The 72,089-nt window shown below is 37.2% G+C and overlaps 3 protein-coding genes and 1 pseudogene across 3 annotated transcripts in view; 3 read left to right on the top strand and 1 right to left on the bottom strand.

Annotated features, from left to right (window-relative positions):
* Positions 1–3,700: 3,700 nt before the first annotated feature.
* Positions 3,701–11,824, top strand: CD69 (CD69 molecule). The gene is made up of 5 exons (XM_036252622.1): positions 3,701–3,808; positions 7,765–7,887; positions 9,374–9,573; positions 9,929–10,026; positions 11,058–11,824. Exons 1-5 carry the CDS (start codon positions 3,751–3,753, stop codon positions 11,164–11,166), a joined length of 588 nt encoding a protein of 195 aa, XP_036108515.1. The 5' UTR covers positions 3,701–3,750; the 3' UTR covers positions 11,167–11,824.
* An 18,730-nt stretch (positions 11,825–30,554) lies between these two features.
* Positions 30,555–55,243, top strand: LOC118623327 (annotated as a pseudogene).
* A 1,136-nt stretch (positions 55,244–56,379) lies between these two features.
* LOC118623325 (C-type lectin domain family 2 member A-like) lies at positions 56,380–64,909 on the top strand. The gene is made up of 5 exons (XM_036250838.1): positions 56,380–56,428; positions 58,859–59,002; positions 61,193–61,359; positions 64,182–64,285; positions 64,786–64,909. Exons 1-5 carry the CDS (start codon positions 56,380–56,382, stop codon positions 64,907–64,909), a joined length of 588 nt encoding a protein of 195 aa, XP_036106731.1.
* A 6,609-nt stretch (positions 64,910–71,518) lies between these two features.
* LOC118624751 (killer cell lectin-like receptor subfamily F member 1) overlaps positions 71,519–72,089 on the bottom strand; it is a 13,164-nt gene continuing 12,593 nt past the window's right edge. Inside the window, exon 6 of the mRNA XM_036253230.1 lies at positions 71,519–71,627. Within this exon, the coding sequence (XP_036109123.1) occupies positions 71,519–71,627 (109 nt within the window). The remainder of the gene's footprint in view (positions 71,628–72,089) is intronic.

Here is a 72,089-nt window from a genome sequence, read left to right as displayed (position 1 = left end):
CTCTCTTTCCCTTCCACTCTATCTAAAAACCAATGAAAAAATATCCTCGGGTAAGGATTAACAATAACAACAACAGAAAAGATATTTATTTTCTTACAATAAGAATCCTAGGTATCATTTTTTCTGTGCGCAATAGCATATATAATACATATTATAAATTATATACAACACATATAATATAAATAGCTTATACATGTCTGAGTTTATACATATAAGCATGTACAAGTATATGTGTAATATCTATCCTCCTGACTGGGGCTGAAGAAAGCTTGAGCACATAAGGAAGTGAATAAGTGTCATGAAAGCTGTTAGAGGTGATGGTAGGATGCTGCAACTTCCTCTGTCTGTCTGCATCCTAGACAGATAAGAGGCAATTGCATTATATCAGCAATTATGCTGTAATTTTCAGTTTTATTTTTTGGTGCCTTATATCAAGTGAAGAACTTTCCCTTTTCATGACTTGTATCAAGCTGTTATTTATTTATATAACATTAAATGCCTAATACAGACCAAACACTGTGGTAGAAAACTAATTATCTAATTTATAATGTTGGTGTTGTGTGTGTGTGTGTGTGTGTTTTTCACACAAAAAATGGACAAGTTGGATGCTACTATTTTTATTTTATAGATAAAACCAAAAATCACTGGAGTTGCGTAAGTTTCCAAAAGGTGCACAGTTAACAAATGCTTTGGTTGAAATTCATATACATTCTTTTATGTGTTTACCCAACAAATACTTGTTGAACTCCTATGTTCTAGGCCCTATGACAGGTACTAGAGATTTATTGTTGAATAAGACCGACGAGTTTCTGCTCTTAAAGACCTTACTTTCTAGTTAGGGAAATAAATAATAATAATAATTTTGAAAATTTTATATATTACTTCCCACAAGTCACAGTTTATTACCTCACTCTTAGTTTATAGAATATATCATCTTCGGAAATGTTCTATAAACTAAAAGAAGAGAATGAGGTAATAAATTTTGACTAATGTGAAGTAATTTATACAGGTGGTCAGAGATGTTCTGATGAGGAGGTACATGTGAGGTAAACCTCAATGAAAAGAAAGAATTTGCTATGAAAATCTGAGGGCAGAAAGAACGAAAGCAAGAATACACCCAATAAAGTAAAAATAACTTTAGCTTTTTCAAAGAATAGAATGAAAGTCAGCCCAGCTGGTCTACAGGGAGCAGAGGGAAAATTGTGGGAAATGATTATCTATCCATAAAACATACACTGTTTTCATTATATTAACCTGCCTAACTGTTGTGGAATATTCAAACTTCAAAGATAGTTGGTGTTCAGCTAAAAAAATTATATTTTCATACTTATATGGGAATCACTAGAAGGGAAAAGGTACAATAGTAAATGGTATAACTGGGTCATGATTTTTATGTTAGTCTAATCAGCTGTTTAAAATTCTTGCTTCGTGTGGGAAAGAACATGGGAAGGATTATCATTGTCTTCAAGGATATTTTCTTTCTCTTATACACTAGACTTGGAAGAGATCAACAATGTTTCATATTTATAGTAGAAATACTGTCTCATGCATTCATCACAATATGTTATGTATAGTTAGTTACGTCATGTGGACATTAACCCAGATCTCCAACTCTAGAAGGATAAATACACATTTTAAAGATCTAAGTTGTTGTAACCTAAAGAAATTAGCAAATGCATCATCTATTCCCTTAGGTACCAACTTTAACTCCTCCGTCATTCATGAGCAGTATTCAAAAGTCCACTGGCTCTCTAGTGGCAATCTAAAATCACATATTTCTCAACCCTACAGTCCCACAAGTCTACCTGAATAACATTCTATATTTTGGAACTCGTATGTTTTATATATGTTTTTTTCATAATTCACATTTATTTCTTTATTCTCTTATTCAACAAGTATATAGCGAGTACACACTGGGTTCCAGTTACTATGTCAGGTATTAGAGACAGAAAGAGCAACTCAGAAAAAGTTCTTGCCTCAAGCAGCTTACAGTCTAGTAAGGGAAGTAGATGATAATAATATAATATCAGATATTGACAAATAGTATAGGGAAATATAAAGCTTTGTGGAAGCTTAGCATGTGACATTTTTCTTTTACATATAAAAGGCAAGTGAAGACCTCACTGGGCTGATGAAAGTTGAACAGTGAGTGAATAGAATGAAGGGAAGAGCAAGACATGCAAGTAGAGGGAGGAGGAACCGTTTAGAGAAAAGGCGGACGTCCTAGTGAAAGTATGTTTGAAATTTTTATGAAACAGCAAAGAGGTTACTGTCAGAGAGAGCAATGGCTTATAGGATAAATAGAATTAAAAACAAACAAACAAACAAACAAAAAAAGCCAGGAACCAGATCATGGACCTATTCAACTATGAGAAGGTGTTTAAATTTTATAGTAAATTTCATAAGAAGCCATTAAGGGTGGAAAGAGGAAAAGAGTTGAACATCTCATCAAAATTATATCATTTAATTACAAAACAAACCCTTTAGCTGCTATTTGGAAAACATACTAGGAAACTGACTGAAAAATAGAATGGAAACAAAGAGAGCCTTTAGGACTGACATGTACCTCCTCGTGTCTTAGGTAAACAAATAACTTTGATGGCCTAACTAACCTATAGGAGATGATAATTTCCAACCCACCTAAGCATAACATTTTCACAAAGGCCTTACTGTATAAACAGAATATCTCTACTCTAAAAAAGTGATATTAATGATTAAATTTTAGGCACCATTATTAACCAGAGCGATATTTTTGTCCTCTCCTTAAATCACTATACATGGACATTCTGCATTTATTTTGTGTTGATCTGAATAAGTAATTAGTATAATACAGATACTATGACAATATATTTTTTATAGTAATCATACTTATGTCTTAAACCTCAGAGATACATGAAAAAATACTCTAAGAGCTAGGGGAAAAAGGAAGATAAGATACTGCCAAGGGAAAACGAGTGGTTTAAATGACAGAAATATTTGACAAAAAAAATGAAAACTAACAGGAGATAAATGAAACAGTTAATTCAAGATAAACAACTTTAGAACATAGAAAGGAAGTTCCAGCCACAGGGTTTCTATTTCCTGCATTAAAGCAACTACTTACTAAATGATATCTTTAAAGAAAAACTGGCCCCCTAGAAAGAAGTGAATGGCAGACTTCTGAAAGTCAACTTACAAATTCCTTAGAAAACTCTTTCTTAGAGATCCATGATAATAGAGATGTTTATATTCTTGTCCAACAATAAATCCTCTAGCTCTAAAGAATGTCAATTTCATAGATGTTTAATAAATATTAGTTAAATAAATGAATAAATGGAATTCCAGAGAAATATTACTCTCCAAAGTATCTCCATTTCAAAGATAGGAATCTCTAACTTTAAATGTTTTACTTTGATATGCTGTCTCCTAAATTATTTTTGTTTTCTACACATTTAAAGAAAGATGTCACAGGTTCTGGGAAAATCCCATGTGTCTTTTCATGCTACACCTACAGTTGTGAGAAAGCACATGTCAGACAGCAGGGAAAGCCCACAGCTCACCACAACAATATATTGTAAAATGTCTGGGCCACTGGTGCATAAATTAAAGGGAACTGGAGTTCTTGAATGAGATTAGACGTCAAGAGGAAGGGGGCGGAGACAACACATGTGACTATAAATGCTAAGATATCTCAGATACTGAACTAGAGCTCCAGCAAAGAAGTTCACCGTAGATTGGCTTAATTTGAGATTAACCAGGACTAGAAGAAAGATGCATTCTGAAGATTGCTCCCTAACAGAGAACAGCTCCTTGGAAAGAGGACGACAAAGTAAGTTGGATCTTATTTTTATGTGCTGGTAATAACTATCTATATAGATGATATATCCAAGGTGGGGCAAAAGTAGGTTTGCAGTTGTAAGTACACAAAGCACAGAGTCATTCTTTTTTTTATTATTATTAATTTATTTTTGTTACAGATGTTTCTCCCCCCCCCACAGACACCATCCTCCCTATCTGAGTTTATTCTTGTATTATTATTTATTTATTATGATATTATTTTTCCTTACAAACAACTGCGAACCTACGTTTGCCCCTCCCCGGAACAGTGCTTAGGGAAGAAAATGAGGCTTTGTCTCTTGAAAATCTTGGTTACATTCTATGTCAGTCAGGATAAAAGAGAAAATGGGAAGAAGTATTTATTTATCTATGAAAAGAAAGGATTTCTAAGATAAAAGGAAATACAAAGGTGAATTTCAGATCTTCAAAGATGTTTCTTTGTTTCAGTTTGCTTTATCTCAATTTTTAGAAGTTATTACAAAACTCCCTGCTCAAGTCCAATGCACTCTCTATCATTTTTCCATGTCCATCTGTACACGTTCCCTGAAGCATTGACTTTCTTTACAAAAATTCTGTTTTCCACATAAACAATTACGTTGATTGCCTTCACTTTGCATCTTTTGTATGCTTTCTGTGTGCCTCATCTTATGTTCTCATGAAAGCATCTTCCAGTTGCTAGAAATGAAGGTTCCAGTCTTTGAGAGAATAGGCATATAAGCATCTGAACATTGACACTGTCCAATGGTAATTTGTCAAGAGAATGTCATGCAAGAATTATCGAAAATGCCATCTTCTGCTTCTATGTTCTTTTTGGGACTCTGTTCCTATATTTTCTACATTTTATCCTTCAGTTCCATCCATCCAATCACAGGCTTCAAATTCTATATGAATCAGACATTTTTCTGTCTTTCTTTTGTTTTTAATTAAAATATGAGTATTGTAGCTACGCACTATTTCCTCTCTTCTATTTATCTATTCTGTCCAGAGACCCATTTTATCTATGATGCCAGAATTTTTCCATGTTTTTTTCTGTGAGGCTTTCTTGATTTTTTAAAATTTATTCTTCTTCCTTTTTTAATTACTGAGATACCCCAAAACCTAGCATGTAGGAAGCAGAGTTTATTTGTAAGCAGTAATAAAGGGATGTGTTATCAACAGCAGAGCTAAAACAATGTAGAGAAAGGGATTTGTTTTTTTTAGAGTGTGTGTCTACTAAACTCTTTTGCATTAGAAAAGCTTTGATTATCTCCCATAAACCCATCTCTCACTTAAGAACACAGATAAGTATGGATAATAAGCGAAAACTCAACAACATTTTTGGTAACCACATAACCATAACTTTACGGCCCAGTTGAACTGCCAAAAAAAAATAATAATAATAATTATACTAATAAAACTATTCAATAAATAGAGGGCAATACTTGCTTTATTGGTCTGAAAAAACACTGGGCATTACCCTTAGGTGACTCAAAATAAAATGGTAGATTTATTTTCAATTTCTCCATTAATGAACAGAGACCATAAACAGACCAGAAGTATACTCTTGAGAGGAGTATTTTGTCACCTAGGTGATAAATCAAACTGACCAGTAATAGCCCTTACTAATGGATATAAAGTACAGTCTGAAAGTCATCTGCACAGTTTACCTACTGGATAAGCCAACAGACTAAGGTGGACTTTGGAGTCCCTGTACTATTTGGATGAGTTAGTACTGGCTCAGGAACAAGAGCTGTTGCTGCATTGAGTCTACGCAGCATGGTGAGAAGTGAAACTAGACAGAGAGCTCTGAACTTGCTATCTACCTACCAAGGGCTCCTTCCGGTAATAGTTGGATTCCGGTGAAAAGAGGAACATTTGCTTTGAGAAGCTGTAAGAAATAGAACTAGGTAGGAGTGAAGTAAAGGCATCTCATGAAAAATCTGAATACAGATCATCACTGGAAAAATCCCAGAAGCAGAAGCTGATGTTGGCATTTGGTACATGGTAAATTACTGTCAAAGAAAGCAACATTTCTTTGCCCAGTTTAACTTTAGAGAAGTGGTTTAAGGCAACATACATGCATTTCAAGATATGTGCTTTTAATTATGAAAGTCAGCCACACTGAAAAAACAGGATATTTTCACAGTTTTAGACTGTTTTCTAATAGTGAATTTTAATATCATTTAAGTAGCAATTTTATATTTCAGTTTCTCAGAATATAATAGGGAACTGTGTATTACTTGTGAGGCCAAATTTTTTAAAATTGATAATTCTTTCTAACAAAAATCAAATTCAAACCTGAGTCACAAAATCCCCTTCTCTCCTTTCTCAATTATTTATTTATATTTTAGAACAGATATCCTTCTAGGTTTTCGTGTGTGTGTGTGTGTGTAACTAAGAATCATCATTCACATCATATTTATATTCTAAATCCTTCCACAGAAATATGTTTATTGGTGAAATCAAAATTTTACTTTGTTTCAGCATTATACAAAGGGTAAATGAAAAAATTAATTTCTGCCCAATCTCTGATCTTTAATACTTTTAGTTTCCTCTACTATTTTAACTTCTCTTTAAAAATTCAAATAATTTTACTGTTCATTCATATATCTTTTTTTTTAATTCTCACCAGAGGATATTTTTTTTCATTTATCTTCAGACAGAGAGGGAGGAGAGAGAGAAAGAGAGAGAGGAGAGAGAAAGAGCAACACCAATGTGAGAGAGCCATATCTATTGGTTGCCTCCCACACGACCCCAACCAAGGCTAGGGACCGAACCACAACTGAGGTAGGTGTCCTTGACTGGAATCAAACCCATGACTCTTTGGTCCTTGGGCCTACACTCTAACCACTGAGCCAAATCTGCCAGGGCTCATTCACATATCATTTTAATTGAGGTATAATTTACATACAATTGATGCACAGATCATAAGTGTACAGTTTAGTGAGATATAATTACAACTCCAATCAACATTTGACATTTTCATCACCTAGAAAGTTCCCATGTTCCTTTCCACTCAAATTATCTATTTTACACACATAAAAGCAATTACTTTTCTGAATTCTGTCACCATCGTTTGGTTCACCTATTGTTGAATGTTATAGTAAATAAAATATGTAATATACAACTATAGATGGACTTGTTCACTCAATGTTTAAAAGTGTATTCATTTTGTTGCAGTTTCATTTGTTCTTTTGTATTTTAATTGCTAAGTAGAATGTCCTTTTAAGAATATTAGCATGATTTGTTTATCCATTTTCCTGTTGGTGTGTATTTGGGTTATTTCTAAGATTTGGCTCTTAAAAATAAAACTTCCCAGAACATTCTTATACAAAGCATTTTTAAGACATATTTTCATTTCTTTTGAGAACATATATAGGAGTAGAATTGCTGGATCATAGGGTAGATGTATTCTTAATTATGTAAGAAACAGTTTTCTAAAGTAATTTTTCATTTTACTCTACCATCAGTAATTTACAAAAATTTTAATTGCTTCATGTCTGCACCGACTTTACCAAAAACTATCAACCTTTTTATTTTCAGTCATGCTGGTTCTAGTTATTAATATATTAATTCAAAAAATTTTATATCCCCCATTTACATCATTTCTCCTAAACAGTAAATACCTTGAGGTGAAGGGATTATGCTTAGAATTTTTTAAATATGTCATCTAAGGTAATCAGGTATTTAATAAATGTAATTATTGTGATTAAAACAATAAAATTATGATAGACTTAGAATTTTCGTAGCTACTAAGTACATATTTTGGGGAGATATCTTATGATTTCATTATTATGCCTATATTGTTTCATTTCTAGCCAAAAATCAACTGTCCAAATTCACTAACTTATATATTTCGTAGAAGATAGGGAGACACATTACTTTTTAAAGGAAATGCCTCAAGAAAATATTATATGTCCCTATCTTACTTCTGTAGCCTGCCTGTATTCACCAACTTTCTCTCTTCAGATAATGCTGCCAGTCTGCACTTTGCAACGCATCATGAAGGATCCCTTCAAGTTCCCATTCCATGTGCTGTAGTGAATGTGGTCATCATCACTATGTTGGTCATAGCTCTCGTTGCTTTATCAGGTAGGTCTGCATTTCATGAATTCATTGAGTCTCTTTGATGTGAGCGTTTGTTGTAATCCCAGCTGAAATCAACAGGGATTCCTTGGTCCAATTAATCAGAAATTCTGAGTAATTTAGGAGAATCCCACGTATCATACATGGTGGGTTTCCAAAAAAATATTAAATATAATTCCAAGTACATTGAATGATTAATATAATACCATTCTGAGTTTTTTAAAGCTTTTCTTTTTTTATTAAATTTATTGGGATGACATTGGTTAATAAGGCCATATAGGTTTCAAGTGTACATTTCTATGATACATGATCTGCATATTGCATTATGTGCCCACTGCCCACATAAGTCAAATCATCTTCTGACATCATATATTTGGGCCCCTTTATCCTTTACTACCCTCCAACTCCCTTGCCTCTGATAACCCCCATACTGTTGTCTGTGTCTATGAATTTCAGTTTTACATCTCACATATAAGTGAAATCATGTAGCTCTTAGCTTTTTTCTGACTGACTTATTTTGCTTAACATAATGTTCCCAAGGCCTATCTATGTTGTTACAAATGGCAGTATTTCATCTTTTCTTATGGCTGAGCAGCATTCCATAGTTATCTTTGGAAGGGCACTTTGGCTGTTTCCATGTCTTGGCCACTGTGAATAATGCTGCAGTGAACACAGGAGCGCATATACCTTTGAGAATAAATGTTCTCAAATATTTTGAGTAGATACCCAGGAGTTACTGGGTCATATAATAATTCTACTCTTAATTTTTAAAGAATAGAACAGTATCTTAATTTTTAAAGAACAGTATCTTCGTACTGTTTTCCATAGTGGTTCTAGCAGTTTATATTCCCACCAGTTGTGAACATGGGCTCTTTTTTCTTCACAACTCTGGGGCTTTTCTATAAGTATGAAAAATGTCTATGATTTATACATTAATTAAGAATATATCTAGAAACTCTCAGACTCAACTGTCATATGGTATTCAAAGTATTTCACTATACCAAGATACATTTGTGTCTTTTACAAAATGATTTTTTACAATTTTGTAGAATATCTCCAGTCATAAAGCTTTTTGTGTTCTGAATTATTTCCCTGCAAATTATTTTCTCCTTCATCTTCCAACATAGTGTTTTGTCTACTGAAGTTTAAATTCCTCCACCTCTACGTTCAGATTCAAAACCTTACTTGAAATTTATAATGCACTTTATCCTTTCTAGTCTATGGCAATTTTCAAGATTTTTTTTTTCTACCACTTTCAGACATTATGGCCAAAGAGCCAGCCTTTCTCTTACACTCTGTACAGTGGTGATTAGGCACAATGGGAGATCTAATAAGGCGAGAACCTGCCTTCCTATGCGTCTCAGAATACACCTTCTTGTTTTTCATCTTTTACTTTATCAATAGTACAGCACAGCATCACCTAAACTAGGTGTGCATGCTATGGGTATTTTGTTTCTTCTGTTACTAAAACAAACAATTTTCCTGTTCACAGTGGGCCAGTACAATTGTCCAGCCCAATATAAACCTTCAGAATCATCAAACAACCGTGTTGTTTCATGCTCAGATGATTGGATTGGATACCAGAGGAAATGCTACTTTATTTCCAATGCAACAAAGAATTGGACCTTGGCCCAAAACTCTTGCTTCAAACTTGGTGCTACTCTAGCTCTCATTGATTCTGAAGAGGACATGGTAAGATAGTATTCGAAAACAATTTCATAAAATATTGCTATTTTCTTTTATATAGCTTATCTGTGATTTCCTTCTGTTTCCTTATAAGTGAAGAAGACATTGTACTTATGTCCCATGTAGGAAAACTTAGTCCGAGGTCAAAATGAGGGTTCTATTTAGTCTTGTAAAATTTATTTGAATGCCTAGCTTCAAAGGCTAGAAGTCCAAATGCGTCCATTCTATATAGAGCAAACAAATGATCAGCTTAGCTGTTGTATCTCCGATGCAGCTTTTGAGAAACTGCTTTTGAGAATTTATTATATATACTTACCCAGAAGAGTTGTTTAACAAGCATCCCCTTTGTGATTTCTTTAAGACCTTTTTAAAACGGTATGTGGGCAGAGCTGAACACTGGATTGGCCTGAAAAATGATGGTCAGAAATGGAAATGGGCAAATGGCAACGAATTCAACAGGTACGTTTCAGGATGTTTTTGTATCTTTCCCAGGCTGGTGACTCAGGAAAACCATTTTCCTTCTTCCCACTCTTCTACATGAAGATTGTGCTTTTTTATGAAACAGCTTTCGCGATCCTCTGGGATTCTTCAAAGAAAGGCTTTTATCTTATCATTTTGTTCTTTTTATTTACTTAGAATTCATTCAATAAATGCTTCTAGTCATTGGATCTCAGAAAAAAATAATAAGCGTGAATAAAAGACTCAGTTATAAATATTCCAGGAATAATTATGATGATGCAGACAAAATCTAACACTTCCAATCTCATATTAATATTTCACTGATGAGGGAATTCCTTGTTCTCATCTCCACAGGGATAAAGAACAACATTTTCATATCTAATTAGCAGCTTCTATGGGACTGAAAGGAAACTTGCCCCAGAATAAAAGATAATGAGTTTATTTGTGTTACCTGTAAATAAACTACATTTTAAAGTTTGAAGGACACTTTATAAGTTTAGTGTTAATCTTTGTCATCTGAAAACTCATAGTTGAATAAATTTCTAGCTATCTAAATTGTTTTATTATAATTACGGATACAGAAAATAAATTCAAATCTCTAGAAAAGGAATTCTTAATAGGTGTCTTATGGTATCATATCCACAGATGAGCTTCAGGGGCCTTAAGCCTTTTAAAATTGCATGCACTCATATGTAGTTTTGTTGAATGTGTATACTTTCTGGGAATTGTTTCTTGAAGGGTTTATGGACTCAAAAATGACCAAGAGACCCTCCTCTGGTGGCTTGCCAATCAAATAAACAGAGCTCTTTACTCTTAACTTTGTACCTCCCTTCCACATACTCTTCCTTTCAATCCCTGTCTACTATCTCTCCAGATCAGTCTGGGATCATTTGACTGGCTGGCTTGTCTCATGCCTTCCTACTCAAGGGAAAAAATGCAGAGACCACTACCATCACAAAGTTTTTATGTTCATGTAACTGAAAGGAAATGATGAACTGAAAATAATTCTTTGTTTCTATCATGTTTAACAGGTTCAACCTTACAGGATCAGGGAACTGTGCATTTCTGAACAGCACAGAGGCCAGCAGCACAGAATGTGGAAAGAGTTTACACTGGATATGTAGTAAACCCCTCAAATAATGAAGAATCGTATTTGGTTACAGATTATTATATCATGAAACTCAAGGGTGTTGATGGATGCTGCTCTACGCTCAAACATTTTTCATAAAGACTTTGTGAAAAAAAGTTTGTATTATTTTGGAAACCTTCTTCCAAACAAGACTGTGGAAAAGAGGGAGAGAAATTCCAGGAATATCTGCATTATGGAATACCTTCGTCATGAGCTGAAAACATCAAAGATTGATGGATATATATGTCCAAGAATGAGAAGAATGACTTTAAACCTTTTGAATGCACTTTATACTTTTTAAAATTCAGAAATAATAAAATAGCTAGGTTTAGAGTTATTATTTATTGTTTAATGACTACCAACGATAGGTGTCCTTCATGCATTTGCACTATTTGAAGGAATTAGATAACAGTATTAGAAACTGAATGTAAACAAAAGAACTTTTAACTGGTTACATAGATATGTAGTCTAAATGCATTTGTTAAATGCAGAGAACATTTTTAAGTGAACAAGTGCTTCTGAAACTAAGCTTTGTAATATTTCTCTCTTTTTGGAGATGTTTGCCAGGTTACTTTGTCACTTTCTCTCCCCTCCCCAAAGAATGGAATGACTATGTATTTATGTTGTTGTTGTTGTTTTTACTTCTTTAATGTCTTTTTGTTGTTGTTGGTAATCTTCATCCAAGGATACTCTTCCATTGATTTGTTTAGATAGAGTGGAAAGGAAGGAGGAGGAGAGAGAAACAACGATGTGAGAGAGACACATTGATTGGTTGCCTCCCCCACGACCCAGACCAGGGCTGGGGATAGAATCTGCAACCCAGATACGTGCCCTTGATGGGGAATTAAACTTGAGACCCTTCGGTGCATGGGCCAATGCTCTAATCACTGAGCCAAACTGGCCAAAACCTCAATGTTTTTTCAATGGCACAAAATTATTTGCCTTTAAAACCCTATACATTAAGTTTTACAAAGATAAAAACAAAACCAAAGAACATGAGAAATATTTGTAAAATAGATAAGGGTTGGAAAGTGTGCAATATATGATGTAGCAAATCCTTATTTAAAAAAATTCTGTATTGTTCAAAACTAGGATAATATAATATCTGATTATAAATCGGTGCATCTCCTGATAAATTTATCATATGCAATTCTTCATGTGAAGTGTTTTTAGTGCAATAAAGTGTTTGTTTGTCTTTTGCATGCAGTGCAATTATAAGCTGCTTTTATGTATGTTAAAAAATAGAATTAACAAAATGATTTATAAGAAGTGTTTGCTCCTCTAAAATACACTAAAAATTGTTATACTAGAAATAAGAAGAGAGAATGCTATAACATTTTTAAAAAATCTTATCTACTGTAAAACCTTAGTTTTATAATATGGTTTCTCCTTTTTGAATTGTTTTTGTATATGTGCTTCTAAAAGTGCTGTATCCATTTTCCTGTATAATAGCAGATGCTCAGTAAATATTCTAATTGACTTGAAAAGAATTTGTCATTTAAAATGTTTTATCTCTATTATTTTCTTCTTCTTTATTATTTAGCATCATCATACTAAAGAAGTATAGCCCTGGCTGCTGTGGCTCAGTTGGCTGAGGGTCAGTCACCCCCTGTACCGAGAGGTCACCAGTTCAATTCCTAGTCAGGGCACTTGCCTGGGTTTCTTGCTTAATTCCCAGTAGAGGGTGTGCAGGAGGCAGCCAATGAACAGATGTTTCTCTTTTCATCGATGTCTCTCTTTCATCCAATGTTTCTCTTTCATCGAATGTTTCTCTCCCTTTCTTTTCCTCTCTCCCTAAAATTCGTAAAACATTTTTTTAAAAGAAAGACTGTTAGAACTAATAAGCAAATTAAAAAAAAAATTTAAAAAGGAGTATAGAGAAAGTAGGAGACACCTAAAGTTATTTTGGGAGGACCTATTTATAAGCTCATTCTCTCTCCAATAAGAGGATAATTGGTCCTAATAACCAATGCTCTGAAAGCATCTTGTTCAATTCCAAAATGCTATACACATTGTAGTTAATTACATAAAATAATCATTACATTGAAGTCAGGCTCTACATGATCTTCATGGTATCTTTCAGTTAGGAAAAACCCATTACCTCCAAAATTGTTTTCTGAATGTATCTCGCAATGTTCTTCTCTGAAAGTTGGACAGGTTGTGCTTGCCAGTGTGACAATGCAAAGAATGGATTCCAGGTACTGCTCAGTGATAAATAATACAGACTTTCGTAATCTCATTGTTCCTCAGTTCTCAAGGCTGTAAAATGAAGCAAATAGCCTCCACGTGCATACACTATCATTAATAATAACAGTATACTCCTCCTGAGTCATGTCAGAAAAAAAACGTCTTGTGCCCCGTACACTGGGACATGTGTAAGTGAAGGGTGCTGCTGTTAGGAGCCAGAGCGCAGGAGAAATGCTGCCCGGGTTCATCTCTGCCACTCATTAGTGAGTAGCTGTTTAAGTTAGGGTTAGTTAGAAATGTAGTTAAAAGTGGTTGGAAGCTGAATTAGTTAATACACAAAAAAGGACTTCGAACAGTGCCTGGCTAGAGAAAACTATTGTTATCTGTTTTATTTTGCTTTCCAACACAATTTCAATTTCTTCTTTCGGAAAGGAGAATAATTCTTCAATTGCTTATTTCATCTAATTTAGGAATTAGAAAGTTAAAAGTATTTTTCAAATGAAAAAATGTCATTTAAATGTTATACATTACACTGCTGTCTTTTAACTACCGTCTCTCATAGCAACCTATGCTTCTTCACAGCACTTAACAGTGGTTCTCAACCTTCCTGAGGCCATGGCCCTTAAAATACAGTTCCTCATGTTGTGGTGGCCCCCACCCATAAAATTATTTTTGTTGCTACTTCATAACTGTAATTTTGCTCCTGTTATGTCTTAGGCGACCCCTGTGAAAGGTCCATTAGACCCCCAAAGGGGTCACGACCCACAGGTTGAGAACCACTAACAATGGTGAGGAATAAATTAGATGTGTAATTACGTATTTGATGTCTCACTCCCTCAAAAAACTGTGATGTCCACTATATCATACCTAGCATCCACTCAGCACCTCACAATTCGAATGCTCAGTAACCATTTGCAGAATGGATGGATGGATGGATGGATGGATGGACGGACGGACGGACGGACGGACTTTTAATATATCTTGGCCCTGCCGTCTGATCCGCTCCACACTTTCATCCCGTCCTCATCAGCAGTATCCAGTGCCATCAGCCCTGGAGCTGGCTGATATCTACTGAGCCCTCTGCACTGGCAATGGGTTTGAGAGGGAGCCCCCATGTTCTCCCCCTCTGCCCCGTCTCAGCCTGTCCCTCTCCCGTAGCACTGACAAACCAGAGACTACAGATGCATCCCATGATCATCAATCCTGACAGGAGAGAAACTGCCTTCCCATTGAGTCTGTGGGTGTTCTAAACCATACTTCCAATAACTGAATGGCTTTTCCTTTACTGTGGCAGAATCAAAACCTGAAGGCAAGTCCCCACCCTACTAGGGTTTCCCTTGATCTTTACAGTTTAACAAAAGGCCTAGATTTTCTAGAATTACTTTAACTTCCATCCAAAATTTCAGGTTTATTTCTTATCCAATGTCAAACCGAGAACAACAAAAAAGAAGTACACAAATGGCAGTAAAAAATAAGAGGAAGCAAGTGACATATGTGCCCTTGGAGAGGCGGGTCACAGTTTGACTTTCCAGGTGGATCAACATGAGTCTCGCAATCCACAAAATAAAGCAAGCAAGCGTCTTGGTAACAGCACACCTATTCACTACAGCAGATCATGACAATATTTAAAAACCTGTGAAATAATCCAATGGGCAATGCTAAGTCCTTGTTCAGCAAAAATACTTCTGGTAGCAAGATCAAAACCATGGAGTCCAAGTAGACGACTCTCTGGGGTTCTGGCTTTTCTAAGATAATTTTGAAGTAGAGCATGGAATGAAGTGATGCATTTTCATTGGCCAATCCTCTGAATACCATTTGACAACATCAACTAAGCTGATATCAGAAACACATTTCTCGGACCTCTTGTCCTGGTATGAAACCTGCATTCCTCATCCTCTGGGTCCAGCTTCCTGCTGAGACCAGTGAAATATGTCTTGTTAGGTGAGTGTAGAGACTGCATATATCTAACCAACTTACCAAGCTCTCAAATGCCATATGGTCTAAACTGATTTAATAATTTTAAAGCATTTCAACATCGGGATTGAAAAGAGCTCTGCCAAAACTTCATCCCAAAATAAATGCAGACTGATGCAATAGTGTACTTTTGAAAAAAAACATAATTGAGGTCACACTATAACTTCGTATCCTTTTTCACTAAATATTATGTTGCCAGTATTCTCTAAACTGTTAAGAGATGAACAATATTCCATTATAAAGCTATAAATTAATCTGACTTCTCCTATCTTTGGATATTTAGTTCTTTTTCTGATTTGTCACTATTATAAGCCGGTTGCAATTTCCAATTGTTTCTTTAGGATAAATTCCTGGAAGAAAAACAACTGGGTTAAAGTGAATTAAAATGTTTAAGGATCTTGGTACATGTTACACACAAAGTAGCCCCAATTTACATTCCCACCAATGATTTATTACAACAGCTTTAAGACATTGAGGATTACTGCTTCATCAATCCCTTCTCAATATTTTCTGTATAACTTTGAAGATGCCTTTATTGTAATATTTATCACATGAATAATAACAATAATTACATTAGTCATCATTTTTGGAGCACTTGATATAAACAAACACAACATAAGCATTTTACTAACTTTATTACACTCAATCCTTAGATCAATTCTTATAAAGGATAAGGAGCTCAGGATTGGCCAACGAACCACATGTAGTTAGCGACAGAAACCGAGTGTATCTGATCCTAAATCCATGCTTTTACCCTGAAGTCTGCAAATGCTTTTACTTATGCAACCTTATGAGTATGAATTTATAGAATAAACTTAAATATTATTTATGTATAAATGGTATACATGTACTACTGTACATATTAGACACATTACCAAATATACACAAAAATTTGGATTTAGTAAATTCAGCCCTGGCTGGTTTGAAATTCTCAGTGGTCAGAGTGCCAGCCTGTGGACCAATGAGTCGTGGGTTCCATTCCAGTCAAGGGCACATACCTCAGTTGTGATTCGTTCCTGGCCCTGGTCAAGGTCATGTAAGAGGCAACCAGTCAATTGTCTCTCTCACATCAATGTTTCTCTCTCTCTCTTTCCCTCTCTCCCTCTCTCTCCCACTCTATCTGAAGAGAAACAGAAAAATATTCTCAGGTGAGGATTAAAAAAATAAAAAAGATAAATAAATTAAAATATTTATTCAAAGAAAATTCATATATTTCCTTCCGGAGCCTCCCGTTAACCATTTTGCACACCCTCTGCAGCCACAAGCCCAATATGAGAAGCACAGCCCTCACCTTCTACACCACATTGTACGTCCATCACTGGACTGTAAGCTCCATGAGGAAAAACCCTGTGTCTGTTTATAGTGGCACAGAGTCAACACTCATGAAATATATGTTGGATATTAATTAATGAATGATTCAGCTACAAGCTTGTGGGTTTGAGGGCAAAACCTAGAATCAATTATATTTGTATCTGTAGCAACAAGAACATTTCTTACACATGATGAACACCCCTATCAATGTCTGTTGAATAGACAACTATCTAATGTTTGTTGAATACATGAATGAATATATGGGTGGATAAATGGATAAATGGAGGGACAGACGAATGGATGAGTAGATGAATGAACAGAATGGAAAGGCTTCTTCCCCTCTGGTCACATCTTTAAGGTTAGTATATCAAAGATTAAAAAAAAAAAAAAAAAAACCTGGTTGCTAAATAAAAGGTCTGCTGGGACAAGTATAGGTTGAATTTCACTCACCTCTTGTAAAAATAGAGAATAATACATATTTTTAAATTAGCCCTTGCTAGAAAACAACCTAGAACGTAGATATGAGCTTTAGAAGATGCTAATAAAGATAGGAGATAGTTGGCCCAGATACAGTGGAGAGGCAAGACCATGAATTATTAATCCACATCTTGTTAGATAAGGATAAAAGTCTAAAACACCTATCAAACATTTACCTTGAAGAAACCAAAAATATAAACCTTAATCCTTTTGTAATTATTCTGTATCTTGTTATGAAAATATCTTGGCTAATATGTTTTCAATTGTTTCTTTACCTCATCTGTCTTTAGAATCTTCCTGTCTTTGTCACCCCTTGTCTAACAGCTACTCTTGTCCCAGGGTTTTACATGCAGATGTACATTATGGGAAATGACATTAATTCGTACTCTAGGATTTCAGTATCTTTATTCTGTATCCTTGCTGATATATGTCATTTAAGTTTGCTTGCTAATCAGAAGACATTAAGATGCTTTGTCTTGCCTCTTTCTTCAGTTGTGGCTGCAATAAATAATGTTTCTAAAATTAGCACAGATGTGGGGTTTTTCTCTGAGGCTCTGTAAACAACTAACAGCCTTTCTTTGCTTATTTCCTTTCTTGAGATGGATATTATCATCTCACCAGAAATATAAGCTCCATAAAGACATTGTTATTATTTATACCCACAGGTAGTAAGTACTTATTATGCTAGGTCTGCATAAAGAAAAATTCAACTACAATGCCATTTAGTCCTGAGAGCAACCACCTAAAGCTGTTACTACTATCCACATTGCATAAAAAGGAAATTCTATTTCAAAGAGGATAAGCAATTTGATCGAATCTCACAACTGCATTTTTGAGCTCTATTCCTCTCTCCTACCCGCACCCCTCCCCCCCTTCATCTCCTCGCTTACCTCTATTCTAACTTCTCTTACTCTGGCTCACTCCAACCAGCCATCCTGGGCCTGCTTTCAGTCCTTAAACTGGCCTTCCCAAATCCTCAGTCTAAATTAGGTTCTTGTGTTATTTGTTGTCATGTCACCAACATTCATCTTTTATATAATCACCAGCTGTAACCATTTCTTAATTTTATAATTATTCATACTTAATGTCTACATCCCCCACTAGACAACGATGTCCCCAGAGGCAGGCAAATGCCTGTTTTGCTCACTACTGTGTCCCCAGTGACTGGATATCTCTGGAATGAATGAACGAAATGGCACAGCCAGAATTCAAACCAAGGCCTATCTGACTCTCATGTGTTTTATTCACTATGTTATTGTCCATAATATCTGGTTAAATGTTAAAACAATCATTTCTCCCTAAACTGAATTATTGTATGACCTTCAGTATTGCTGCCTGTAAGCCTGGCTGTTGTAATGAGTTGCATTTCCAAGTGCCCATCAGTAGACGAATGGATAAAAAACAGAGTACATATGCCCTGGCCAGTTTGGCTCAGCGGTTAGAGCGTCGGCCTGCCGTCCGGAGGGACCCGGGTTTGGTTCCCGCTAAGGGCATGTACCTCGGTTGCAGTTTGTCCCCGGCCCTGGTCGGTCGTGTGGGTGGCAGCCACTCGATGTGTTCCTTTCATATCGATGTTTCTCTCTCTCTCTCTGTTCCTCACTCTACCTGAACAAAAGATGGAAAAATGTCCTCAGGTGAGGATAAAAAAAAACAAAAAACAGAGTACATATACACAATGGAATACTATGCAACTGTAAGAAAGAAAGATCTCTTATCCTTTGAGACGACATGGAGGGAACTGGAAAGTATTATCTGAAGCAAAACAAGCCAAACAGAGAAAGACAAGTATCATATGATCTCACTTATTTGTGGAATATAATGAACATAACAATCTGAGGAATAGGGTAGTCCCAGAGACGTGGAAGTGGGTACAGACTGAAAATCCCCAGAAGAGGGGGTGGTGGGGGAGAGAGAAACCACAGAACTTATATACATGTATGCATGAACAATGGACATGGACAACAAAGCTGGGGACAGGGCAGGGAGGGTAGGGGAGGGGATATCAGTGGGGGGGAAAAGGAGAAACCTCTGTAACAAAAATAAATTAATTAAAAAAAATTGTTTAATAAAATAAAATTAAAAACAACTTTCATTTGTCTTTACCCACCCCCACCCCCACCCCCGCCCCGGGCAAAGAAAAACAAACAGGCAGCACTAAGCCATAGTGACAGAGGTCAGTGGTTGCCTCCATAAGTGAGGTAGGAGGAAGAAGTGTGAGGGGCATGAGGAACTTTCTGGTCTATATCTTAGAGGGGATGTTCATAAGCGTACCCATTTGTCAAAGTGCACTGAGCAGAATAATTTAACTACATTTACTGAATGTAAATATACCATAATAAAAAGTGTCAAATAAAAAAAAAAAAAATTAATGATATGTTTTGTGTTTCTGTGTGCTGAGAGAAAAAACTACAAGGGTAAACAAAATGGTTTTCCCTGAGTAGTAGGAGTATAGGTAATATTTGTTTTCTTCTCTATATTTTTCTACAGTTTCTAAGTATTCTGTAATAAATATTTTACTCTTCATAAGAAAAATTTATTTTAAGTAAACCCAAATAAAGGAAATAATTATTTAAAGTACAATCTTACTTTCCAGTAACTAATTACAGATAGTTACTTACTAGTAACTAATTACAAATTTGCTTCAAGAATCTCCTCTATGGTCTGGCTGGTGTGGCTCAGTGGCTGTCACCAGTTCGATTCCTGGTCAGGGCACATGCCCAGGTTGTGGGCCAAATCCCCAATGGGGAACATGTAGGAGGTGGCCAATCAATGTTCTCTCTCATCTATGTTTCTATCTCTCTCTTCCTCTCCCTCTCTCTTTAAATCAATAAAGAAAAAAATTAATTAATTAAAAAATAAATAAGTAAAAGAATCTCCACTATGCTAAATCTTCTTTTAGTCCCACCCCATTTAGTCACCCACAAGCTGCAGTGTCATCTAGTGGCTGGATGAATCATTGCACTTTTTGTATTGTCCTTTCTTGGTCCAGAAGACATATTTAACCTGGGAATGATTGTGATTTTTTTTTTTTTTTTTTTGGTATACACAGTGTTATAGATAATAGAATCAGGGTTTTTTTTGTATTTAATTACAGAGACATTAAATCTAGTTACTGCCCCCCAGTAGAGATAAAATAAAAATAATCTGCACTCCAAACTGCAATACCTATCATGTACTTCTATTTTGGTTTGTTTGGTTTTCCAGCTTTATTGAGGTATAATTGTTACATCAAAAACTGAACATAATTAATGTATAAATTTGGTGAGTTTGGATATATGTGTTACCATAATCACAATCCAGGTAATACACATACCCATCACCTCCTGAAATTTACTTTTGTGTCTGTATGTGTTTGTATGTGTGCTGTAGTAAGAATACAACATGAAAACTAACCTCTTAATGAAGTCAGTAACGTTGCAGTATACAAAATTAATACATGAAAATCAGGTGCATTTCTATACATCAACAGAGATTGCAGATTAGGGGTCATGGGTTGAGGGTACAGAGGATTGGTTAGTTCTTGTGCAAGCTGCAGTTGTTTCCCTTAATCTGATTACTTTAGTTCCTGACATTATCTTGTCTGGTGCCTTCATCACCGTGGTCTAGTGATGCAGCTGGGTTGAAGAATAAGTTCTGAGAGACATCTCATGACTGTGTTTCCATTTCAAAGTCTGTGTGCCTGGTGCTTTGAAAGGCCAAAACATAAGTTAACCATTATTATTTATGACACATATGATTATTACATATCTCAAGTCCTTGGTGACCAAATGTGCTGTTTATACTTCCTGCTGATATGTTGACTTGTTTTTAAATTATTTGATTTTTTTAAAAATCCTCACCGGAGGATATTTTCCCATTTATTTTCATATAGAGTGGGAGGGAAGGGGAGAGAGAGAGAGAGAAACATCGACGTGAGAGAGACACATTGACTGGTTACCTCCCTCACGACCCTGACCAGGGCTGGGGACAAACAGCAACTGAGGTACAAGTCTTTGACCCGAATCAAACCCGAGACTCTTCAGTTCGCAGGCTGATGCTCTAACCACTGAACTAAACCTGCCAGGGCAAATTATTTGATTTTTTAAAAATGTTGATTTATCTCAGTGTATGGATTTCTAAGACAAAAATTAAAGATTTTTTTTTTTGCAAAGATTATTTGCATTTTCATCTGCAAGGAGAGAGTGGGGAGCTAATGATTTTGTTAGCTTATTTATGGCATTTTTGAAGGCCATGGATTAATGAAAGAGTGTCACAGACTCACTTCAACACCTTTCTGTGATTCCAAGGCTTGGTTTTAGGATCCCAACAATGATATAAATCACTGACCTGAGGGAGCCTTGCCTTCGAACTCATTTACACAGTCATTGTTCTCCATTTCACACCTAGCAAATGCTTCTTTTTAGCAATTGTCTTTATTTCTTACAAGCTAAGCAATGTTTTCTTATCTAATTTGTTTAGGTTCTAATTATCTTGTAGTGCAAGTATACTCAAAGAAGATTTTTCCGGTCCTGTGCCCTAACATATTTGTATGCCTTCAGTTTCTTGAGCTATAAAGATCTGGTGGTTAATTGGTAGACTATAATAGATTATTATTAACTTATTTTGCTTTCCTTTAGAAATATATTTTTATATTCTATGACATAAAAATAGTTGAGAAGTATCTAATTATGGTTGGGAAATATCTAATGTCAGGAATATTGAAGCCATTATTTATTTTTTCTTTTTTTCTTGCCTTATTTTCTCTTCCCTCTGGTTCTAGGACTTCAGTTTCATGTATGTTAGATATTGTTATATGGTCCTGACAATTCTTTTTTTTTTTTTTTTTTTATCCTCACCCGAGGACATTTTTCCATTTTTTGTTCAGGTAGAGTGTGAGGGAGAGAGAGTAACAGAGAGAGAGAGAGAGAAACATCGATGTGAAAGGAACACATCGAGTGGCTGCCACCCACACAACCGACCAGGGCGGGGGACAAACTGCAACCGAGGTACGTGCCCTTAGCGGGAACCGAACCCAGGTCTCTCAGGACCACAGGCCGACGCTCTAACCGCTGAGCCAAACCGGCCAGGGCGGTCCTGACAATTCTTAAGGCTCTGTGTATTTTATGCAACTATTTTTTTCTGTTCTTTACATTAGGCAATTTCAAGTTTACTAACCAGATTTTCTGTTAATTTTCTGCCTTAAGCCTATCCAATGATGTTTTTATATCATATATTGTATTTCTCAATTCTAAATATTGTTTAGTTTTTTTATACTCTATATTTCTTAGCTGAAGTATCCTATCTTTTCAATAATTAAAAGCATATTTTTTTCACATCCTTGAGCATGGTTATAATAGTTGCTTTAAAATACTTGTCTGATAATTGTCACTTTTGCATCATTTTTCTGTTAGGCTGCACTGATTCCCTTTCTCTTTAGAATGTCATATTTTCCTGGTTTTTCTTATGTCAAGGAATTTGGGACTATGCCCTGGACATTGTGAAATGTACACCAAAAAGTCTATGGATTCTGATATATTTCTCCAAAAAGTGTTGATTTTTTCTATTTTAGCAGGTACTTTGTATAGTGGGACTCAAATTTAAATTTCTACCTTTTGGGCAGCAGCTCAGATCTCAATTCATTTTTTTTTTATCCTTAGCTATAGTCTAGTTTTCATATGCAGGGACTTAGAAAATTTTTCTATGTAGAAGTTGGTGTGCACCCCTAATGTTTGCTCTTCTATGGGATTCACTTTACATTTTCAGCATCTGTGGTTGCCCCAAACTCTGTTCTCTGGTTATTCAAGCTGGAAAGACTGCAGCTTGTCTATTGAAATTTTACTTGTTGTCTATGACACCAACATTAATCTGTTCGAGGCTAAGTTGTAACAATGGGAAACCTGACCTTGCCATACCTTTCACGTGTCAGCTCCCTTTCAAACTCCGCCTGCTTTGGTTCAGTCTTCAATGGTTTCAAGTCTTCATGTGTGTATGGACGTGTGTGTTTTCAAAGAATATTTATTTGAGAGGAAAATACATTATTAGTATATTTACATTGCTCGTACATCACCGTCTAAATCTACCGGCAAATATTATAAATTAGAACTGTCTGTTCCCAGCACATTTTTGAATGCCAAGACCTTTCTGTGTATGGAGTGATCAATCTACCTGAGTTTTGGGTCCACCTATTACATACATTTTGCCCAAGAAAAAACTACTTCAATAAGATATATAACTCCCAAAATATCTACTTCATTGTTGGACCACTAGTTAAAGTCTCTAATTTCTAACTTTTCTGTAAAATTTTATCTCATTGTTCATTGTTCCACTCTAGTGTCTGGTGCATTGCTTAGCTGGTAGATAATGTGATATATTTTTAAGAGAATAAATTAAATGAATGAATAAATAAATAAAAGATATACACATAGTTGTAATTCTGTTCATCTTTTATTTTTTCCAAATCTACTTTGAGAAGAGCAAATACTTTCCTCAAGAAATAAAAAAATTAAGAAAAAAAAGCTTGAACCACTATTTAACAACTTTTGAGAGGCTTTAGTCATGTAATATTGTAATCAATATTAAATTGCGTATAAAATTTGCAATTTAATATGACCATACAGTATTAGGGATACAGTTCCAAGTTTCTCCTAATTACTTTTTCTTTTTTCTCCCAATTTCTCCCAACTCTTCTACTGCTCATAAATCATGCCCCTCCAAAGACTGAAGCTACATGGGGGAAATGTTACTGGGTTGCTAAATATAAAAAATCTTGGAATGAATGTAAAAATGACTGCACCATGAAAAATTCACAGCTTATTGTGATTTGAAACTTCAATAATGTTGAGATATAAAACTCAGAGATTATAGCATCCTTCACAATCACAATGCATCCCTTGTGCTACAAATTTGAAAGTTTCTGTAAATTTTTTAAAAATTTTATTGTTATTAACTACAAAATATTGGCTGAATAAATCTTTGCCCTATATGATTATTTTAGGCAAAGGATAGAAGTAATTCATCTAGCATTATACACTTTAATTATTCTTTACAAGGGTTCCCCCCCCCCCACTGCTTCCCAGATTCCATTTTAAAATGTAAGATAAAATATCTCATCTCCGATGTTTACTGCAATGCTCACAAGATGACTGAAATTAAGGATGGGGTTGGGAGAAAGAAAATACAGCATAATATTTTTAAGATTTTTATTCTTCCTTGAGGAGAACTAATATTTTGTGCTAACTCTAGCTTAATTTAAATTGAAGTTTTGCTACATGAAGGTTGGACACTAAGTCTTCTACTTAATAAGGCAGATTATAGACATTAGTTGGAAAACATCAAATTATAAGCTATGACAAAGGCTCAGTTTCTAAAAACCCAAAGAATGCTTGACAATTTCGGTTGTAAAACAAAACAGCCCTCTACGGGAATTTACAATAGGGCAGCTGTTGAAACTTCTGAGAAGGGGGCGGAAACTTTTGAGTTTTACGGAAATCTACAATAAGAAAAATAAAAATAGAAGTAAACTATCTTCAATGTAACCAGTATAACCCGAAATACCAAACTGCAAGCCTCTTTGTCAGATGCAGTTCAAGTTGGTTCAAATATGAACCAAAAAAGGATGGATTAAGAACTGAAAGAGACTTTTTCTTCTCCAAGAGGTCAATTTTAAGACAAGAAAGGGGAAGCAAGCTCTGTGATGGATTAACAGATCATTGCATGGCAAATCCGTACAATGAAAAACTTCACTAGACCCTCGTCTACTTCCTGCTCACCTTCAAAGGGAAGAATGCTGAGAAGCAGAGAAGACCTGTCCCCTGGGCAATCAATAAACCAGATTTTGGAGAACAGTAGAATGAAAAAACACACACTGATGGAAACTTTTTTTCTCCAATTTAGGTTATATCTCTTCACAATACTCATAAGCAAATGAATGAGTGAAACATAATCGTTCCCTTTCAAGGATAAATAAGAATCTAATGGGAGTCAGCATAGGACATATGCATAGGTATTTCCATTCCAAACCGCTTCAAAAAAAAAAAAAAAAAAGGATACGAAAAAGTTAGATACAATATATATTATAGAAGAATAATTACATCAAGATACAAAATAATTTTCAAGCAAATACTTCTCCAGCTATCAAATAAGTTGAAGATAAAATGACCCCCCAAAATAATTATTAGTCCATCTAGAATACCCATGTATCATCATGGAAAGAAGTAAATGATGAATGGAAGGATATGCCCTTTAAAGGCTTGCTCAGAATTTCAGTATCACTTACATTCTCTTCCATTAGTCAGAAATGAGGTCAGTCACACTGTCACACTGAGCCAAAAGGAGGCTGGGAAATATAGCTTTTATTGTGTTTGGGCCATGTACTTTGGCCCAGGGGTTACATTACTATAAAGAAAGAGATATTCAAAAACAATGAGCAGCCCGGCTGGTGTGGCTCAGTGGTTGAGCATAGACCCATGCACCAAGAGGTCACCGGTTTGATTCTTAATCAGGGCATATGCCCAGGTTGTGAGCCCAATCCCCAGTGGGGGGCATGCAGGAGTGGCCAATCAATGTTCTCTCTCATCGATGTTCCTATATCTCTCTCCCTCCCCCTTCCTCTCTCTCTAAAATTCAATTTAAAAAACAATGAACAATATGTACCACATCAGGTCAGATATTGCTTTCTTTCATTCTTTATATTCTCTTGTCTCTATATATTATTTCACATCTGTTTTTTGTTTTTTTTTTAGTTATACTCACTAACACTTATATGATGAATATTTATTATGTGCCAGGCAATGTTTAATAATATTATTAAGTAAAATAATAATAGTTCTTTGAGATAGGTAATTCGAGTTTTAGAGATTGGAAGAAACAGAAGTAAAAAGATTTAATAACTGTGCAAAGATGCACAGTAGTGAATAGAACTAGAACTCAAATTAAGCAGTCTGACTCCACAACCTTAGTATCTACGATTATTGTAGGTAAGTCTGCTTTAGCAGACATCACACTGCACTGCAGTACTTGACCCTTCCACGATGATCTATTAGAAGACTGAAGTATCTGACCTACCTGCTCATTCCCAGTTTCTAGTGCAGCTCCAAGCACATAGAAAATGCACTCGAGATCGCTTTCTTATATCAATAAGAATTAATCAGTTGCTTCATATTACATTTCCTATTCCCTTTAGGCTTTCTTATGGCTGCACCTAATAGTTCAGACTATTATTGGATTGGCTTAAGCAGTCCCACTAAAGGAAAATCATGGACCTGAGTGGACAGCAACTCTTTTGACCCTCATCTATAAATTTATTGTATTTTTAGCTTTTCTGTGATTTTAATTTCATATTGTGTAATAAGAATGAGTTATCTGATATTGTTTAGCTTGAACTGAGTGAACAGTTATAAATTTCCTGACTCTTATAATCTGATAAATATTCACATAAAATGGTCCACACAGAGTTGAGAAACAGCAAATCTCACTTCATCCACTCAGAAGATTTGTGTGTGAAACAGGATTCGCCACTTTTCTTATCTTACTATTTTATCTAAGAGGGATATTGGCTAGTGTAAAATCTCATATGAGAGTACACATTTAGTCCACAAAATATAAATTTCTGCTTATGTCTTACAATGATCAATCATTTTTAACAACAACAACAAAAAATACAACAGGTAATATTTTAACATTATCTATATGCATTTTAACTAATATTCATTAATTCTTAACTTCCCTGGAGAGAGGTTTTGAGAAATAAAACGGAGAGTGGAAAGAATTACTTTATCTTTCATATTGTGTATGGTTTAAATTGTTTTAATGATCATATTTTTATTAAATAATTAGAAAATATTTTCTGAGGTCCTCTTAGTCTCTGGACACATACATATTTTCCTGGCTGATATAAAGATAACCATATGCTTTCTTTCTCTAGGTTTTCAATAAAAGAAGGTAAACCACAGACTTGGAGCATGAAATGTGTCCAGATGTATCCTATTAACATAGCCGAAAAAAATTGCAATGACAGTAATGCAATAGATTTGACTATTGTAATCCACTCTGCAGTAAATCAGTCTCCACTTCTCTGACTGAAGACATGTGAAGTTTGAATTCAGGACGAAGGATAGTCCCGAGGGTTACTTGTGTCCTAGAGGGCTCTGAATGTGTGCATGTATGTGTTTATTTATGACTCTTGTCATTATAGTACTATTTCTCATAGGTGTGGGAAGGGTGCTAGAGAAAAATTATATAAAATGAGTAGATATGCTGAATTTATTTTTTCACCTGAATTATCCATACAGTTATTCAATCATCAGTCTCACCTAGCCTGTATTTTTGGAACTTAGGTCTTACATCCTCTACACTTTTCCTCTATAATATTCTTGGCTAATCTCGTAAATTCTCAGTTTCAATTACCATGTATACCGTAATATAGATCAAATGTATTTCTCTAGCCCAGATTACTAGACCCATATTACCATGCTGCCCATTTAACACATTAAATCTAAAATCTCAAAGATATTTCAAACTAAACATACAAAAAGAATTCATCAATTTTCTTCACAAAAGGACTCATCTGCCAGTACTCCATATTTTAACAAATGGCGTTCCATACCAGGAAATTATGCAATCTGCAAACAAGCTGTCGTCTTGTCATCAGCCCTCTCTCTCCCTCCTCTAGGCTGCCCCCCACTCTCCTCCCTTCACCAAGTGTTATCTTTTTTTCTAAGTCTCTCTCAAATTTGTCCTCCTCTGTCTCCACTTTTATTATCTTAAATATTTTAAAACTGCAATAACAAGATCTTCCTGTTCATTCTTGCTTCATTTCAGTCATTCTCTTCCATGAAACCTAAGTACTATTTTAAATATACTGACAATAAAACCCTCCTTTTTTAGAAACACTTCAATATGTTTCTTAGCATAACAGCAAACTCCATAACATGGCCTAGAAATTCCTGTCAGGTCTAATCTTGCTTACTTACTCAGTGTCTTCCTGCACCAAACTTACCCAAATGCTCAGCACCACAATTACCTGAAACTAATTTTAGGAACGCATACCCTAGTTCACCACATTGCCTTAGTAGGAGTTCCCTAGACTTGACTTCTCTTTCTTCTCTTCTCCACCCAGCCAACTCCCAGACTTTCTTTATATCTTGGCTCAGACTTTAAGAAGACTTCCTTGAGCTTCATGAGAAGGACAAATATCCCAACATTATGTTCCCTTCCCCAGCACTTACCACATTTTTGTTCTTATATACATCCATCTTTAAGTGAATATTTCATTAATGTCCTCCATCCTCACTTGACTATAAACTACATAAGGGCCCAATATATGTTCTACTTTAAGTTTTTTATATTTTCAGTGCCTTGAAGGTACCTGCCATATAATAAATACTAAAAAAAAATATTTGTTGGATTAAGTGTTTTTATAAAAATAAAATGCAGAAGTAAAATGCTGATGTGTGGCTTGGGAGATAAGGTTCAAAGATACAGAGACAAAGGAGAGCTAACTGGTAGGTGAACTAGTGACAAGGCAGAACTGAAGTATTTGCCTGCTTGAGTGACTTATAATAAGAATCTTATAAATACCAAAGGAGTTATGTGAAGAAGTAAGTACTTCAGAGATAAACTTTTTGTATGATGTTTATACTCATCTCCTCATGGTGATCATTGCCTACAAGTTTTCTTAAACATCATGTCGTAACATGACAAACCACCTTATACATGCCGATTTGGAGACTGTATATAAACTGATGAGTAAAGCATTTATATGACGGCATATTGGCACTACATCCCAGAAAAAATATATTTTCTACATTTTTTGAGCACAAGAATGTTGATAAATCTATATGAATATTTATTAGACTGGTTTCCAAACTAAACTACCAGAAAACACAGAAATATTTCCAAGGACAATAATCACCAAGGCTTTTCTCTGCAGAGGGAATAGGAACAAGAACGCCTTTTATGCTGCAACTGGTCTATGAAGAGCTTGGGTTCAGACACTGCTGTTGATGCCTGCACAGGTGCTCTGGTCTGCATTTAGTTCACAGAAGGGCATGGGGGGTATTGCTTCCTGCTCCTGTGATTCCTGGGTGGTCTTGGAAGAATTTGCACCATAGTCTTGCCACAGATATTTAGAAAGAGATTCCTCCATATTTTCTTTCTCCTCTCAAATTCAGAAATCCATTCTTTTTGGCATGTATATCCAGGAGTTCCTGGACTATAATCCATAGGAGGTAAACTATACTGGTACCCACATGCCTTGCTGTAGGGTGTTCTCAGGGAGAGGACTCTGATGTATGAAGAGAACAGTTCGAGCAAGGAATATAGAAAAAGTCTTTGCCAGACACCAGAAAATGATTGAAATAGGTAATTACAAAATGATTGGGAAATTAAAGGGCAATCAACAGGAGATGTCTAGAAATAAACTCTCTGAAACAGTGGTCATCAAATTGTGATGCCCTATTTGAGTCATAGTCAGCCTGAGTCAGAGGTACATGAAGTCTGGGAATGATGAAGTAGAGAGATTGGTGGTAGCACATAAAAGGCAAGTGAATCCGTGAGATCAATAGAGAGGACCAGGTTTGATGAGAAGATAATATCCTGAGAAAAGGTGTGGTAGGTGAGGAGGTAGAATCCAGGAACAAAGTGAGGTCTGTTTGGGGAACAGTATCCTGCATTTATATACGCATTGAGGAAGGAGAGAAAATGGCAAGTGATGAGTACAGAAAAAAGTCCCATAAGGACATGAAATCTAGTCACAGAAAGGACTCTGTTGGCAGAGAGAAACAGTGATGAGAGTAAGCCAGAGGGAAGATGAGGGAAGCTAAGATTACTGGCAGAAGACCTAGGTTGCAAAGATGAGAAATTCAGTTACAAAGGTGTACAAAGAATACACCAAGAAGTAGTAGAACCCAGTGGCTAAGAAGACTCTGAAGGCAGAGGATATAAGAACATTGGCAAGATGTGAGGAAACTGATCAATGAGAATGGTGCCGGCTAATAACTAAGTAGCTAATATCTGGTGGCAGAGAGAAGGTCAATGATGTGAGCAAAAGAAGCTGGGAAAGATGGCCCAGCCAGTGTGGCTCAGTGGTGAAGCATCGACCCGTGCACCAAGAGGTCACCAGTTCGATTCCTGGGCAGGGCAGATGCCCAGGTTGTGGGCCAAACCCCCAGTGCAGGGCATGCAGGAGGTGGCCAATCGATGTTCTTTCTCCTCAAGGTTTCTATCTCTCTCTCCCTCTCCCTTCGTCACGCTCAAAAATCAATAAAGAAAAAGAATATTTAAAAAAAAAGAAGCTCTGAAGGAGCTGAAGCCAACGTGAAGTTGTGACAAAGGAAGTTAGTGAGGGAGAGAAGAGGGGAGCTGAGATAGCAGCCAGAGGAAAGAAGGGCCCCCACAGAGTACTCGGGACAAGAGGTGACAAAAAGACCAGAACTAAAGAGGGCTAAGCAAGCGGCGGTTCGTAACCGGAACTATGGAGTGTTTGCTAAAAGAGTGGACGTCAGAAATGAAGAAGGCTAAGGACAAAAAGGTGTGGGGGCCAAAGAGGACAAAGAAGAAAGCCACTCAAGCTCCTGACACAGCAGCTCAGCTTCCGGCATTGCTACAGCAGTGATCTTGCTGCAAGAGTTAGGGACAGTTGCCCTTGAGAGAGAGAGGTTGCTCAGGGGGCTATAGAGATACAGGGTACACGCTCCAGCCAGGAGCAGGACAGGGACAGGAGGGCCCGGCAGCCCTGGCAGTATTCATGTTTTTTAATATTCTTGACTTCACTAAATCCCTTTTATCCTCACAATGCCTTTTCTATGTTTTCTCCTACTCAGGGTCAACCCAAGCTGTACTGAGGTCCTGGGACTTCATAGGTCATGTTGAGGAGAAAGATACAGGAAAGCATGGAAATAAATTCATCACTTTTTCAAAAGAGAAAGCCAGACGTGGGCCATCTCTGTTTTTTTAAGGCAAGCTCTCCAGACTTGGAAACCAGGAGACTCTAATACGAGTGCTCAAGATGAGAGGCTTCTTATATGAAGCTTACTGGCCTTAGAGGAAGACTCTTGAGCAATTAAACTTTTATAGCCCCAACCATTGGTGTACAAGGTCAAATGGTCAATGACAATAATAGTAAGGTGTGTGTGTGTGTGTGTGTGTGTGTGTGTTGTTTTCTCATTTACATAGTGATTTTTTTTTTTTTTTTATCCTCGCCAGAGGACATTTTTGCATCTATCTTCAGATAGAGTGGGAGGGAGAGAGTCATTTACATAGTGATTTTACATACATTATTCTGTGTGAAACTCACAACAGTTCTGTGGTAAGGAGTTCAGTTTTTGTTTGTCCCAATAAGGAGTCAAAGACATAAAAAAAATTAGACCACTTGCTCAAAATCCAAGTCAAGTTTTGCCCCTAATGACATGGAGATGGGAAGGTGATTAATTAACTTTGGTAAGGGACTCTCATTCTGAAGATATCCTAAACTCTCGGAATGAATCTTGGACATTAAATCGCAGTGTTTAGAATTTTACGCCGGAGTCCTCTACCACACTTGGAGGGTCTAAGAACTTTTATCCATACTAGCCACTGCTTTGCCCAATCTATCCTCCAAGAAAGATAATAGTCTATTATCTTCTAAAAGTTTCCATTTTGATTGTCTCTGTGTTTACATAATTGATGAGAAAAAGTAGGAAGAGTTCAGAAATAAAATAGAATCAATTTCCGCTAGTGTCTAGGCCTAGAACTCTCTTACCAAATTGATGTATTTCACAAATATTAGCAAAAACTGACACTGTTTTCAGGATGATATGTGGGGAAAGAAATGCACATCACACTCCAGTGCAAACAAATTAAAAATCAGCTCTTAGTAACTTTTCCCCTAATCTGTTTTGGACCATCTGCTCTTGAGGTCCTCAACTGTCCACTCTTCATCCATACAGTTCCTCACATTTCTGGTCCCTCTTTTTCTCGGGTCCCCACATCTTCCCCTAACATATGATATTATTCTCATTTATTTTACAGAGAAAGTCACCTCTCCCTAGTCCTTATCCCAACCTGAGATCACAAATTCATCATCATAGTTTGGGAGTAAGTGGGAACCCTCCTCACTCACATAATCCAATATCTTGCATGAACAGCTCATGTTATATATAAAAATATGTTTGTTTACTTCCACTAAGAAGGGTTCTTTGATGTTTCTTAAATACTTCCTATCTTTTCACAAAATTCCCTTTTTCCTCTTGTTAATTTTTTAGAAAGACAGACTAAATTATTACGTAAGTCTAGAGAGTTGACATATCCCCATGGTAGGACAGTGAAGGTATACTGCTGTCCTTGCCAACTTAAAGCAAATTGCTTCTGGTAGTCTTTACTAGTGGGTACTGGGGGTGGGGGGGGAGAGCATTTGCCAGATCAATAGATGCATATCAGATACCAAGCAATGTGTTAATTTCCTCAAGCAACAAAACCCCTTCTGGAACAGGGCTCTGATAGTAGTTACTACCTGGTTATGTTTATAATAATTTACTGTCATTCTCCAAGAATCACCTCTTTTATGTACAAATCAAATAGGTGAGTTGAATAGGTATTTTTTAGAAATCACCACCCCAGTTTCTTTTAAGTTCTTGAAGGTGGCACTAATCTCTGCAGCTACACAAGAATGTGGTAATGCTCTTCACTTACTACTCTTCTTGGTAGGGGCAGTTCTAATAGCTTCCACTTGGTCTTTCCCACCAAAACAGCTCTCACTCCACAGGTCATTGTTGCAGGGATTCTGTCAGTTGTTGAGTATGTCTATTCCAAATAGACATTTCAGAACTGGGGCACTGACCACATACATGATTGGTTCAGGAACCCACTGGACTCACTGTGAGGCCAACCTAAGCCAAAACTCCATGAAATACAATCATATTCTGGGTCTCCTAAATTCAGTGTCAGTTCAGAGCCAATGCTCAGTAACTCCATAAAAGTCTGTTTCTCTTTTCACAATGCACAGACACCCAGGTAAACGGTCATAGATCTCTTTGAGGACAGGTGGGAAAAGATTAACTACACAAATTTTTCACTTTAGCAGAGTCCTTTCATAAGGTACTTGCCCCCCTCCCCAACTCTAATTAAAGAGATTCCCAGTCTGTAAACTAGTTTCAGTCTGGAAATTACTTGCAGGGACATGACCCTCTGTTTTCAGGATTTGAGTTAGACTTCTGTTGACTTGACCTAGAACTCTCTTAAGGGAGAACATTACAGGTTCTTAAAAAAAAAAAAAAGTTAACCCTTCATACTGAAATGGAAGGGTTACTTCTACTGGCCAAAAGGGCTCAACAGAATTTAGGGTTCTGTGTCCATAGCTTGATTGGAATCTTCCCATAGTCTCTGTTCTAGCTTTTAAGATTTCATTCCTTCTTAGTCAGTGCCCTCACTTTAACAAGACACCCTGCAATGTTGGGAATCCAGAATGTCCCTCTCTTCAGCCTCTCACAATGCAGCTAACAGTGGTTTTATGTCTAGACTAAATTCCCTGGAAATGTTCTAGGTATTCTAGGGACTTGCCTAGCTTTCCCCTAATACTTTGTCTGATAACCAAAACAAGTAGTGCAGACTGTCACCAGCAGATGGAGCCATTAAACAAAGGTATTCTTAGGAAAGCATCATAAGAAAACTTCCTGTTCTCTCTAGGGTCTCTGAGATACTGAGAGCCAACTAATAACATCAATAATGGACTTTACTCACTTTAGCGTACTGACGAGGAAGGAAAACACACACACACACACACACACACACACACACACAATGAGTAGATACCATATAAAGAGCTTAGGAAATGAGAGAAAAGAATTAAAACTTTATCTGTTTTAAAAATGCTGACAACAGCTAAGGCAAACTGATATATAGGTTAGAGCATAAAAGTATGCGTTGACCTGTCTTCGGAGCTTAGTGACACATTGGGGTCTCTGGTAATTCCCAGAAATAACAAGAGGGAGGTGTATGTGCATATTCTAGGCACTGGGCATAGAAGCAGGGCAGGAAGGAGGTTTTAAGATCCTCACAGTCAGGCAAACTCTCACTGATATTGCTGAAACCAAACTTGTACCCAGAAACTGTGAAAACTGGATACACCCGGATTCCCAGCCAAGCTTAGACAGTGTGGCGGACACATGGCTGTGTGCCGAAAAATGTATTCTCCTTGTTTCCCAGACCTATTCCATGTTGCTGTACGATGTCAGTATTTGCCATTTTAGAGGTATGTTATATTAATTTGAGTGAAGATCACCACTCTGTTACCACTCAGCTATTTTTGGACACATTGTTCATTACTAATTTTTTCCCCTAATATCAAGAGAGTTAAAATTAAAACAAATATCCAGCTCTGGCTGGCTTCGCTCATTGGTTAAAGCACTGGCCCGCGGAACAGAGAGAAGACTTCGGTTTCAGCTAAGGGCTTGTACCTGGATTTCAGTTTGTCCCTGCCCTGGTTGGGGTCCTGTGGGTGGCATGGTGGGAGGGTCAGCCAGTCGATCATTGATGTTTCTCTCACTCTCTTCCTCCCTTTCTCCTTCCTGCTCTATCTGAAGATAAATCCAAAAAAATAAAAATGTCTTTGGGTGAGGATAAAAAGATAAAAATAAATAAAACAAATGTCTCTCCATTATACATAATACTTAGTTTATTAATTTATTAATTGTTTTCTACTAATATAAATAATTTCTCTCAAATGTTTCTAAGAAGAAAACTGATTTGATTTTATGGACCAAACTGATTCATGAGTCTGCTAGATAAAAAGAGGTCTTAAGGTTAGCATTAGAATGTGATCTGCCTAATAAAATATTATGAATACAATTTCAGGTACTGTTTATATTGAATATGTGTTTGTTGAATGAGCAGAAAAATAAATGAAAGTAGGTAAGGAATCTGATTTTTACAGAATCTTTAAGTGACAACCACTCAGTAGTAATGTGATTTTTATGTTAGAAAACTATTGAGGAAACTTAACTATCAAATATCTAATATTTGCCTGGCCAGTGTGGCTCAGTGGCTAGAGTGTTGGCTGTGTATCAAAGGGTTGTGGGTTCGATTCCTGGTCAAAGACACATACCTGGTTGGCAGGTTCAATCCCCAGCCCCAGTCAGGGTATGTGCAGAAGGCAAACAATGTATGTGTCTCTCTCACATCAATGTTTCTCTCTTGCTCTCTCTCCCTACCTCCCTTCCACTCTCTCTAAAAAAATCAATGAAAAAAATATTCTCAGGTGAGAATTAACAAGAACAACAACAACAAAAACCTAATGGAAAAAATTAATAAGTAGAAAATTTAAGATTTTGAAGGAATTTTTATTCAATTGGATTATAGGAGCCAGGACTGAGCATCTGAGTTACACCAGCTCGGGGGAAGGGGGATGATCAAGGCACTACCAGATCTAACTTGAACACTAAAAATGGATACTTTTGTGAAAAATAATTGGTTACAGAGATATCAATTAGGAATTCATTTAATCAGGATGGTTGCAAGAGTTGAAGTGAATGATACCTCAGATGTAAATTGAACAAATAGAAAACAACAGTACAAAATAATAATGTATTTGCTTTAAACAACTCATTCTATGGGGTCCCAAACTCAAACATTGGAAAAGTCAGCACTTACTATTTGTTAAGCAAATTCAAAGTGCTTTAAAAATAATAAATATATTGGGACCTTGTCAAAAAACTACGAGGTACTGTTATTATTCCCATTTTACACATAAAGAAACTTGTTGTTTTGGAGAATTTGATTAATTTTAAAAGGTCTCATATCTATTTAGTGGCAGAGCTGAAATTTGAACTCAGGAAATGTGGTTCAGAATCTATACTTACTACTCAGTTATATTGCCCCTAACGGCCAGATAGTGAAATTAGTTGAGTGAAAATAACTAACTTGAGCAGACATTCAATATCAGCACTGTTGTTTTCTATTGAAAACCACTGTGTGACCCAAAAAAACCCGCAAACCTCTACCCTGGCTGAACCTGGTATACAGTCTACTTTGGACAAGCATTGTATAAGTTTCACCATGTGTATCACACGTATCTTAGCCCACAAATATTAACAACAATTTTAGTTCTGGAGGAGCTATTGGTGTTTCTGAGACTGTGTGTCAGTCAAATAAAAGTTTCTCTGTGATCTAATATATCTCAATACAGAAAATTTCATGTGAGAAATACACTTTTGGATATTAGAAAAATAAGTTCAGCAACCCCTAAAAATTATTATGCTTTATGATTTTAATAGTGAAAGCTATATATGTAACCATGGTATTTTTTGGTTTGTTTGTTTTGTTTTTTTCAGTCTTGGCTACCAGAAATCTCAAAGTCAAACTCAATGTTTTGTAATCCCAAATTTTCTTAGCTTTATAGCACTAAATTAAGTTGTCTCCCTCTCTTTGTTCCTGATAATCACTACTCCTCTAAGTGTATTTTGTTAATGGAGTAAAGACAGCCTCTTTAATAAATGGTGTTGGGAAAATTGGACAGCTACAGGCAAAAAAATGAAACTAGACCAACAACTTACACCATACACAAGAATAAAGTGAAAATGAATAAAAGACTTAAATGTGACCCTTGAATCCATAAAAAATCATAGAAGAAAATGTAGTTAAATCAATTCAAAATCTTAAAAAATAAGTTTTAGTAGAAACAGATGTGGTTTTTGTTTGTATTATTTTGGGTTTTAAGGCACTTCCCAAAAATTTATTTTATTAACAACTGTCTGGATTTGAATTCATACTAAAGTATCTTCTAGAATATTTCTGAGATTAGTTTACTGAATGCCAAGAGCCTTGCTTTACATATATTACTCTCCCTGGGAAACTATTTTGCGTCTCCTGTAGCACTAAGTGTAATTCCATGAACAGAGTAGACATTCAAATGAAGAAATTAATAAACGAGTAAATGAAGTTAATACCTTCATTATCAAGGTGTTTGGAAACACAATTTAAACCTCTAACTGTACTTTATTTAGGGTCCACACCACAGATCTAGGAGTTAAGAGGATTCAGTTTTTAAAATATGTTTTTATTGATTTTTTTAGAGAGAGAGGATGGGAGAGAGAGAAACATCAATGTGAGAAAGATACGTTGATCAGCTGCCTCCTGCACACCTCCCACTGGAGATCAAGCCTGCAACCTGGGTATGTGCCCTGACAGGGAATCTAACAGGGACATCTCAGTCCATGCAATGATGCTCAATCCACTGAGCCACAAGGGCTGGACAAGAGGATTCAGTTTTATCTCAAGTTTTCTATCAGAAAAAGTCTAGAACTTCATTTAAATAATTGGTCTAGAAATTGGGCCAATCATCAATTTATTGCTCTGCTCTGTTATACAGGAGACGAATCTAAATATTTCTCCTTTGCCATCTAACACATTATGTTGTCAGCTGAGGAAACTGGAGAGACTCTAGAAGAGGAAGGAGTTTTTCTTTTTGATTCCAGAGTATTTTGTCCATCAGCCTGCTACACGGTTTTGGTTTTTCTTCAGTACCCAATGACCAGCAGAATGTAGTCACTTCCCCTGGACAACTTTAAACAGCACAGTGTCAGTTTCCTTCAGAACTGAGTGCTCCCAGCAGGGCAGCTCCCATGGTGGACTCCCCTCACAAACCCTCTGGTAAGTCTAGAGTGAATTTCTGTGGACACCCTCCCCAGCACTCCAGAGGGAAGATCTGTTGATGTGTTCCCTCAGCTCATATCTCCCTTATCTACTGAGCAATGCTTGTGCCTTCTCGACTAAGGTCAGGATTTCAGTCCACAGTTTACTATGGGGAGGCCTCTCTCAGTGTTTTGTCTCAGCCCAAGGGGTAGTGGCTACTCCCTATGTCTGATATTTTTTCTTTTCTTTTCTTTTTTTTTTTGTTTTATTTACTTCCTTTTAACCAATGCCCCCATTATGCCAACCCTCTGTTAATAGTTTTTATATTAAATTTTTCAAGTTCTAATGATTGTGGAGGTTAGTCTCCTGACTAGACCCTGATTGACATAAGAATATTGTAAAATCAACTAGATTGATACGGAATTTAATTTTCTTACCTCTAATGCCACTAGAATTTCCCTGTGCTTCAGTGGCACCCAAATTTTTGAAATAACGGATCATGTTAGGTCACAAATCTCATGTGAGATATCATTAGGTATAGCATATTCAAAAAGATGTGCTTTGAATTTAAGAGAAGTAGATTGCAAGATGCCCCAGGTACAGCGCCTTCTCATCTGCCACCCCCTCTTTCCTCCCGTGGTGGTCTTGAAACATCTCTCCGGAACACAAAGATTCTCAGGACACAGCATCTTCATTGTTTAGGTCTTCTGTGACAAAATACCACAGAATGAGTGGCTTATAAACAACAGTATTTCGCACAGTTCGAGAGGCTGGAAGTCTGAGATCAGGGCGCCAGCATGGTCAGCAGAGGGCCCCCTGCCAGGTCACAGACTTCCGGTTATAGCCTTACTGGGTGGACGGAGTGAGGGAGTTCTGTGAAATCTCTTTTATGGACCCTAATCCCATCCCTGAGGGCTCCACCCTCATGACCTAATCACCTCCCAAAACCCTACCTCCTGATACTATCACATTGAGTATTAGAACTTTAACACAAATTTGGGGGGATACATGCATTCAGACCACAGCACGCAGCTTGAGAAACAGAACCTGTATCCATCTTATGCACCATAAAGTGAAGAATCTTCCATGAAGCTTTACAAGTTATATTGGCATGGTAATTATAACCAGTGTGTACTGGATGGATATCTGGTTCTGGTTTTATTCAAGAAATAAATTGATGTCCTTTTAGACTGGTTTATTTATCTAATCCTAGAACAGGATAGAATAGAAAAACATACGGGGATCTCAGAAGGAAATGGTTTCTTTGTATTAAACCAGAGAGTTGACTCATAATGAGTGGAGATAGTGGAATGGGTGGGATGGGATGTTTGGGGGTTGGAGGGAGACCTAGTTCTCAGTATTGAAAACATTAATTTTTCATTTCATTGTTTGCATGGAGGACTACAAAATTGCCACTGTCACTCTGGAAAATCCCTGTTTATACTGGGGCAAAAGGGAAAACACCAAGTGAGAGTGCTTCTCCTTTCATAGAGGACTAGTTATTGAACAGGATGGAAACAGATTCTCAGAGAAATCCTCAGTTGCACATTAAGTTAATATTATGCATTCTCTAATTCGGAGAATGAGTGGATATAAATTACACTGCAGAGGTCTTATTCTACAGAATTAGCATTTGAGGACCACACCCTGCCAAGCCAATCAATATTTTGAAATAAAGTAGAATAAAACTATTTATCTTCAATATTACATGCTTTCCTGACATCAACATAAAATAAACCTGATTTTCAAAATGTTTATGGAGAGAGCTGAGGATGTAGTGATCATACAGTACAGATTTGGTATTCGGGAAGATTTCATGGAGGGAGGAAACTATAAAATGAATCAAGAATATTATGACTCTGGTCAAGATGGCAGCGTAGGTAAACATGGTATTGCCTCCTCCCACAACCACACCAAAATTATAACAAAACTACAACACGACCATCACTCAGAACCGCCTGACATCGAGCTGAATGGAAGTCCTACAACTACAAAATTAAAAAAGAAGCCACATTGAGACTGGTAGGAGGGTGGAGGCGGACGGGCTGGCCCCACACCCACGTGTGGCGGATACAAATCAGGAGGACACCTCGGCTGGGAAGGGCCTCTCTGAGGAATGAGAGGTCCCCATCCCACACCAGGCACCCAGCGCAGGGTCCAAGTGCCAGGAAAAAAGTCCCCATAACTTCTGGTTGTAAAACCAACAGGAACTGAGGCAGAGGGAGGCTGAGGCTGCGGAAGCCCCAGGCAGCTCCTCTTAAAGGGTCTGCGCACAGACTTACTCAGACTTGCTCTCTCTGAGCTCGGAGGGGAGGCAGGTAGAGGGGCACAAGAGAACAGAAAAGAACTGAGCTGTCTGGCCTCGGGACGAGGACTGGAGGGGCAGCTTTCTCCCGGACAGACGTTCTGGCAGAGGCCGTTGTTCCTGTGGTGAGCCCTTCCCTGGGGAGGCAGATGGCCACTATATCTGGGACTCCAGCAACCTGGCTCACACTGTTTGCCCTGCCCTGGTTATTCCCTGAGTTCCTGCCCCACCCAGCTTTAGAGTCCACCATAGCTGTTTCCAAAGTCTTTACCATAGGATTGGCCTGTCTTGGATCCTGCTTCAGAGTTTCGTAAAATCTCTCAAACAGTCAGCATCTCCTCTCAGAGAGCCCCATACCTCTTATTAAGTGGTCCCAGACCTGGCACTAGAAGCAGCCAGCCTTGGTTCACAACTTAGCTTTACCTGGACCCCTCTAAGCTCAGCACAAGAAGCAGACATCTGCAGATCACTTTAGAGCTTATTCTGGGTGGCCCTGAACAGAACACAGGCGGTGGCTAACCTTGCCCCAGAGCCACCACACCCAGTGGACAGCTTCAGACCACATCGAAACACCACCACCCAACCTCTTCCATAAGTGACACACTCAATGAGTGGACTCACTCAGTGGGTACCAGAGCCCTGATGAAGTAAGTCTTGCTCTGTGTGGTGGGCCCATACACAGCTGATCCTCCAAGGTAATCAGGGGCCATAGCCAGTTCTTGCAGCTGATCAGCCTGAGTAAATCCCTTCCATTGATGTGCCAACAGCAATCAAGACTCAAATACAACAGAAGAGTGTATAGTCCACACTAGAGCTGCACCTCGAGGGCCCAGCCGGGGTGATCAGGAAGACTGTGCCACTGGATCCTACAGGACACCTACAACAATAGGCCACCCTATGAAGCCTAGGAGATATAGCAACTCTGCCTGATACATAGAGACAATCACAGCAAAGCAGCCAAAATGAGGAGACAAAGAAATATGTCCCAAATGAAAGAACAGAACAAAACTCCAGGAAAAGAACTAAACAAAATGGAGATAAGCAATCAATCAAATGCAGAGTTCAAAACACAGGTTATAAGGTTGCTCAAGTAACTTGGTGAGACATTCGAGGAACTTAAGGAGGCCTCTGAGGAACTTAGTGAGACTATAAACAACATAAAAATGACCAGTCAGAAATGGAGGATGCACTAACTGAAATAAAGAATAATTTACACAGATTCAGTAGTAGAGTAGGTAAAGCCAAGAAGCAAACGATCAATGTGGAATATAAAGAAGCAAAAAACACCAACCAGAACAGCAAAAAAAAAAAGAAAAAGAATCCAAAAAAATGAGGATAGTGTAAGGAGCCTCTGGGACAACTTCAAGCATGCCAACATTTGCATCACAGGGGTGCTTGAGGGAAAAGAGAGAGAACAAGAAATTGAAAACCTATTTGAAACAATAATGACAGAAAACTTTCCTAACTTGGTGAAGGAAATAGACATACAAGTCCAAGAAGCACAGAGAGTCCCAGACAAGTTGAACCCAAAGAGGTCCACACCAAGACACATCATCATCAAAACGCCAAAGGTTAAATACAAAGAAAGAATCTTAAAAGCAGCAAGAGAAAAGCAGTCTGTTACCTACAAAAGAGCTCCCATAAGACTGTTAGCTGATTTCTCAAAAGAAACTTTGCAGTCCAGAAAGAAGTGCAAGAGATAGTCAAGGTGATGAAAAGCAATGATCTACAACCAAGATTACTCTATCCTGCACAGCTATCATTTAGAATAGATAGATACAGACAAGAAACAACTAAAGGAATTTATCACCACCAAACCAGTATTATATGAAATGTTGAAGGGTCTTCTTGAAGGCAAAGAAGAACAAAAATATGAACAATAAAATGGCAATTAATACATATCTATCAACAATGGACTCTACAAACAAAATGAGCAAGCAGAACAGAAACAGACTCCAAGATACAGAGAATTTTTGTTGCCTGCCAGATGGGTGGGGGCTGGGCGAGAAAGATGAAGAATTTAAGAAGTACAAATTGATTGTTAGACTGATGAACTCAAAGGGAAGGGGAGAAGGAGAGCTGGATGAGATAAACCAAAGAACTTCTATGCATATATGCATAACCAGTGGACACCAACAATAGTGTGGGGAAGGCAGGAGGAGGGGAGTGGGTCAATGGGGAGAAAAGAGAGAAACATCTGTAATACATTCAACAATAAAGACGAGTTAAAAAAAATTTTATTTTTTATTTATTTATTTTTTTTTATCCTCCTCCGAGGACATTTTTCCATTTTTTGTTCAGGTAGAGTGGGAGGGAGAGAGAGGAAGAGAGAGAGAGAGAGGGAAACATCGATGTGAAAGGGACACATCGAGTGGCTGCCACCCGCACGACCAACCAGGGCCGGGGACAAACTGCAACCGAGGTACGTGCCCTTAGCGGGAACCGAACCCGGGTCTCTCGGGACCGCAGGCAGACGCTCTAACCGCTGAGCCAAACCGGCCAGGGCAAAAAAATTTTTTTTTAAATAATAAAAGCAAGATCAAATCCAAAAAAAAAAAAAGAACATCACAAAAATAAGAGCATTCTCCTGAGCCTTCCATGTAACTGGTATGTTCTGGAAACAAGGTATAACTAGGTTTCATTTCTCTTCTTAACAGGAAACATTTCTCCTCAGCTCCTATAATAAAGAGAACTATAATAAGAAAACATAAAATTTCCAGACTATTCATTGATTATTTCCAATTTTAGATCCCATATTTAGAAGGTTAACAGTTTTCTGAGTACAGGTAAAATTTTAAAAAATAAGCTTTACATTGTTGAACACAGAATTCCAAATTGTCATTTGAGTTTGAGTTGAGAATGCGATTAAATAGAGTTGACAAACTCACACTTCTGCAAAGGTCTGGGAGTGAAGAGGCTGTCCTGAGGACTCTGACTAACTGAAAGACACATATCCCGTGTCAGTGCGTGCACACCAACTCTACCATGACTGAATCTCCATTCAGAGTTTATGATGGAACTGGTCACAAGTGGAATCAAAGAATACGTATGTTTTAAAATCAAAGTATTGCTAACACATTTGGGTTTGAGGATCCCTGTCTTCTTCCATTCCAGCCCTTGGCTCCCATAAAAATTGTTGCTAGGAAGGATTACAGGCCTGGTGATGACACATGCCAGCATTTTGGGAAACACAGATTTTTGTGTAAAAGTTTCTGATTTTCAAATGTTGCAAAAATGTTTTTTATTTATTTTTACTGTTGAAAATATTACAGATGTTTCCTCTTTTTTTTTTCCACATTAGCCCCCCATCCCGCTTTCTCCCCCCTCCCTCCCTGGCCTTCACTGCACTGTTGTCTGTGTCTGTGAGTTTTGTATATATGCATATCAGTTCTTTGGTTAGTCTCTCCCCACCCCTTCCCTCTAAGATTTGTCAGTCTATTCCATGCTTCCATGTCTCTGGATCTATTTTGTTCATCGGTTTATTTTGTTCATTAGATTCCACATGTAATTTTTTTTTTGAAACATTGTTTTTGCAAATAAAGGGAGTATAAAAGATAAATCTGTCTGGCCAGTGTTGCTCAGTGGTTGAGCATCGACCCATGCACCAAGAAGTTGCCAGTTCGATTCCTGGTCAGGGCTCATGCCCAGGTTGTGGGGCCGATCCCCAGTAGGGGGCATGCAGGAGGCAGCCGATCGATGTTCTCTCTCATTGATGTTTCTATCTTTCTCTCCCTCTCACTTTCTCTCTCTCTAAAAATCAATGAAGGGAATAAAAATTTTTTAATTAAAAAAAAAAAAAAGATGAATCTAACCCATAAGTGACTAGATTGTATTAAATTGGAGACTTTTTTTCCCCCAAGGAGATATAAAATAATCAAAAGAAATTGGGCTTTTGAAGAGAATTGCAATAGAAAAACAAACGTGAGTTTTGAAATCAGAAAACCTAGTTTTAGCTGTATAAAACTAAGTTGTTTAATCTTTTGATTCCTGATCTGGAAAATGCATGTTATAAAATATGGTCTACCTATAAAACAGGGTTTTCATGAGGATTGATTACACAGTATCCTGGGAAAGCGTATTGTTCAATCAGCACTGGCTTCAGGCTCAATGTAGAGACTCAACTCTTCTGTGTGTGTGTGTGTGTGTGTGTGTGTGTGTGTGTGTGTGTTTATAATTTTGATCTTTGATTTTCTTTTTTATATATTGTTGACAGTATTACAGATGTCTCCCAATTCCTGCTCCACTTTACCTCCGTCCTTTGTCATTATTTCCCTCCATCTTTTTATTTTCTCATCCTGTGACTTTGGGCTTCATTTGTAGGTTACTTTCTCCATGACACTAGAAATGGATTAGTATAAAGAATTTTATATCTCTTAATCCCAGAATCCCAGAGGAAGAAAATACCTTCCCTCTCTTACCTGATAGTATATGTTGAATAACAAGTAAGACACCTAAGAAAGACTCAGTTATTGGGTACCATCTATTTCTGAAATAATTTTTGTGTTATGGAAGATGGAAAACTAATTGGTCAAATGTGGCAGAAAGGAAACACCACACATTAAGTCCCAATGGGTCTAGATTAGGTTTGGGAGAAATTTCTCCCAAAGGAAAGTTTATATGCTGGAAGCTATTAATAGAATATGCCTGTGAAAAAATAAGAAATAGAAATAGATACTTAGTTCCAACAGTAACTAAAGAAATGGATTTAAATAATGTGTACAAAAAATTACTATGCAGCAAAGAATTACAATTTAGTCTATGTCCACTGAGGAAGAAAGGGAAAAAAAAAGCTAAAAGAATGTAATGTAGGATTTACAGAAACCAGGTGTCTAAATATGAGACATTCATGCTAAATGTACTTTGAAACTTTGAAAAAATTTTTTAGGTTTCGGGTTAAATACCACATTCTTAACCTCAAACTTATTTTTTTATTTTGGAAAAGAGGAAGAAAACAAAAGCCCTGTTGCAAGAACTTCTCTCTTATACAAGGCCTGTCATCATCTGGACCATTTTAACTTTTTAACATTTTTTTACCACTCTATATAAATTATACCTCAAGTAGGACACTCACTTTTCTATTAATTTTTAAAAATATATAGGCATAATTATTCCAAAACGAAGGGGCTGTGGTATTTGACTAGGTTGAGATTAGAAGAGTGGCTGTTTCAGAGGTGACAGATTGTGATCCATGAACAGGTGGCAGAAGCACCTTCTTTATTCAGAAAAAATAGAAATGAGGTAGCAAAGTAACCTGAAACACTAATGAGGGCCCCACTTCAGTGAAACTACCCTATCTTGTTCCTCCAAGATATATATTAGTGCCTCAATTGGCAGGGGAGGGGGCGAGGAGGAAGGGACACTAAGATATTGATGGAAACAGCTTCTGGGGAAGAAAAAGACCTTCATCTGTAATAGCATTAGCTTAAGGTCAAAGTATGAAGAAGCACATGGTGATGAAAATAGCAAGGAGATAAAAAATGCCGGCTAATTTCTCATGAATGATCCACAAATCTGTATATTCCTTGTCATTGGTACAAATTACCTAGTAGAATGACACCAGCTAATATAAACCTCCTTGTATAGACAGCACCCTCCAAACCAGATCTCTGTGAATGTAGAATGTAATTTAAAATTTTGCTTTGGCCTACATTTTGAGAAATTGACCCTATGGCTCTGGGTTTTACTATCGGGATCTCCTGCCTTTCGATGATTCGAATTTATATGTTCCGTTCTTTCATCTCTAATTACAAAAAGAGAAGATTGGATCTTTGATAACCCAAAGGTCAATGCCATTAAGTAAGGAAAGCCCAGCCACTGTACTAAACAGATAAAATCCATTCCCGCTACTTTTATAATGAGAAAATAAACACATTAAAATAAAAATTAAACTAAGTTTTATCTGTTTTCAAATATATTTATCAAGCTATCTAATGCCATTTAGTAAATTAGGAGGTAGCACATTATACATCAAATGTCTTAATTAATGCTGAGTTAAAGTAAAAAATTAGTATTCAGAACAATAAATTTGGGGCTAAAAGAAAAAAAATAATTGTTTTATATTTTGTATACTAGGTGTAAAATGCAATGCAGTAGATATTGCCTTTACAAAATTGCATGTAAATCATTTATTTATATACATGTTAATTTTTATATGTAAAAGCTCAAGTTCAGTAGGATATTTCTTATATACAAAATGTTTAATTCCATCTTAACTTTTAAGATGGTACATATTTTCCCCTCTATTTTATTTCATTTTTCCATCACTATTTATCCCCCATATATCCTTTTTCACCTCCACCCATTCCCACCCCAACCCCAGCAGACACCACACTGTTTTTTTCTTTCTCTTTTTTTTAAAAAAGATGGTACATCTTAACTCAAGTAAATACATAATTTTGTTATAAAAATTAAATTACAAAATAGTTTATCTAAATGAAAATATCTTATTTATTACATTGCAAAGTAGTTACTGAATTAGGTCAATGAGGATTAAATTTTCATTATCTGTAGTTGTTTTAAAAGCATTTACAGTACTCCAAAATACAAATGTAATGATAAAGTGTTTGTTTTTTCTGGTAGATTGTTCATTTTATTTAGATTGAAACTGAATTTGTGAGAAATAGGTTTAGCTCAATTGTTATTAAGTACAAATGTTGTTAGCCTTGGCCTGGATCCCAGGTTCCCAATGGAAGAAGGAAGCCACACTGCATAATAATGGAGATGAGGAGAAAGAGACCAAGTAGTAAGTCTAGGCAATATATTAGTAGAAGGGTAATACACACTTGTACCTCCAAACAGGTTGCCCAGGACCAGTTACAGGCAGCATCTGACAATGACCTACACTAGAGTCACTCCCAAGAGACCCAGAGCCAACATAGCCAACAGACAACATCAAAGTATAATCCAATAAACTTCAAAAATGATATACCCAAAGGGAGATGTCAGTAGGCACCAAACCCTGCTAAGGGGAATTCTGCTTCATGTGGTCTGCACCTGCACAACACTTGCACTGTGTGGTCAAGGTTGAGCCTCACAGTCAGCCAGCCAGCCTGAGATTCTCTCCCAGGTACAAATGGGCCAAAAGCAATCAAGACTCAATTATAACAGGAAGGCCCACTGTAACCCACACCAGAAGCGTTCCTGGAGGACCTAGTTCAGGTGATTAAGGAAACTGACAACACAAGGCACCTATAACATAAGGCTGTGAGTCACAGAAAATCTATCTACTATATAGAAACAAACACAAAGAGGCAACCAAAATGGAGACACACAGAAACAGACCCCAAATAAAAGAACATGAGAACTCTTCAGGAAAAAAAGAGCTAAATGAAAAAGAAGCAAAAAATTTCAGATATAGAGTTCAGGTAATGATTGTAAGGATGCTCAACAGCATGGGAAAAAGACATAGAAACCATAAAAAGGTCTAGTCAGAAATGAAGAATACAATATCTACAATTAAGAATACACTAGAAGGAACAAACAGTAAATTGGATGAAGCAGAGGATCAAATCAGCATTTTGGAAGATAAAATAGAGGGCCCTGGCTGGTGTGGCTTAGTTGGTTGGAGCATTGTCTTACAGACTGAGGGGTCAGGGATTCAATTTCCAATCAGGGCATATACCCAGGTTACAGGTTCAATCCCAATCAGGGTGCATATAGGAAACAACAGATTAACATTTCTCTCTCACATCAGAGCAGTCAAAAAAAAAAAAAAAATTGAGGATAGTTTATGGAAATGTAACAATATCCCCATCATAGGGGTATCTGAAGGAGAAGAGAGAGAGTAAGGGACTGAGAACCTACTTGAAGACATAATGACTAGAACCTTTCCTAACCTGGTGAAGAAAAAAGACACAGCATAGTTAAAATAGCAAAGGTTAAAGACAAAGAGAGAATCTTAAAAGCAGCAACAGAAAGACAATTAGTTACCCACAAGGAAGCTCCCATAAGACTCTCAGCTGATTTCTCAACAGAAATACTTTAGGCCAGAAGAGATTGGCATGAAATATTCAAATTTTGAAAAGCAAGGACCTACAACCAAGACTTCTTGGCCCCAGAAGTCTATCATTTAAAATGGAAGAAGAAATAAAGAGCTTCCCAGACCAAAAAAAAAAAAAACTAAAGAAGTTTGTTACCAGCGAACAAGCATTACAAGAAATGTTAAATGGCCTGCTTGAAGAAGGAGGAGGAGGAGAAGAAAGAAGAACATAGTTAAAATAATAAAATGGCAATAAACACATATCTATGAATAATAAATTTAAATGTAAATGGCTTAAATGCTCCAATAAAAATACATAGAGTAGTAGAATGGATAAGAAAACAAGACCCATATATGCTGTCTACAAGAGACCCACCTCAGAATGAAGGATACACACAGACTAAAAGTAAAGGAATAAATTTAAAAAAAAAAAAGAAAAAGATATTTCATGCAAATGGAAAAGGAATAAAAGCTGGGGTACCAATACTTATACCTGACAAAATAGACTTTAAAACAAATACTATAGTAAGAGACAAAGAAGGACACACTACATGATGATAATGAGAGTAATCCAACAGAGGATATAAACCTTGTAAAAGTGTATGCACATGACTTAGGAGGAGTACCTAAATATGAAAAGAAAATCTTGATGGACATAAAGGGAGAGACTAATAGTAGTACAGTGATAGTAGGGGATTTTAATTTCCCATTTTCATCAATGGAATGATCTTCCAGACAAAAAATCAACAAGAAAACAGTGACCTTAAATGACACACTAGATAAGATTAATCTACTTAATATATTCAGAGCAGTTCATTCCAAAGCAACAAAATATACATTCTTTTCAAGTGCACATGGAACCTTTTCTAGAATAGACCACATGTTAGGGGGGGAAAAAACAAAGCTCAATAAATTTAGAAAGATTGAAAAGATATGAAGTATCTTCTCTGACCACAATGGTATAAAACTACAAATTGACCACAAGAAAAAAACTGAAAAACATGCAAAGACATGAAAGCTAAATAACATGTTACTAAACAATTAAATGAGAAATTAAAAGACACATTAAGACAAATGAAAATGAGAACATAACAACCACAAATCTATAAGACAAAGACAAAACAATTCTAAGAGGAAAATTCATAGCATCACAGGGCTATCTCAAGAAAAAAAGAAGAATCTCAAATGAAGAATTAGCACTCTGTACTAATCAGCTGAGTAACATTGAATAATTAACTCATTTATGCTTATCTTATTTTCCTTATTTATAAAATACTGTGATTGAAACACCTCTAATATCATGGCTCCAATTACTTATAGATATTAACTTTGTATTGTTATATAACTTTGTTCCTCCAAAGGTAGGCTGTTTTATTTTGTAGCATTTCCTCTTGAAAAACATGACAGGATTAGCATGAAGTGGCCATGGAAAGTACCAAAAGTGAAGCAAAAAGAAAAGTGTTAATTAACAGGAGAAATAGGAAATATATGGAGCTCATTTGAAAAACAGGACATTAAGGTTCCTCTTACTGGGAGTAAAGCGTACTTCCCCTGACTTTGAGCCAGCCAGGAAGTGAGCTTCAGCCAATGGCATGTTAACAGTGACTTGAAATATGCTGAGTGGTTGGGCTCACTGTCTAACACTTTCTACTTGAGATCTTCTGGAAAAGCTTCCTCTTTAACCTGGTAGCAGGCACAGCCAGACTCGCTGCTGGAGACAGTCACATGGTTGCCAGCATCTATCAGACAGCTCTCAGTCAACGCAGCACAAGACAGTGAGTGAGCCAGGGTTTGGGGTATGGTTCATAATTAGTATTAATGTGGCCATGGCTAACTGATAGCAAAATTTATGGTTTTAAGATAACATAAAAACTTACACTATTGTGGAATAATTAGGACTAGAGATAAAGGCTTGAAGAAAATAATCTATCCATAAGTTTCCCCAATTTATCTCTTCTCTCTCTCTCTCTCTCTCTCTCTCTCTCTCTCTCTCTCTCTCAATGTGCTTGGCTCCTGAAATAATTGTTTTGGAGATGTAAAATAATATTTATACATTTAAAACTTCAAAATACAAAATTAGAACTCTATACCTTATAGTCCAGCTTTAAAAAAAAAAATGCCAACCCATTACTTACTGTTTGTCTTTCAAGGAGGCAACTTTGAAATATAGGTTGCCATGCCTATATTTTATCGAAAATTGCATACCCTCTGTGAATTATAAAGGCTCACCTCTGTCAAATGATATTAAATGAGTATAATAATTTTAGCATAATGTAAACAGCACATTTGTTGTTGTCATCTAACTTTCTATACCTGGCAGTAGAAATTCAGAATATAAGAACACTCAAGGCAATGTTCTAAATAAAGACAAGCTGTAGTATAACAGTGGTTGAATGAACAGAGTCTGCTGGTATCTAAGCTCTGCCACACACTGGGTGCATTATTTAAGAAAGTTTTTAATGAGAAGGTAAGCCAGGTGCAGCCCCTTAGGCCATGCAAAAACCCTGCCCCTGGCTTTTGTAATTTCCTTACATCTGCCAATCACCTAGACTACAGTGGAACTAGAAAGCCCCCAAATACCTGGAAGCTATCTTGTATAAAAGGCGGCTGGAATTTTTCTAATCCTCCGAGTGCATGCAATCTGTCTCTTCCTGCCTACCGAATTTCTGCCACATTTTGGTGTGTTGGCCGGGAAGCTGACAGCTGCACTGGCTTCTTGAGCTACCATTATCAGAAGCCAGCAGGAAGGAGCCCCCTCAACAGAAAGGAAGGTGTGCCACCGATGAGTTCACTGGACCCTGACCCTCGCCAGGCCAGACTATAGCTGGCCACTGCTGCATTCGAATGGACTCTGGGGAGGATAGAGAAGCCTGCTAAGATATCAGATCAATAAGTGTCCCCAGGGACCCAGGACCAAGTCCAGGCCCGCCTCTAAGGTGGAAGGGGAGCTTGATTACTTCCCAGAAAGCATAGAAGCTGCTTCTATGGGTGGAAGTTAAATTTTGTGTGGTTGAGCTTGGGAGTGACCATGCCCCATGCCTATTACAGAGCCTGCGTGAGCCCCAGCCTGCACATCCATGGAGACCTCATATGGCTGAGGACAGTATAAGATTCGCAGGGACTTTGTCTCCAACAGCAAACCTGATCCAAGTCAGGGGCTTATACTGACCTGCCAATGCCAAGAGGGATGTGGCGGGGTAGACAAAACGAGAGTTTCCTCCTGTTTGTCTCGCAATACCATTCACTGGGAGGTTTGCTTTACCATATTAAATATCATTATGGGGGAAGTTATTCTAAACCTACTGTTCTGGAATGTATGATAAAGAACTTTATAAAGGGGTTCTCAGGAGATTATGGGGTCAAACTGACCCCCAGAAAATTGCACACCCTCTGTGAATTAGAATGGCCCACCTTTGGTGTGGAATAGCCCTCTGAAGGCACCCTTGATGTCTGCACAGTCCAGGCCATGTATAGGGTAGTCACCAGAGACTCCAGGATTCCCACCAATTTCCCTACATGGACGAGTGGTTGGAAATAATCCAAATCAGGCCTCCTTGTGTCCGATTCTGTGTTATTAGTTAGGGACAGTATAAGGTCCTTGTGGCACAGGTTAAAGGAAGACTTCACAATGAATTAAGCAGCCTCCTATATTACAAGGGGATTTGGAAGAGGCCCCTCCACTGCCACTGCCATACACCCCACTACCTAAGGATGGGGAACCTCACCTGCCTGACAGCCCACCTCTATCTGTTTCACCCCCACAACCGGCCACTGCACCACCAGAACCAGGGTCGCCGGAGCCAGGGTTGCCAAAGCCAGTGGGAAGATGTCTCAGTTTAGCGACCCAGGGACCAAAACCACCAGCAGCAATGCAATTACTGTTACAGGAGACAAGGGGTCCACAGGGAATGGGCCTTGACAGCACCCTACAAGATGAGGGAGTAGTCTTCCAGATTCATCACCCCATCTGGGTCAACTGTAGCAGATTGTAATAGAAGCAAGAAAGTGACTCCCAACCCAGGTACCAGCTGGACATCTATAGAACCCTGGGCATGAGAGGCCTTACTTGATGAGGAACCCTCAGGGAGACCCGTAGACACAGAGACGGGGAGGGCAGGAGAGAAACAGACAAAGGCACAGAGGTGAAACCAGAGTTTAAGGAGGACAGAGAGAGGCCAGAGAAGCTACAGAAGATAGAGGCAGGGAGAGACAAAGACACAGACACAGGAGAGGAAGGTTTGCAGGAGCCAGGCCACTAGGCACTTCTCCCAAGCCAAAGGGTAAGTTTTCTTCATCTTGTCTGAAGGTCCCCAGTCCCTCTGAAACTCTGCCTCTGAGCCTGGTACTAGTCCGAGCCCCAGGCTGCAGAGAGGAGCTTTCCACAAAGCCAGGGTGTGAAGGACGTGGTGCCCAGATGGCCTCAGTCCCTCCCAGCTTCACCACCCTGCCATAACCCAGCCAGACCCACATCCCAGGAGGGGCTGGGTGGGCAGCTGGCTGTGGGGAGCCCAACCCCATCTGCTGCTCCCACTGTGACTTTCCCTGGGCTGGTGTGGCTGCTTCTCCTGCTGCTGGCCTCAGCCCGGCCAGTGTGGCTCACTGGTTGAGTGTCGACCTATGCACCAAGAGGTAACCAGTTCAATTCCTAGTCAGGGCACATGCCTAGGTTGTGGGCCCAGTCCCCAGTGGTGGGGCACGCAGGAGGTGGAAAAATGAGTGCCCCAACCACCAGTGAAGAAAAGCAGGAACTTCTACTCTACCAAGCCACTACCAGCCAGACTTAGGTTTCAAGATCACCCAAGGCAAATGAATGCTAGGGGCCAAAGGGAAACAGGCAGTCTGCACTATTCTGGTTCTCACTTCCTGTCGACAGATTCAAGAATTCCTGGGGCCCTGGCCAGTTTGGCTCAGCAGTTAGAGCGTTGGCCTGCAGTCTAGAGAGACCCAGGTTCGGTTCCCGCTAAGGGCACGTACCTCAGTTGCAGTTTGTCCCCATCCAGGTTGGGGTTATGTGGGTGGCAACCACTCGATGTGTCCCTTTCACGATGATGTCTCTCTGTCTCTCTCCCTCCCACTCTATCTGAACAAAATATGGAAAAGTGTCCTCGGGTGAGGATTAAAAAAAAGAATTCCTGGGAGCAGCAGGAATTCTGTCGAATATGGATACCCAGATTTTTAGAACTGGCAGAACCCTTATATGAGGACCTGAAAGGAGAAGAAAAGGTGCCCCTTGCCTGGCGCCCCAGTCAAGAGAAAGCATTTACAATATAAAGACCAAGCTCACAGAGGCACCAGCCTTAAGACTCCTGAACATATCATGGAACTTCAACCTTTTTGTGCACGAAATCAACGGAATAACCCTGGGAGTCCTAACTCAGGAATTTGGGCCTTGGCAGAGACCAGTAGCTTACAAATTGACCCAGTTGCAGCAGGCTGGCCGGCCCCCTTCCCCAGGAGAAACTCAATGCAGCATCCTGCCTGGTTTGGACATCCCTGCTAGGCTGTGGTACTATGGTTCTTGCCTTTAGGGAGACACTGCTGCTAGAGCTGGAGCAAGACCTGGGTGTGCGGATCGAGGGGCTGACAGTGCAGTACCTGGGCCAGGTGCCTGAGCTGCTGGGAGGGTGGAGCGGAGCCGGGCACCTACAAGGGAACCCTGTTAGGTGTGCTGCAGTATTGAGGGACCAAACTCCACACCCAGTTCCTGGAGGGCAACACCCCTAATTCTGCAGGGGGTCCTGGAGCTCACATCCTACGCCGGAGGAGTCCCACCAGCAGCCAGAACCCTATGTGTATCATCAAGACTCCTCCCGGGAACCCCAGGCCTAGCCCCCAAAGAGCCAAGTGCTTTGCTTCCCTGAGTGGATTTGTGGAGACCCTGGTGGTGGCAGATGACAAGATGGCAGCATTTCACAGCACAGGGCTGAAGCGGTACTGCTCACAGTCATGCTGCTGCAGTCAAGGCCTTCAAGCATCTGAGCATCTACAACCCTGTCAGCTTGGTGGTGACTTGACTAGTGGTTCTAAGGCCAGGAAAGGAAGGGTCCCAGGTGGGACCCAGCACTGCCCAGACCCTGCAAAGCTTCTGTGCCTGGCAGCAAGGACTCAACACCCCTGAGGACTCAGACCCAGATCACTTTGCTGTTTATCTGTCAGGACATGTGTGGGGTCTCTACCTGTGACACCCTGGGCACAGCTGATGTGGTCACTGTGTGTGACCCGGCTCGGAGCTGTGCTCCATGTGTCGGTCTGAATGGGCCTGGGAGCACCTCTCATCATGTTATGGCTCCTGTGATGGCTCACATGGGTCCTGAGGAGACCTTGTCCCCCTGCACTGCCTGCGTACAATGGCTATGGCACTGTGTCTTAGACAAGCCAGAGACTCCCCTGCACCTGCCTGTGACTTTCCCTGTTGAAGACTATGACACAGAACACCAGTGCCAGCTGACCTTCGGGTCCAACTCATACCACTGTCCACAACTGCCACACCCCGTGCTGCCCTCTGGTGCTCTGGGCATCTCAGTGGTCATGCCATGTGCCAGACCAAGCATTCACCGTGGGCCGATGGCACCCCGTGTGGGCCCTCACAGGCCTGCATGGGTGGCCGCTGTCTCCATGTGGACCAGCTTCAGGACTTTAAGATCCCACAGGCTGATGGCTGGGGTCCTTGGGGATCCTGGGGCGACTGCTCTGGGAGCTGTGGGGATGATGTCCAGTTCTCCTCCTCGAACTGCACATGGCCCAGGAAGAAGAATGGGCACAACAGGAGGGGGAAAATATAATGAAGGAAGGATGGTGGATCCTCCCAGACCACAGAATCTATGTGCCAGAACAATGACCCCATCATTTAGTCCTCCAACAACATGAACTCACCCATCTGGGAAAAACCACCCTAGAAGCCTTACTAAGCCGGTACTACCTGATTGCTCGATTTCCATCCCTCTGTGCCTCAGTCTCCCAACACTGTCACCTCTGTGCTCAAAACAATGCCAGGCAAGGCCCCACCAGGCCCACTGGGATCCAGCGCTGCGGCCAAGCATCCTTTGAAGATCTAGAGGTAGACTTCTCGGAAATAGGACCCAGGAGAGGAAATAAATATATCCTGGCTTTCATCTGTACTTTCTCAGGCTGGGTTGAAGCTTACCCCAGACATACAGAAGAGGCAAGAGAAGTAACCAAAGCTCTGCTGAGAGACATCATCCTGAGATATGGAACGCCATTGGCTGCAGGGTCAGACAATGGCCTCGTCCTCGTAGCAGAAATAGTACAGCAGTAGCTAAAACTCTAGGCATCCAGTAGAATTTGCACACGACCTACCAGCCCCTGAGCTCAGGGAAAGTAGAACACTTGAATCAGCCCCTTAAGCAGACCTTGGCAAAACTATGTCAAGAAACCAACCTGCCCTGGACTGATAGACTGCCCCTAGCTCTCCTGCAAGTATGTTGTATCCCTAGGGCAAAAATAGGGTTCTTCCCTTTTGAAATCTTATACAGGAGACCACCCCCACTAATCAAATTCAAAGGAGGCATACAAGAACTAGGATATCTGGAAATCAAAAAACAACTACAAGGACTAGGGAAAACCATTCTTGAGTTACATAAGTGAGTAACCGATAGAATACCCATTTCCCTGGGAGTAACTACACCCTCGCAGACCAGAGAACAAGTCTAGATAAAAGACTGGAGAAGGGAACCTCTCAAACCAACTTGGAAAGGGCCCTATTTAGTTATACTAATCACTTCCACAACTCTCAGGGTTGCATCTCTGGATCCACCATTCTTGGGTGAAGGCTGCTCACCTGCCACACGACAGCCAACGTGCCTGGGGAGTGACCGCCAGCCAGAACAATCCTCTGCATATCACCCTTAAGAGGACAGTGAAACCTGCTGATCAGTCTACGGCAAGTGCCTGAGGATTCCGTCAGCAGAACCGAGGCCCATCACCTGCTGGACTCTAAGTTTCCATTTCATCTTCAAATTTTTTATAATTGGATCTGTGGCTGGGATCCAGAATGGTTAAAATTAACTAAATATTTTGGTAGGTCAGGGTGATGCTGCTAAGACTCAAACTACTGGCTTCATAAACCACCAAATCTCACTTCCAACAGTTAGAAGAATTATTTCAGAATCTAAACTACCTTCAGTGACTTCTCAAACTGCAGTTAGATAGAATGATTTTTGAATGGCAATGTGCCAAAAGGGAAAGGGCTATATGAGTTATCAGATTTCTTAGGAACTTTTGTCATATTTTGTATATTAATGTTGTATTTTCACTTTAGATGGTCTTAACATTGTATTCTATTTTTAATTGTCTTTCTTTGTATTATTGAAGATAAACCCAGGGAGTGAGCAGAGACCTTGAATCCAGTGTGTTCACTCTGACCCTTCTGTATTTTTTTACTCAAAAGGAGAAATGGATGATAACGTAAACTTGACAAGCATAGGAGATTCCAACTCCTCAGGTGAGAAGTATTTGTATAACAGGCTCTAGATGTGGTTTGTGATGTCAGCAGACTTACACGTGGTCAGTCCCTGCCACCTACTAATCTATACCCTCCTGGGGAATGACTGTGTCTGTGCTCTTCGTCTCTTCTCTGTGTCAAATTATTTTCAGCTTTCCAAGGTATCTTATAACAGTCCACACTGTGTGAATAAAAGGTAACTGATCTTTGTACCATTTTAACAAATGGATAAAACTGACATACATTAAGATAAAACAGACATGCATAAAATGCACATATATAAAGTGTATAATTTAAAATTTTGACATGTATGACACATCTACATTATTTATGTTCAAAATAATGAACATATCCATCAGCACCACTTTCAACATGTCCTTCTTTGAGATAACCAAAAGTCAGCTTTGTGTCACTATTGGTAGATTTGTATTTTCTGAAATTTTACAATAGATGGAATCATATAGGATGTACTCATTTTGGTTCAGCTTCTGTTCAATATAGTTATTTTAACATTGATCCATGTTTTGTAGACCTCAATAGTTCATTCCTTCCTTTATTTTCCTGACTAGTATTCCCTCATATAGATGTACCACAGCCTATTTATGCATTCACCCATTCATGAGCATTTGGATTGTTTCCAGTTCAGGATTATTACAAATAAAGCTGTTATAAAATTTTGTGTACCAGTCTTTGTATGGAAATAGGCTTCCATTTTTCTTGGGGAAGTACCTATGAGTAGGATGGATGAATCATACAGGAAGTATATATTTAGGTTTTTTGTTTGTTGATTTTTTTTAAGAGAGAGAGAGAGAGAGAAACATCAATGAGAGAGAACAGTGATTGGCCACCTCCTGCATGCCCCACACTGGGGATCGGGCCTGCAATTTGGGCATATGTCCTGACTAGGAATCGAACTGGCGACCTCTTGGTGCATGGGTCAACATTCAGTCACTGAGCCACACCAGCCAGGCTATATTTAGTTTTTTAAAGGAACATTCACACTGCTTCTCAAAATATTCATGTCATTTTACATTTCTACCAACAATGGATGAGATTTCTAGTTCTTTCATATTTTCCCCAATGATCGATGTAGTCAGACATTTTAATTTTCGTCATTGTAATAGGTTTGTAGTGGTTTCTAAATTTGGTTTTAATTTTCTTTATGACTAGCATGATGAGCATCCTTTTATGTTCCATTTGCATTCTGTATGTCTTATTTCAGGAAGTGTCAAACATTTTTGCTCAGATTTTTTATTGTATTGTTTGATTTCTTATTAAGTGTTGAGAGTTCTTTACATATTCTGGACACAAGTCCTTTATCAGACATTTGCTTTACAAATATTTTTCTCCCAGTCTCTGGTTTGTCTTTTCATTTTGTTAACACTACCTTTTGAAAAGCAGATATTATTTGTTTTTTTAGGAAGTCCAGTTTATTACTATTTAATGAATTATACTTTTTGGATTAGGTTGAGGAAATCTTTGTTTTATAGTTTTAGGTATTACATTCACTTCTATGGTCTATTTTTTTTTTTTAATTTTTTTTTTTTTCCATTTTTTGTACAGATAGAGTGGGAGGGAGAGAGAGAGAGAAACATCGACGTGAAGGGACACATCGAGTGGCTGCCACCCGCACGACCAACCAGGGCCGGGGACAAACTGCAACCAAAGTACGTGCCCTTAGCAGGAACCGAACCCGGGTCTCTCTGGACCGCAGGCCGACGCTCTAACCGCTGAGCCAAACTGGCCAGGGCCTATGGTCCATTTTTAATTAACTTTTGTATATGGGATATGATATGGATCAAAATATTTCTGCTTATGGATATCCAATTATTTTGGAACCATTTATCAAAGTGACTATCCTTTCTTGTGTCTTTGCCAAAAATTTAGTATGGATGTATTCTAGGCCACTTGTCTAATTTTACACAATACCCTGCTGCATTGACAACTGCAGCTTTATAATATGTCTTTAAATCGGGTAATGCTCATCCTCCAACTTAGTTCACAGTTCTGGCTATTCTAGCGCCTTTGCATTTTAAAATAAATTTTATAAATAGTTTGCCAATTTTTACAAAAGAAAATAGCATGCTCAGAATTTTGTTTCGGATTATAATGAATCTATATGTTAATTTGTATAGAATTGACCTCTTAACAATATTCTATCTTCTGACTTATGAAACAGAATATCTGTTTATTTATGTCTACAACTTTTTCAGCAATGTAATCTTCAGTGTACAAAGTTTGCATGACTTTGGTCAGATTTATCTATGAGTATTTAATATTTTTATGCTATTGTAAATGGTATGTTATATTTTAATTTTCTATTGATAATTGATAGTATATAAAATCTGATTAGTTTGTATATATTGATCTTGAATCCTACAACATGCTAAACTCACTTATTAGTAATGAAGAATTTTTTATTTTTTATAGGTTATAATACTTCTTCCAACCTTACTGTACAGTCACCAGAACATCCAAAAAAGAATAAAAAGAGACTTCGTACAACTAAAATCATCACAATCATCACCTTCTTTCTGGTGATTCTAATAATTACACTGACCACAATTTTAGCAGGTGAGTTTTCCATTTCCTAAATGTTAACTCTCTTATAAAATATTTCATCATATCTGTGTCTTTCATACTTTAGCTCTGGATTAGGTGTCATTTTAGACATCCTGGTGTACACACAGTAAGCACATGTTTCCTCTTCTGTAACATGAGGGTAATAGCTACATTAAATACTGTAAGGATAAATATAACTTAATATATATGAAATTTCCTTCAAACCCAGCATTAGTCTTTACAAGGTAAGGAGTTTGTAGTAAATATGTAAATCATCACACTGCTTCCTTCATCAAGAAAGTATCATTTTGAAGAAATATCAAAAGAACTAAACAGTGTATTTGGTGACTTAGTTAACAATGTGTCTCAAGGTCCTTACCTCACTGTGACTGATAGCAAACAGCTTGTGGAAGATTATCTAGTTGTGAACTACCTTGCCCTAAACCATGTTTTTATATAATGGGTAGTATTTTTTTTTCTAAGCTGTTTTTATGGAAGTCCATGTTTATAAAGATAAATGTTGAGTTCATGATGCAAAACATAATCTTTCTATCTGGTTATGCAGCTTAAAATGATGGGGCCAGATTTCCAAGTCCTATTCATAATTCACAGCTAAACATATAGGTTATAAAGAATTGGTCAAGATGCCCTGGCTGGTTTGGCTCAGCGGTTAGGGCGTTGGCCCACGGACCAAAGAGTCCCAGGTTCAGTTCCAACCAAGGGCACAAACCTTGGTTGCTATTTGTCACCGACCCTGGTTGGGGTGGTGCAGGTGGCAACCAATTGATGTGTCTCTCTCACATTGATGTTTCTCTCTCTCTCTCTCCCTCCCACTCTGTCTGGAGATAAATACAAAAATATCCTCAGGTGAGGATTAAAAAAAGAAAAGAATTGGTCAAGAAAAAAATTGTTATCTTAATAACCACCTTTTTTTACACATAATATAGGTTACTTTTAGAGTCAAAAAGCAGCAAAACACATCTCCCCTTTATGATAGTGAACTATGGACATATATTCCATAAATAACAAAATAATTTTAATGAGATGTTTGAAAATACATACATAAGTATATATGATATAGATATGCATATATAAATGTGTATATGATGTATACATGAATATATGTATTAAAATATGCATTTAATATATATACCTACATGTATAAAGTAATACATTGAAACAGTCTATATACATGTATGCATATATGTGAACATATGCATGTCTAAATAAGTTTATATGACATATAGATCATTAATCAATCTTATTCTATGAACTAGACATTCAAATATATATAAATATATATATATAATTTTATATGTGTACATATGTATATAAATGTATATATTTACATATACTATGTGCCTATATACATACATACATATGTGTATATATTTTTTTAAGTTTTTTTTCTTTATTGATTTTTTTAGAGAGAGAGGAAGTGAGAGGGAGAGAGGGATAGAGACATCAATGAGAGAGAACTTCGACTGGCTGCCTGCTGCATGCCCCCCACTGGGGATTGGCCCACAACCTGGGCATGTGTCCTGACTGGTAATCAAACCGGCGACCTTTTAGTGCATGGGTCGACCCTGAGCCACAGTGGCCAGACTGTATATATATAAATCTATGCAATGTTATGAGATGAGTGTGATCACCTAGGAGTAGTGTGTCGCCTGAGAAGAACACCAAGCCTTGAATGTGAGCAGTAACTACTACCTGAGGAGATTCATCAAAAATTTCTTTCAACCTAGTAAGAAAATAAATACAAAAAACTGGGTGTTGTTCTCACTTAGGGAACAATATAAGATGTGATTGATGAAGTCTTTCAGATGGAAAAAACAAAGCAATTCTGGTTGAGTTTATTCACATGAACAATTGTTTTTCTTTGTTTTTTTTATCCTCACCTGAGGACATTTTTCCATTTTTTCGTTCAGATAGAGTAGGAGGGAGAGAGTGGGAGAGAGAGAGAGAAACATTGACGTGAAAGGGACACATCAAGTGGCTGCCACCTACACGACCCAACCAGGGCCAGGGACAAACTGCAACCAAGGTACATGACCTTAGTGGGACCCAAACCCAGGTCTCTCCGGACCACAGGCCAACACTCTATCTGCTGAGCCAAACTAGCCAGGGCTGGATAATTGTTTTAAATTCAAGGCTTTTCACTCCCTCACTACTTAATGTTATGAAATTGTTTTTTTGTAGAAAAATACAAACCTTCCACTGAACACAAATCATGCCTGGAAGACTGGATCGGTTACCTAGGAAAGTGTTTTTATTTTTCTGAAAACACAACAACCTGGGCAGCAAGCCATAACTTCTGTGTCTCTCACGAAGCAACTCTTGCTGTATTCAACACCACAAAGGAACTGGTAAGGCGATACTTTTCAACTATAATTATCTTTCAGAGGTTATAGCTGGTATGAAGAGTGTACACTGGAAATGGGGATGGTCCAGAAAAGATCTTCTTACCCATCAATTCAGACCATAACAAGCAGCTCACATAAGGATCACCTACCTATTTTGTTCACCTATTTCACACCAAATTAAATGTGCCTTTTGTAGGACTATATTTTAAAAATAGTAAGTAAAGAGTCATAACAAACCATTTGTCAAAAACCCAGGAAAGAATATTAATATGAGTAACATAATTAGGAATATCTGGGAGCTTTAAGGCACAGAGCAGGTACATGAAGAAACTTAAAAGTGTGCAATACAAACTGCCCCCAAACCAGAAGTATTAGAGATGTAGAATGTCATGTGGTAAGAAACAGAAAAGTTAAGATATAAAGGACTGTAGGGATATCTTTAACATTTATTGGACACTTACTTTATGAAGAATAGACAGAAGAGAGATTGACCTAAGTTGAAATTAATTTTGAAGAACATTCTGATAAAGATTTTAAAATGAGCATGTCATTCATTAGAATAGTAAATTATGAAAATAAAGTAGGGAAAAATGGGAAAGTATCAGATCAATATAAAAACTGAACAAAGAACATAAATAGTTTAAAAAACATAAGAGAGCCCAGTGAGTGTGGCTCAGTGGTTGAGTGTCAAGCCATGCACCAAGAGGTCACCTGTTCAATTCCCGGTCAGGGCACATGCCCACGTTGTGGGTCAAATCTCTGGTGTGGGGCACGCAGAAGGTGACTGATAGATGTTCTCGCTCATTGATGTTTCTATTTCTCTCTCCTACTCCTTTCCTCTCTCTATAAAATTAATAAAAAAAAAAAATTTAAATAAAAAATAAAAAGTATTAAGAGAAAATATAGAAAAACAAAGAGTACAACGAACTAATCAGTGAAGATATAGAAAGGCAAAGCTATTTTTCTCAATAGACAGGACTGATCACAGAAAAGGAGACAAGATATACTCACCGTAATACAAACGGGTAATTTAAAAGCATAAAACATTATAAATAATTTTGTACCAATAAATTTTAAAACTTTGAAAAAACAAATAATGTCTAAACAATTATTTAAAAAATTATTTAGACATCCTAAATTTGGAATATGTGTAGACTGATATTTCTCTCTTTTTTTTTTTTATCCTCACCTGAGGATATTTTTCCATTTTTTGTACAGATAGAGTGGGAGGGAGAGAGAGGAAGGGAGAGAGAGAGAGAAACATCGACGTGAAGGGACACATCGAGTGGCTGCCACCCGCACGACCAACCAGGGCCGGGGACAAACTGCAACCGAAGTACGTGCCCTTAGCGGGAACCGAACCCGGGTCTCTCCGGACCGCAGGCCGATGCTCTAACCGCTGAGTCAAACTGGCCAGGGCTAGACTGATATTTCTCAAAAATTAAATGGTAAGCATGAAAGTTAAAAAAAGAAGTTCACGTAAATGAAATTGTTCAAATAAAGACAGAAAAAAGTATCAATCAAAATAGAATTTTTCTCTTAGTGTTATTGCATAAAAGTTTAAAAAATATCATTTTGTAATTAAAAAAGAAAAGCATTAATCCAAAAGAATTCATAAAAGGTAAAGAAAAAAATGCAAAATGCAAAATTGATAAGTTCAAATATAACAATTGTGATAAAATGTAAAGGTTTTTAATTTATCTCTTAAAGGAAAAATATATCAGATTGATTTTTAAAAACCAACAAAAGTCCAGTTAGTGCTATTTACATAGACATAGCTAAGTATATAGACACATATGTGCGTGTGCATGCACACACACGCACAAAAGTAAAGATAAAGTGAAAGGAAAAGATATGCAAAAAAAACTATTGACCAAATCCAAACCAAATAGAACAAAAAAGTTAGGTTACTGGTAATGTTGTCATAAAATATAATGTATCAGAATAAATTATAAACATATATAAAACTTGAATAAACCAATAACTATTCAATATATTTTATGACTAACCAAAATTCTCCTGTCATAAAAGGCATAAAACCTAGAATTATTTACTGGCAAATTTGACCAAGCCTTTCCAGAATAGATAATAGATAATATTTCTCTTACATAAAACTCCTTTAGAAAATAGAAAAGAGAAGAAACTACCCAATGCAGTTTACTACAGAAGTTGTTACAGAAGTAATAAACCCATAAACTAACCCATGAACCAGATAAGGACAATGTCACCTCTGAGATTATTTCCATTTCTGGAAGTCTGTATTTCTATAAAGAGTACAATAAATTGGGCTGTTTCCAGATAGTGTTCATCAGTAGATGAGTGAATAAAAAAGCAAAAGCTGTGGTACATTTACACAATGGAATACTATGCAGCTGTAAAAAAGAAAGATCTCTTACCCTTTAAGACAGCATGGAGGGACCTCGAGAGTGTTATGCTAAGTGAAATAAGAGAAAGACAAGTATAACAAGATCTCGCTTATATGTGGAATCTAATGAACAAAATAATTGGACAAACAAAATAGATCAAGAGACCTGGAAACAGAGAACAGCCTGACGAACCTCAGAGGGAAGGGGGAGAGAGGGTGAGAAGAGATAAACCAAAGAACTCATATGCATATATGCAAAAACAATGAACACATAAAACAGTGTGGTGAAGGCAGGGTGGGGACAAGGAGTAAGAGGTCAATGAGGGTAAAAAGAGGAGATATCTATAATACTTTCAACAATAAAGATACATTTTTTAAAAAGAGTATAATGAATTGAATGGAAGACAATCCGAGGGAATGAGGCATTTGCTGTTCATCCTGTAAATATTTTTTATCAAAGGATTTCCTGAAGCGATATTCTCACCATTCTCAATATTGGATTGGACTGAGCCGAAAGCCAGGACAGACCTGGAAGTGGATAGATGGAACCACATACAGTGATTGGTAAGTCCTGGGTATGGAATTTACACACTGAGGCTGGAATTCTGAGTTATAATTTGTACACACCATTCTGGAAGCTTTCTTTGTGGTCCAGAATAAACTGAACCTGGAGAAAATGTGGCAATACAAATGATTATGCAAGTTATTTAATACCTATAATATTTTAAACGCAGTGCTTCATAATCTTATTATTTGACCTTCACAACAAGTATGGGAGGTGAGAGTATTTATCTCCATTTTAGATTTTAAAAATTGATGTTCAAAGATGTTGAATAATAAGAATCTTGCAACACATACTTAAAATGTATTTGACAGTAAATCCTGCACTTTTTCATCATCTAGGTCATTTTTTTGGCCAGGTAAGGCATATGAATTCAGTTTGCTTTATATTAAAATAATATGGTGTTGGGGTTAGAGTAAAAGCACACAACAGAGTAAAATTTTTTCTCTTCCAATAAGTATTCACTCATTCTGTAGCCATTTTCTTCTTTTCTGATTTCCAGGTTCAAGGTAATTGGAATTGGAGAATGTGCCTATCTTCACAAATTTGGGATTAGCAGTTCCAGCACTCATTTGGTTAGAAAATGGATTTGCAGCAAAATGGACACATGTATTTCAAGAAGTTAAGACATCATAGACCTAAGATATTTTGCATAAAATATAGTTTTATTTCTCTTAAAATAAATAGGCTCTATTAATTGAAAAGTATATAATTCATGTTTAGAAATTTTTATTATGTTTCACTCCAAATCTATAAATTAGTTTTTTATAAATTTATTAGATTCTTGGCATTCAAGAAGTATACGCCTCAACATATTCAATAGTTTGCAAATTTTATAGAATAAAATTTCTGATATATAATACGTTAAAATATGAATGAACAGTTTAAATGAAATTTTAAGACAATGTCACTTGAAATTTCTTGTTTTTTTAAAGAACTCTGATATTACTTTTATTATCAATTAACCATTGGTTATTTTAGTTTCGCAATATTTGCATTACTTTGTGAGATTCACTTATGAATTCAGTGTAGTTCAAACACAATAATAGTGTTTAAATTTGTTAATATACTAGATAAATAAATCTCTTTTACATATCAACCTCACTACAAAAAAGTAAAGCAATAAGATTTCACATTCAGACCATCATGTGAGGGGCCTTCTAAGTTATGAATGAGCAAATAGTCTTGAACTAGCAGTGTTCTGTTTGTGAATGCTAAGAACCTATTGCATAATGGGCAATGAATAGCAAACATTTGGTGTGCAGATGGGTGAAGAACTGATTTGAATTTAGCTGCTCAAGTTTCTCTCTATTTGAGAAAACAAATTAGGTTCAGCATCAGAAGGTATACTTCTTCAGAAGGTATTGTCTTTATGTATTCTTAACATTAACAATGTCTCTTTTTAAAATATAATCTTTTTCTTAAAGTTCTTGTGAAATCTGTAATCTGCATCCTATGGGTGCTTAATGTACACTCATTGATAGAGATTTTAACAGTTGTAACAGGAGAACACATATTAAAGAATGGCAAGAAGTAAAGTCTCATTCTATTATCTTTTGTTACATGGTAGCCAAAAGTAGACAGTTATTTGCTGAACAAAAAAGTAATTTTTTCCATGTATACTGCTTTCGCTTTTGTTGACATGAAGTCTTTTTTTGCATTTTACTGAATTTATTGGGGTGACATTGGTTAATAAAATTATATAGGATTCAGGTGCACAATTCTACCACACATCATCTGAATACTGTATTGTGTGTTCACCACCCTAAGTTCAATCTTCTTCATTCACCATTTATCCTCTCTTTACCCTCTTTGACCACCCCCACCCTTTCCCTCTGGTGATCACCATACTGTTTTCTCTCTATGACATAACAGACTGACAGCTGTCAGAGAGGAAGAGTTTGCGGGGCTGGATGAAAAAGGTAAAAGGATTAAGAAAAATTTTTTAAAAAACTCATAGATAGATATATATTTTTCTTAATTAAAAAAAATTTAGGTGAGGTCTAAATTAATAGCATTATGATTTGATCATGGAGCTAAATTTGTGCCTATAAGGGCATAAGTAGAACCGTAGTATAACTTCAGACAAATCAGTTCACATGTATTTACAGAAGGGTTAAATAAGAGTAATGCATATTTTTCAGGAGATAGAGATGCTGCAATATGCTAAAATATAGGATCTGCAAAGCTACTTACACTGAATATTGTCTAATCTCAAGTAGGAAAATAACTGTTTCTTTGCTCTTTCCATTACAGTTTTAAAAGGTATATCTTCAGTGTATTAGCCCTCTGTCATAGTAGAGCAACAATGTTAAGAATCTTTTTGTATGATTCTTTGCTTTTATTGTATCTAATCCTATTTCATACTTAATAATGTAGATTTTAAAGTGTCCATCTCATGTTTATTAACTGATGCTAAAATAAAGTTATTACTTTAGAAATCAATTGATTTTTTTGGTATTTTTAAAAATAAAATCACAAATATACTCATAACTCTCTTGTGGGGTAATAATGAATAATTCTGCCTAGACGTGCATATCTCTAAAATTCTGGAAATACAATTTTAAGAGTTAAAACTTTTTTATGTTTGAATAAAATTTTTGTTATAATTTAAAGCATTTTATATATATATATATATATATATATATATATATGCAGGTAAGCTGGTATAAATGTATATACTATTAAGTATTCACAAAGTATGCACATGTTAATTTTTACAATGCCTAGAAGGAAAGCCAAAGTGTTCAAAACAATTGAGTATAAATGAGAAAAAAAGATATTCAGGAATATAATCTTATTATTTTATGAAATTAAATATATGATACTTCATTTGACTTAAGAGATGCTTACTTGGAAATGGGAATGCTAAATCAATTGATATATGGTATCTATGGATATAAATTCTCAGAGTAGTAATTTATTATTTATGAGCAATTTACAATTAAAGGTTTATTGATTGATTCTTTTAACTTTTTGGAGTTCTGCTTTTAGTTTGGTCCAAAGCAATGCCCAACATGCATCTCGGGCCTACCACCCTTGAGTTGCCATATCATCCCATGTGTATTTTCACCATTAAAATGAACATAATTTGTTTGTCTTTGTCATTTGGGAAATAATCAAACTGTTTTCTGGGAATTAACAAAGAAATTCAGTGGGAAAATAATGATAATGGCAGAAAGGGAGCTCACAAAACAGTCAAGAAGAAAAGAAGTATGGAGAGTTCAAGCTCCTTAGCCAAGGGTGTTCAAACATGTTCCCCCTGTTGAACTGGCTGCTCAGGAAATCAGCAATCCAAGGCTGTAATGAGCATCACTCGCTAAGGTGCACCTACCTTACCATGAGAACATAATGTCACAGCATCAGAGAGAAACGTGTTGGGAGTGGCAAGTGTGCAGATGCAACTTGTTTTTTCCTATTTCCACACTTCTAACCTACTTGATGTTAACACCTTTTTGTTGTGGTTGTTTGAGGTAATGTGTCAGATGAGGTGAAAAATAGTTAACATAGTATAAAACTTTTCAAAGAAGGTCAAAAAAAGGGCCAAGAGCAACAGGAGCAGGAAATGACATAAAAGACTTCAGGAGCAAAGGAATCTAAGCTGTATGAGTGGGGAGTAGATGTAACACGCACCTATAATGGGGTCCAAGTGGGAAGTTGAAAGTGGTGTCATCAAAGCGCTTACCCAGTGAAACCATAAATTTCCCCAATTGCAGAGAAGCTTATAATCACATAAACACACATTCGTTCTAAAAGAAGTCTACAGTTGAAAGATAAGAACTTTTGAAGTACCATAAATTACAATTGTCCCATTTATTCTGGAAGCTTTTTCCACTAAAACCTTCTAATTTACATTATTTTATATTCTCCCTTCCCAATAACTAGGATCACTATATAATTAAAAAATATTTAATTTTGAGGACTGAGTGATCTCCAAATAACTTTAGTTGTAATGATTTGGGCAATCTAATGTCTCAAAAATAAACATATATAGATATATAATGGAAATGATAAGACAAGCTTTGATTTTTATTAGGATTTTAAGTCACGACTAATTAAATTCACAGTTTTCAGAATCCTCATATCAGAAGTTTACAGGTAAATATTTCTCTATGTGCAAATTCAATTTTTAGAATTTAATGGAAATTATTATTTCCTGAACAATCCTCAAATGAAAATAAACAAGAAATGCAGCCAGACTAATTGCTTTTTAATGTTTTAATATTTAATTGTTTAAATATTTAAATGTTTAAATAAAAATAGTTTCAAAGAACATTGGTAACTTGGCTTTGAATATTAGAGATCCTCAGATCTTAATCTTCCATTATTTTTTCTTCCCCTTCAATCGTAACTTCTCTCCAGTCATTTTTTCCACATTTCTTAAATGTTCACCTTAATAAAATAGTGCATGTACTAAATAAACATAGTTCTGTGTTCCTTGTGTTTAATTTTTTTTTAACTTTTAAATTTTATTTTTATTTATTTATTTTATTTATTTATTTTTTCTTCAGATAGAGCAGGAGGGAGAGAGGGAGGAAGAGAAACATCGATGTGAGAGAGACACATGCACTGGTTGCCACTCACATGACCCCAACCAAGTTGGAGACAAACTGAAACCGAGGTACATGCCCTTAGCAAGAATTAAATCTGGGACTCTCTGGTTCATGGGCCGATGCTCTGGCCACTGAGCAAAACCGGCCAGGGCTGTGTTTAATTTTTTAAAGTGAATTGAAGATTTTGTATTTCATGTCCTATAGAGTATAAATACTTGTGTTCACACAAATGTATTTAAAATAAATACATATTGTAATTCTGGTATATCATTTAAGTTTTACTCTTAGTGAATCCAGCAGGGGTGGGGAATGTCCGGCCCAAGGACTGTATAAGGCTCTCGAAATCAATACCAGCTAACATCACATGCCTCACCAAATTAGCCTGAACAAATATAGTAGACTAATTTATAAATTGATAATTTAGTGTGACCTGAAAATGATGTTATAAATATCCAAACAGCCCTTGATGGAAAAAAGGATCCCCACCTCTGAAGGCTTTAAAGTAGGTTTCCCATTGGTAAACTTATATTTAATTAACAAAAATTAATGTAGCCATGTTTCTGCTCCAAGTCTCAATGTAGGTTCTAAGTTAAAAACAAAAACAAACAACAACCAGGAAAATATATTTCTTATTTATTTTTTGTTCATTATACATCATTGTTTCAAACAATGATAAGGATTATTGACATTACATAACTTACAGTGCATTAAAAAACTTAGTTAAACAATGGCCCTAAAAGAGGATACTAAATGATAAGATTAGACAAGTACAGGAAGCTATGAAAACATACACCAAATCCATATAATTTAGTTGGAGTGGAGAATGGTTAAGAAAGTATATTCCTCCAAATGACATTTAATAGCCACCTGAAAAACAAGCAAGAGTCGAAAAGGTAAGTAAGAAAGGGAATAAAACAATATTCGTTAAGCTGAAGCAAACAATATGTGATTAGATCAGAGGACTGAGAGAGCATGACTCATTTGAGGAACTGAACAAAGTTTCATGTGTCTGCATTGTTACACAGATGGAAGTGGAGCAGGAAGGAAGAGGAGCCAGGACATAAAGGGTCTGGTAGAAACTAAAAAAGTTTTAAGCAATGAAAAGCCAGTGAAAGGAATTAGGTAGTGAGTAATGTAGTCTGATACGAGGTTTAGAGAGTCACTACTGTGTCACAATATGAAAAATGGATTTTGGCAGACAACTAGAAGCAGACAAAAAGATTGTTGCAGTAATCCAGGATGATGGGGTGGGTATGAAGATATGTAGGTAAATTTCAGAAATATGTAGTAAAACTGACAGGACTTAAATTACTGTTTGAATACTGAGGATAAAAAAATGGAAGAAGTCATGGTTGACTCCAAGGATTCTGGCTTAGACTGGTGTGGGCATGCTCCTGTCACTGAGTTAGTGGGTTTAATTTTTAACGTGAAGACAGAGGGGCCTTGAGATGGTCAAACAGAGATGTGCAATGGGCAATCCACTGCAATGAGGTCAAGGCTAGAAATAAGGGTTTGGGAGTTATCAATAAATCAGACAAGGATTGTGTTTGACGGAGGATGCACACCAAACCCTGAGGAACAGCTGTATTTAAGAGATCAGAAGAGGAAAGAAACTGCAAAAATGACTGAGGAGGAATGGCTGGAAAAGTAGATAGAAGTTCAACAGGGTTTTGTGTCGTAGATGCTCAGATTAGCAAATATTTCTAGAAGAAAGCATAAGTCAGTGGGGGAAAATAGGGACATACTTTCAACAATAAAAAATAAATTACAAAAAAAGGGAATATACTTTCAACAATAAAAAAATAAGCTATAAAAAAAAAAGGAAAGAAATCAAGTATCAAGGAAGGAAAAAATAATAATGAGCAACCTGATAATTAAAATGAAAGCTAGAAAGTTCTCATTGTATTTAGCCAGAAGAAAGTCATTGGTGACATAGGGAGAACACTTGAGTGAAATAATAGGAGAAGTAGAAGCCTAATTCTAAAACTTGAAGTGGAAGGTAAAAAGAGGAAAAAAGAAACATCAACATTTTTAGGAAGTTTGACTTATAAAAGGTGGTTAAAAAAGAAACAAAAACACAGAAACTAGAAACCACGTGTGGTTGAGGGAAAGTTTTCTTGTTTTTGAGTATTGAGTTGCTAATAGAGAAGGAAATACACTACACGAAAGGTAAACTTAAAGGGATGTAATCTTGAATGTAGACTTGGAGATTTGATTTAGACAGAAAATGGAATACTGCTTTTTTGGAGACAGGAGAAGAGGAAAAAGTATTAAGATGCAGACAAATGTGTAGACTCAATGGTAGAAAGTTCAGGAATATATCATCTTATGTCTTCTCTTTAAAAAAAGTAAAAAGAAAACAAATAAGAAAAAAAAAAAAAAAACAACAAACTCCTCTGTTAATGATGACTGAGGTGATAAAAGAATAGTTTCTGTCTGAAATAGCCACTATCATGAATGGGACATGACTATGGAAATATAATGTGAGTGACCAGGTAGAACTAAGGACTCAGTTGAGGCTGATAGCCTGGATTTATAGTGACACAAATTGACATCAGTATCATCAGTATCACCATATTATAGAAACAAAGTGTTCTTACAGAAATGCATAAAGAGTATTTGTGAACATTTTTTAATGAGAAAGTTACCTGTGATCAATTTAGAGGTCATCATCTGAAGAAATCACATTTGACAAATCCAGTAACTATGAATATAACATTTTTCAGAAAAAACACCCTTCTTTGTTATCATAGCACAGACAGGGTCTTCAGCTGCGCCCTTGACTTGAAATCTGTGGATGAAAGGCAACACGGTCCTCACTGTGCTGAAAGCACAATGTTGTCTAGTTTGTTTTCTCTTTTCTTAGAAAGAACGCCCTACTCTCCAAACTGGAGAGCTAAGACATTGTAATGTTCAGATAAGAAATGCACATTAAACAAAGACTTATTTAATGAAGACATTGTTCCAAATAGCTTTTTAACCAAAGATGATGATTTGTAAATAGAAATACCGTGTGGAATAAACATGTGTATAAGAAATACTGGTTTTCCAATGCCACATGATCATATGGAAATAAAGATCTTAGAGGATTGCCATTGTCTGAATGCTTTAACCCCTAAAAATAATAGTATTAAGAAGTGGGGCCTTCAAGAGAGTTTAATTTGTGAGGGTGCACACTGGCTACGATGACTATACAAATATAATTTGTAAAATTTGGAGGAAGATTCCTCACCTTATTATATGTAAGATGAAT

Source organism: Molossus molossus, unplaced genomic scaffold (genome assembly GCF_014108415.1).
Source record: "Molossus molossus isolate mMolMol1 unplaced genomic scaffold, mMolMol1.p scaffold_m16_p_10, whole genome shotgun sequence".
Classification (NCBI taxonomy): Eukaryota; Metazoa; Chordata; class Mammalia; order Chiroptera; family Molossidae; genus Molossus; species Molossus molossus.
The sequence above is the reverse complement of the archived record's forward strand: the minus strand, read 5'-3'. Positions and strand labels throughout refer to the sequence as shown.

What these genes read in the sequence shown, in the direction of transcription:
- CD69 (XM_036252622.1), top strand. Translation starts at nt 3,751, where the DNA reads ATGCATTCTGAAGATTGCTCCCTAACAGAGAACAGCTCCTTGGAAAGA. An exon ending in CTTGGAAAGAGGACGACAAA is followed by an intron (nt 3,809 to 7,764) that starts GTAAGTTGGATC and finishes TTCTCTCTTCAG; the next exon opens with ATAATGCTGCCAGTCTGCAC. An exon ending in AATGGCAACGAATTCAACAG is followed by an intron (nt 10,027 to 11,057) that starts GTACGTTTCAGG and finishes CATGTTTAACAG; the next exon opens with GTTCAACCTTACAGGATCAG.
- LOC118623325 (XM_036250838.1), top strand. Translation starts at nt 56,380, where the DNA reads ATGGATGATAACGTAAACTTGACAAGCATAGGAGATTCCAACTCCTCA. An exon ending in TCAACACCACAAAGGAACTG is followed by an intron (nt 61,360 to 64,181) that starts GTAAGGCGATAC and finishes TTTTTATCAAAG; the next exon opens with GATTTCCTGAAGCGATATTC. An exon ending in GGAACCACATACAGTGATTG is followed by an intron (nt 64,286 to 64,785) that starts GTAAGTCCTGGG and finishes TCTGATTTCCAG; the next exon opens with GTTCAAGGTAATTGGAATTG.